Source organism: Lissotriton vulgaris, chromosome 4_1, assembly GCF_964263255.1.
Source record: "Lissotriton vulgaris chromosome 4_1, aLisVul1.2, whole genome shotgun sequence".
In the NCBI taxonomy this organism is placed as follows: domain Eukaryota; kingdom Metazoa; phylum Chordata; class Amphibia; order Caudata; family Salamandridae; genus Lissotriton; species Lissotriton vulgaris.
Window position 1 is genome coordinate 779,073,677 of NC_141691.1, and position 72,089 is coordinate 779,145,765.

Consider the following 72,089-nt stretch of genomic DNA (forward strand, 5'->3'; position numbering starts at 1 on the left):
TTTTATTTAATTGTTTTATAGCATTTCTCATCCCAGTGTAGGGTGTCAGAGTATGTTACATCACACGCAAACGTTAAAAAAAGACAATAAATCATAAGTGGTCAAATCAATCTACAGTATGTTACATAAAACAGTGAGGACTACAAATTGTCAAGAGTGCCTTGTCGGGAGAAACACAAAGTCATGATTTAAAACCCCATTATACTTTCTTACTTATTAAATGACCTCTTTTAGCAATCTTGCTAACAGACAGATTTTGAAAGTAACAATAAGGTTCTAAACCCATGCCTTGACAATTGCATGTAGCTCCTTGACGCCAATCCATAGCTCTCTGTGATATATTAGAATTATTGCAAGTTATGAACATAAAGTAACAAGAGGATGTCAAAAGCAGTAACCCGCTTACCTTGTTACATAAAATAAATTTTTATAATTTGCATGTTAAACTTCATGATTCTTAACTGGGTGTAGACAAAACACAGATCTTTGCATTAACCACCAGAGAAATCTTACTTTATTAAAGAAAGAGATGGCTGTGGCACAACAACCCTATGGTGTATGAGATTATATGCAGCCTGCTTCCTGTCCCCCATGGCCATTCCTGCGCCCCATTTTTTCTTGTGCCCCACCTGGCACACATCATGTCAGAGGACGGTGATGACGTTAACCTTTACCCCCCTGGAAAAATGTCTGCGGACGCCCATGCACCTCACTTGGTTCTGTCCTGGGGTATATGAATTCTGGTGAGCGGTATTCCATGAACTGGAGATCATTACCGATGCTGGGATACAACAGATGTTAAGGGTGAGGCCAATCGATTGGGAGCTATAGGTCTATTGCTGGTGACAAGGCTTGTGGATATGCAATGGGCTTGTGACCCTATTTTGACTTTAAAGAACTGCCATGTAAAATATGACATACTGCAACACACACTCGGACACATATAGTGAACTCCTGCCACCCCAGAGCCACCCTAAAAACTACTGGAGACCATATCAAACTTGTCTGACTGGAGATGTGGCTGGTGAATCCCGAAAAGAGGATCCCACCATTAGGAGTGATGGCTGTATGGGACTTGTCCCTTGCATCACCCTGCCTAGCTGGTGATTGTGGGCTATGGTATGAATGTCAGAAGAGATCCATTAATCTATAGTTGGGGAAAAGTGTTTTATTGTACCCCTGCGACTATGAGGATACCTGAATAGCTTGTCCATTTATGCCACTATTTTTGCAGTTTATCTCTGATAATGACACAATGGTTGTAATGGACCTCACTGATGTGACTACTAATCTTGTGACATATTGCATTTCTTTACTGTCTGTGTGCATGTTCACAGCCATGTATTTGAAGCTATGCAAAATTTGTTTGTATATAATTGAAATACAACATAAAAACTATTTAAAAAAGAGAAGGCATTATAGCTCTTGACCATGAAACAGAGATTGAGGGTAAATGTATCCAATAAAAACATTTGCAGCAAACATATCTGAGGAAAAAAGAGTTTGACATTGATGTAATTATCTATTAGTATGGCAATCCTTCAGGTGTAGGTGTCATATTATTCAAAGTAGCAGTATCACCTTCAAGTATTTGTATTATCAGCTCATGTCTTATTACTTAAGGGAGAGAACATGTTGCTTGGATATGAATTTACCTTAAATAAATGAAAAGACAAGAGGCATTTGCCAAACAAGAACAAGTTGGTTGAAATAAATGCTGCAGCCGGGAGAGCATGGACAGAATACATCCGCTCAAAATCTCTTGATGTACCAAGTTTGGACCGTCCATTTATACAGTTCATGAGGTACAATAAAACACTTTACTACTTTCCCAAAAAAAAACAACAGTTGCAAATTAACACACATGTGCATCTGATAAGGACACAGATTGCTCTAGACCTTGGGGAGAGCGAGTGTGGACTAGTGTGTATGTTTCCTGATGTCCGGCATGGGGTGCACACGATCATTACATGTGGTGTGCCTGTCGTGTAATGATTGGTTGAGTGTGTCTATCTAGATGTGGTATCTAGCTTTGCTGTACTTCTGGGGAACGCATGCCTTTGGCCAAACGGGTTTTATTGAGGCCAATTATCTCTGACTTGTTTGTGGTGAAACTATTTGTCTTTAGAATTGTTCATGGATTTCCCTGGGTGTGTGTTTGTCTTTGGTTTATGGAGGACCCCACCAGTGACCTGTTACTCTATAGGCATGGTCGTTGGTCTCAGTACCTGCCTGACTACGTATCTCTGACTTGAGGTTGATGCAGAGGTCACCTTAGGTGAATTTGCCTGCAATGAGGTTCGTTCATTGTAACTCCTAAAAATAATTTGGCAACCAATGGTATTGTTTATATCAACATTATCATCATCACACATACAGTTTAATTTTGTACATCTATATCGTAGGTAGTAGTATTAATGAAACAGTTGTAATTTTATACAATTACATTGTTTGTACTGGTATTAGCAAGATTACATTTGCTCTGGTCTGAACACACGTTGACATTGTTCTTATTCGCTACAATAAAATTATCATACGTGCATTGGATTACTGAATACATTGGTATTGTTATCGCTGTTGTCGGCACTGCTGTGCAGGCAGAATATAGGGTATACATTGACTTTGCATTGATGTGCATTGCGCGGTCACAAGCTGTGGCATACGTTCACATTGCATTTACTGACATTGGCGTTGTTTGGCCTGTTCATATCATGAAATTCATTGATATTGTAGTCATCCATTCCAACATAAATTCATTTGGTATCTGACTCCAACATAACTTACAGCCTGACCCAGAGTACATCCCAGAGTTATTTACCTTGGTGTAGCTTCCATCTGAACCAGAGATGGATTTCATTGAATCACTTTGCACTTTACCATATATCAAGTGGGAGCAGACTTTGCATAAGGTGGACTTTAATCACAATTATAATGCACTATTCATTTAAAGGAATAGGTAGACATCACCAGCCTTTAACCTCATCCAGCATATGACATACAATAAAATGATCCTTCCCAGCTTGATTTCCATATTTGGAGTGTAGGTAATTTTCTGACTAGATTTCCGCATGCTGTACAGTACCTGCTGCATTAATAAAACTAAATTAAAATGACCCCCCTTCGCTAAGGTACAAGTGCCAATAGCACCTGTGTGAGGTAAGGTGAGCAGTACAGTTAATACCATTAGACACGATTTCTCACATCTGCAAGCTAAGTATATCAGAGCTTTAGAGAACAATGTACTTATGTGTTTACAATTCATTTGCCTGCTCTACTCACGGGAATGAATGCCTAAACAAATAAATAGTCAGTTGATGCCTATGGTCATTTTCACTCAATAGAGACCTCAAACCACATCTTTAGTTTCTTGGTGCTTGTTCCAACCTTGCTGCTTTTGGGCCTGCTTTTGAAATGGACCCCAAAGAAGTCACTGCCTGCTTTGGGACTCAGGAAGGCCCTCTCTTGGCTTAATCATAAAGAACATGTTGTACAGAAGTCTTGCAGGGATTTATTATTTACAGGATGGAAAGGGCACCTAAACTTCAGCACCACTATTATAAAGTCAGGGAACAGCAAGATTAGTGCTTCTTTATATTCAGAAATTTCCTTTTTTATTAAATTCAAACGCACACCTACCTCTCAAAAATGGAAGAGTGGGCCGATGATGTGTTATGACCAGTCAGCCACTTGGTCATTGCTGATCTGTTCCATTGTCAACTGATGAAAATGCCTCCGATGTAAGAAGGGCAGCAACATCTCGTCAGTAAATAGCTCCATATTACTTAGGTTTGCAGTCTCTGACATTCCAATTCACAGTATCAATATTCCAGTGCAAGCCACCTTTGAGAACTTTCATCTTGGCCTGGATGAAGATAAGAAGTTTCAACAGCTTATTTTGTTGACATCATCTTGTGTGCCTCACTTTCCTCTCTCTACCTGCTTGTCGAGCTTTTCTACCAGGTGGTCTAGTCTTATTAGTAGAGTAGAGATCTTGACATGTATTGTATTCAAACTAACCCTCATATCTTGCTGCAAGCTAATAATTTCAATTTTATTCAAACAGTAACTAATTTTCATGTACTTGATATCCCATATCTAGACCATGAATATTAGTTGGCCCGTATTGGCTTATTTTACTGAAGGAGTGCTTACTTTCCTTCTGTTGGCCCTGCTCATTTTATGTCAAAGTAGTGTATTTACAAGAGAGAGTGAATGAGTTGCAAGACAGTACCAATGACTTGTAAACATCTCATGGGGCCAGGGTCTAAGTGTCAACTATGTGTATGACATATGTGTATTTACTTGAATGCAAAATTGTTTTTCCATTCCCACTGGAAAATGTAGATCTGCATATTAGGACAACAGGACGTCAGACTGCAGGGACTGAGTCCATCAACACCATCAGAAACTGTTGGCCCAATTCCAATTAGCTCACAGTGCCTCACCCGAATCCCTAAAGCAACCAGGTAGCAAATTATTTTGGCAACCTCGAACATGACACTATGATCCCCAAGGGAATTGTGGAAACAGATCTTACCCCTTTCGTTGTTTACACATGCATGCCCTTAGTAAAACACAGGAAATATACAAATAGAGTTTTCAATATATTTATTGAAACAATTGTAATCTTGCATAGAATCCATGAGCTACGATTATCAGGCAGATAAAACAAAGCAAAGTAACCATCATTGTGAACATGGTGAAAAGAATGAACATTCCAACCATAGTAGTTTGATTTCTAAATATCCATATAGCCCTACCTCGCACTACCCCTACTCTGAGAGCAAACTGGGTGTACCCTGTGCCCGATCTCTGAGGATAGCCTGAGACTCCATACCTGGATGAGTTGGTCTGAAGTAGATTGGCTATCCCTCTCAGGATCAGCTTTGAAGATCAACATTAGCAGAGCTACATGTTTAACAAGACAGTCACACCAGGACCGTTGTGTCTGGAGTGCTCCCTCTACCCAACTAAGGGACAGTAGACTGTTTATATGAGAAAAACACCAGGTTAGAGTTACAGCTCTGATGAATGATGCGTCTAGATGTTAGAAGCTGCTTCCAAGCAGACAGCACATGTACCAGGCTATCTTGTTCCATATTCCTAGCCTTGAACGAAGAGCACAGATTTTGTATCAGAAGAGGATTTCTAAAACAAACAGCATGTAAAGCGTTACTAGAATCATCTCATGAAAATAAAATATGTAAATGGTAATAGGGCTAATATGAAGTCTGCTAAAATGAGGGAAATTTAAAACAAAATAGATATCCAAAGTGGGCTCAAGAGGGCTTTTCACAAAATATGTAGCAGATGTTGCATCTATTACACTTGAAGGTTCATAAATATTGCTTTTTAGTTGAAAAAGTTGAAGCTAAACCGTTTGCAAATATAAGAGGGCCTCATGGCTACAATTTTACAACTGTCTGTGACCTTTCTAGAGCTCCTCCCAGTAGGAATGTCCCACGCCCAGCCAAAACAAACAGCTGCCTGGACAGATCATGACCTACTTGTTCCCCATCTTCTAACACAAGTTTCTTCCTGCCAGTCACAGCTGCTATAAGACAACGCTTGAGTCTACACAGCAGACACAACATAACAGCAATACAGCCAATCTCTGGAGCATCCAGGTATGTTGTCACATTACACAATGTAGCAGGTCTCGGATACAGGAATCCTCCAGTGCTCAGGCGATACCCTCCAGTCCAGAGTCTGCAGGCACTCCTCTGTGGCCCCAGGCATTAAAGTCAATGTCCACTGTCTGCACTGCTGTCTGAGCCCTCTTAGTGTTCATATACCAGGAATCAAAAGTAGGGTCACCACCTGCCGTGTTTGCTCAGTGTGCCTCTGCAAGCACAGCTACCATGCTGTATGCCCAGGGTGCAGGTCAATAATCAGCTTCTGAAATCAGATGTACATGGTGCTCATCAGGATCTACCACCTAAAGGCAAAGCCTCACTACCATTGGTATGTCAGGGAGAGTGAACATAGACAACAGATGCCAGTATTATCAAAATTATGTCCCAGGCTACACTGCTTAGCTGGCCTCTTGTACTAAAAGTCTCTGATGATGCCCACGTGTAAGGCATCAAAAGCAGTCAGCACCTACATCTATGATGCATTGATTTTTCCAACAATTTAGGAGCAGCAGAATGTCCCATGTCAGCTAGGGTAATGTAGGGAGCCTGTAATATTCTTTCAACCAAAGTAGAGCAGACTGGAGAGACTGTTGCTAGGACTGTTCAGACCTCAAAGTTGGATGGCCATCTAATTTTAGGGGAGAAATGGTGATAAGGGCATCAGAAGTCAACAAAGTTCAATTACGTATTTCTTGTTTTAACCCTGCAACTTTGTGACTTAGCAACACTGAAACATATGTAGGCAGCTTTATCTGAAAAGTTTGTAAGACTGTATAATTTGCACTGGACCTATTGGACTTAGTCTGCTTGCACTCTGCTCCCAACTTTTGTTCTATGTGTTTTGGAGAACCCTTTTTATGATAGCTCCAACACATTTTTCACAGGCTTGCTAACTAGAGCCTCAATGTTTACTTGTTCGAAGAATGGTGAACCCATGGCTGTTTTAAGTTGCAGGAACAATAAAGAGAATAATTATCGATCAGATCGTGTACAATATGTACCAATGGGGAGCTCTCCTATAGACAATAGGATGCCTTGCTTTTCAATTTTAGGTCCTCCAATTTTTAACACTGACACTATTGACCCTATTGATACTAGTATTGACACCATCGCTCATTTTCTATCCACCTCAACAAATGCAAGGATAACTCCAGAGGTAAGTTTTTCTTGGGTGCTAATTCTAAAGGCTCAAGGAAAAGCTGTTGCTCTAGGTCCCAATAATAGAGGGAATACTGGGAAATGCTCACACCTAAGACAGGAATCCTTCTTCAAATTAGATAATGAGTCAGTTTCTGATACCTCCGATTTGGGTGGCAGGGACATAAGAACCATGGGTGGCCACCTATGTTCTAGGGCATATAAGGCCCTGTTGGTGAGCGTTTAATGCCCTTGGTGTTCACCAATAGTTCAAACTATATATATGGTCACAGCAGTAGCGCTGGCATCATAATCTCTAGTATGCTCCGGTACTCAACCAACGGGGCATTTACTGACAGGACCTTAGAAACCCTACAAGATCTTGAAGGAGTGACTCAAGACGAACCAAAGCCTGGAGATCATTAAACTTCTGTGGCTTCTCAGGTTAGTGAGCCCCTGTAGGAAGGGGATCACCACCTAGAACAAAAATGTGTTAATGATCATAGCACATGAAAGTCCACCAGTGTTCCCAGTCCCTGCAGCCATGAATGCAATAACAAAAACCATTGACTACGTTATTTGTTCATATAGGCTTCAATACATAAAATTGATCAACAACTGAAAGGAGCTAAGAAGAATCACTGATTGCCTCTACAAGCATTAGTCATGGAATCTGACCTAAATTCCCTGCCCACTTTGGTTGAAAACCTCCCTGAGCACTTAAAGCCCAATGATAATATCAAACAGGTCGGACTCCTGTTGTTGAAGCTGGAAAATTGGTATTCTACATCATGCCAAGCAATCAAGAGGCTTTGATAGTGCAAGTTCATCTCTTGAATGCTTTGGATACATGCTTGTGAACTAAGACTGACCATATGCTGGGAGACACTAGATTTGATCACGGAGGGAAAACAGCCCACAATGTTGTTCAATTAGAGCCGGAATTCCTGACCCTGAATGCCTATGAAAGCAGACAGTTAAGCCACAGGGAATCTAGTGAGTATCTGCCAACGATTTACATGTGATAGATGTATTTATTTATTTTATTTTATTTTTTAAGTTTTCTATAGCGCGAACAAGACCCTTGCGGGTGTCAGAGCGCTTCACAGGCAGGAGGATTGTCATATATTTAAGAAGTACAATCAGCTAGTACAAATATGGTACAATATCACGGTTAACACATATACAAGAGTGTATGACAAGATTTAAGTAAATTTGGCTGATAGAATCGCTTTCACTTCTTTTTTGAAAAAGGCTACGGATGGGTTGAGTCTTGTGTCTGGGGGTAGGACCTTCCAAATCCTGGGTGCCATTCCTGAGGAGGTACGGATGTATGTCTTCTTCTTGGAGAACCGTTGTGGCTTGAGAAGTAAATTGTTAGAGCTCCTGGTAGTTCTGTTACCACCAGATAGTAATAGTTTCTCTGCTAGGTATCTCTGGGTTTTTTGATGCAACGCTTTATGTGTCATCACAGCGATTATCAAGTGGGTTCTGGCCTCAAAAGGGAGCCATTTGAGGGCACGGAGGTTAGGGGAAATGTGGCAGTTTCTTTTGGTGCCGGTGATGAGTCTGGCGGCTGAGTTGATTGATGCTCTAAGGGGAGCGGTAGTAGATCTGGGCAGTCCGCAGAGGGCAACGCTTCCATAGTCAACTCTCGGGATAACTAGAGTTTGAACTGCTTGTTTGAGGTGATTAGGCGGGATGAAGTGTTTCAGTTTTCTAAGAGTATTCATTTGGAAGTTGGCTCCTTTAGTTGCCGCACTGATGTGCTTCTGCATATTTAGCTTATTGTCAAGTGTTATTCCCAGGGATCTAGCGGATTCTATGATGAGCGGTTGGCCTTCGAGTGCTGTTAGGTGCTTCATCCACTCGCCGATGCTAGCTGTTTGTTTGGGGGGGGCGATTAGTAGAAATTCTGTTTTTACGGTGTTTAGTTTCAAATGGTTCCTCGCCAGCCATGTCTGTGTATTTTGAAGTGTTAAGTTCAAGGCCATGATGTCTTCAGGTGATTGGACCTTAATGTAAAGTTGTGTATCGTCGGCGTACATGTGGTATTGGATATTTGAAGAATTGAGTAGCTCCGTGAGAGGTTCCATAAACAGATTAAAGAGTGTCGGGGAGAGGCAGGATCCCTGTGGGGCTCCTAGGGTGACTGGAGCGGGTTTAGATAGCGATTGGTTGATCTTGAATCTTTAGGTTCTGTTTTGGAGGAATGAAGAGAACCAGTTTAACACCGTTTCTGATAGGCCCATTCTGTGTTCGAGGAGGTCGAGTAGGTTCTCATGCTTGACCGTGTCGAAGGCTGATGATAAATCAAGCAGGATTAACAAACAGGCCTTGTTTCGGTCCAGTAGTTGAAGTGTGTCGTCGATTATGTGCGTCATGGCTGATTCAGTGCTATGCCCTGATCTGAAGCCTGACTGGAACTGATCGAGCAGGTTGAAGTGATCGATGTGATTACTGAGTTGCATGTTATCAGATTTTTCTAGTAGTTTAGCCAAGGTCGAGATGTTGGAGATTGGGCGATAATTGTTCAGGTCTGACGGGTCCGCCATGGGTTTCTTTAGGATGGGGAAAACCTGGCCCTCTTTGAGGATGTCTGGAATAGTTCCGAGCAGAAGGGAGCTATTTATGATCCTAGTCCAGAGGGGCACCAGCAATGGAGTGAAGGCTTTTAAGTGGAAAGCTGGTAGAGGGTCCGTGAAGTGGTTGGAGGGATTGAGAGAGACAAGCGTTTTCAAGATATCTTCTCTATTGTAGAAGTTGAAGGCGGTCCAAGCGGCGTTGTTCTTGGGGTCCGGTTTAGCTAAGCAGGTCATGTAGGTGGTCAGTGGGGAATTCATGGGTGAGATGTTAAGAGATGCTATATCCTTGAGCAGGTCTGTCTTTAGTCTTTCTGTCTTTGTTATGAAGAAGGAAGCGAGTTCCTCGCAGTTGGGTAATGCTTCCAGATTCGTTTTGGGGGAAGGTGAGACGCCCGTAGATTGAGCTTTAATTATTTCAAACAATCTTTTCGGTCGTTTTTTGGCCTGATCTAGTTGATTGCGTATGAAATCAGCTTTTGATCGTCTGATCTTCCTGAAGTAGGCGTTTCTCGTGCTTCTTAACAGTCTGAGGCGGCTAGCAGATGGAGCGGCTCTCCATTGTCTTTTATTTGCTCTCAGTGCTCTCCTATCTTCATTTAATCTCCCATCATACCAGGGGTTCGTAACTTTTGTGGAGACTCTTTTTAATTCAAGGGGAGCTAAGGTGTCTAGTGCACTCTGCATAGAGTGGAAGTTCTGATTAGTCAGATCATGAACATCATTTAATGCCTCGGTTGGGGGTTTGAAGAGATGACTGATGGTGGCGAGAGAATCCTGGTTAATGTTATCTAGGTTCCTCTTCCAAATTTTTGTTCTCCTGGATTGGACAGAGAGTGGTTTGGATTCTACCTGGATATTGAATGTGATTATGTGATGGTCGGACCAGTCGCAGGGGAGGATGGACTCTAGCTGGGTAGTGTCAGCTTTGGAGAATTCAAGGTCGAGGATTGCACCCTTTTCATGGGTGGCGCTTTGCAGATTTGCAATAGGTTGAGGTCGGACAGAAAGGTTTTGAGACTGTTAACCTCTGGATCGTCACAATTATTCCAGTGTAGATTGAAGTCCCCCAGGAAGATCTGGGTATTCTGTTGTTCGACATTCATGTTTAGTATATCCATGATCTGTTCGATGAAGATATGGTTGTTTCCCGGAGGGTGGTAGAAAGTGTGTAGAGAGCATACTGGTTTGTTATTGTTAGTAATGTCTAGGCTCAGGTATTCACAGGAGAAGAGCACTGGTGAATTGGAGCGGGACACAGTGAGGTAGCTCCTATGAATGCATGCAATGCCCCCTCCCGTCTTCTCGCATCTATCTAATCGTGTGATGTGATAGTGTGGAGGCACTAGTATGTCTAGGATGGGTCCGGATTATGTAGTTAGCCATGTTTCCGTTAAGATTGTGAGGTCTGGTTCGTTGGTTATTATGAGGTCAGCTATGTCGGCCGCGTGGCGTGCTGCTGATCTACAGTTTAATAGTATACATTTAAGCTGAGTCTTGATGGGAATAGCTTTGTGGGTCTGAGTGTTGGGTATTCTCTTGACGTTGTTTTCTGGGAGGGTGTCTTTCAGTTCTAGAGATATTGGCCTGTATAGGTTGGATTGAGGATTGCTTCAGCGTGCTGTCCATGTAAGCTGCTTCATGTGGTGTAGAAGGGGGCTTGTAGGACTGAAGAATGAAAGAAAGGTTACTAGGTGGTAGGGGTAATGAGGTCCTGAACGGACGGGAAGGCGCGTTTGGGTAGGGCACTGTGATCTAGCTGGTGGTCAGCTGTGGTGGGGAGCTCTTGTGGATTAGGGCCTGAACGGATTTGATATCTTCTTTGATTCGATATTGGGAGAGTAGAATCTCATCGAGTTTGTGGATGGATGAGGGAACTGTCATATTGAAGTTGTGTGCTGTTAGGTGGGGAGGGGCTATTGCTCTTATGATGTTCAGGGGAGTGTCATGGGCTGGTTCATCATGTGGCTAAGAAACCCTGAGGTGGTCTGAGGATAGGGGAGGGATGGAGAGGGAGGGTAGTCTAGATGAGGGAAAATGAAGGAATGGGTGTGTGATGAGAACCTCGAGGGTGGTCTGCGATAGGTGAGCGGGAAAGACCTAGGAGTAAGGTCTGTCATGAGGACCTTGGGGGTGGGAGTGTCGTTCGAAATGGGTAGGATGAAACAAGGGTGGGTAGGGGTGTGCCTGTGAGTAAGGAGAATAGTGGTGAGGGAGGTTGGGGCGTCTGGTGACAAGTTGAAAGGTGCGTAGGGCGAGAGAGTAGTCGTTGCAGTGGTGGTGCTACTGGGGGAGTAGTCTGGATTGCGGGAATGAGAGTTATTACCTGGGGTGCCAGTTACGCCTGGGGTGGGTGAATTTTCATTATGGTGTAAAGCTAGATGGGGACCCGCAGGGGAGTTCGGTGGGGGGACAGTCAGCACACTAGGTGGGTGGTGTGTTGGTGCAGTGAGTCGGGCGCTAGCGTTAGTGACTTTTGATTTGATGAGTGGGTAGATGTCATCAATTAGGCTAAGGTTATGGTCTGATGCCTGTATGAGAACAACCCCGTTATGGTAGATGGTTACTGTGGCAGTTGCTTTGAAGAACGGTGAAGGAATGATGGGTAGAATAAGACCATGTGCGGTTTTCTTATTGGGAACCGTTGTGAATAGGGCGAGAAAGGCTTTACGCCATTGGGCTCTTTTTTTGGTGAAGAAAATGATGTATTGGTAAAATGACCATTATTGTTTGAGAAGTAGGGGTCGGAGAATGGAGTTTCCGGGTGGGATTTTATAAAATTGTGTTTGAAGCCCATGGCTGCCTTTTTTGTGAGATCGGTGGGGTATCTGATAGAGTAAGTATGGGCCCCGGTCAGCTCCACAATGAAGGTGGAGCTTATAGGGAGGAGGGAGGAAGGTGTTAGGGGGAGGTAGGAAGGTGGTAGGGGGTGGGAGAGGTGAGGCCCCTCTCAGTCGGTGCCCTTGTAGGGTTCCGGCCAACTGGGGCGGGAGGTAGTGTGACACTAGCCTGCGGTGTGAGGGCTGTGTACTCAGGTTGTGGTCTAAGATGTATGTGCCATAATGTTTAATGCTATGTGGGAATGAGCGCCATTTTGAAGTTAGACGTCCCAATGACTTTATACTGGTTTGTAATTAAAAGAAGCTGGGCAAGCTCTGAAAATTGTAGAGACTTGGCTAGATACATCAGACCTCTAAAGAACCTTATCCATCCCATTTGTAAATGCAACACAGTTACCAGTTTTCCAATTTTTCAACATAGCGTCAGAAAAGCCAAAAAAACATTTTGCATCATAGTAATTTTCACCTCACATTCCCTACTCATTTATCATCAGATATTGTACTGGCTCTCTACATATAATCCAAGGCCACACCAACAGACAATGCAAAGATGGCATTCCAGGGAAGTATCCAACTGAAATAGTCACATTTAACTCTTTCTGTTGAGCCCATTAATAAGAATGCAGAACTTAATTCTGAGAATATTGTCCACAGCTCTCAACATATGGACCATCTGGCAAATCCAATCAATGTGGAATCTCTGAAAGTAGCTACATGGTTAAATGCTAATGCATAAGTGTTTTCCTCTGCCTAGGTGGACAAAAGTGGAGCTCTATTATATGGTGATACAAACGAACCCAGGGTTGCCTTTGACCAATTCAAACTAGATCTGGCACAAAATGATATCTAACAAGGGTCACAGATGACTTATTGAACATCGATAATTTCTGTAGCAGCTCACACAGGTAAGAGCGGTGTGGGCGGGGTGGGAGGTGGTGAAAGACAACAGACAACGGGATAAGTAATATTAAATAAAGAACTGAAACCTTACACCCACCGCATAAGTAATATTACATAAATACCCATGATGTGGCAAGAATACGGTAAGTGGTTTTATTTTTTTATTTATCTTATATTATTTATCCTGTCATCTGCCGACTTCCACCAACCCCCATACCAACCTCACCCCACTCCCAGCCCACCCCACCACTTTTACCTGTGCGAGCCGATATTGGGTAATTTACTTTGTCTAAGTCTTCAAAAGGATTACAGAATGCAATCTAGATAGTTATATCCTTCATCTATTTGCACATGTGCCAAATGAGCCAACAGTGAAACAACCTAAGGTGTGCTGAGTATCTAGGGAACACTGCAAAATATTGTTCGCCTACAGTTCGAGGTTTTCCACTTTTGGAATTTAGGTTCACAAGATGCCCCTTGGAAAGTATGCTTTTTTCCGTTTGAGGATCTCACAAAAATGTCCAGCCTTCTGCACTGATTCCAACTCCAATAACAGAAGTGAAAGACTAGTAAGCAGCAGATTAATCAATTCCATGGACTCAGAGTGCAGTGTTACGGCCATAAATCTCCGGCTGCCAATAAGTTGTGACTTTTATGAGAACACTAGAAGGACAATAGAACATGATGCTCATAGAGATGTTGACTGGTACGTCATTATTTGCTCTGAGGTTCTTTGTGCCTACCAGAATGAGTGCAGGAGAAAATCAGTATATTTTTCCTGAAAAGGCTCTGCAGTTTGTGGCCCTGCAAAGAGTAGTAAAGATATGCAAAAATAACTTTACATAGCTGTCTCTGAGTCAATTACATCTGCCACAGACTAGACTCGGTTCAATGAGTATCTGACTTTGATCGAAGTTCTATAAAGATTTTAAGCCCCAATATTGCGTGTCTCAAGCAGAAATCTGTTTTTCCTGACTGGTGTAATTTGTTTCAAAGTTCTCAAACTGCTTTTTTCAAAGTAATGTGGGATATTAGCCCAATACAATGCTGTATACTGCATTGAGCAGATCCTCCAGAGAGCCGACACCAAACCCCAGCAATAGCTATTCACTTTTAGATTGTTTTTAATATCTATAGAAGGGGGGAAGGGGGAAACCCCATGGTAGAATCGGTAATATTGTGATGTGATATATTGTTTATTCATGTCTTAGTTAATAAAAACCACATATCCAGGAAGACATTCATGTAAAAATTGCTAGCAACAGCTAGCATTAAAAAGATCTAAAATCTACATACATTCATAGTTGTACAGATATTTACACAGATCATGATTTGATTAAAAAAAATCCAGTCTGTTCAAAATGTCATCAAGGACTATTTCTAAAAGTACATCTTATCATTTATGTGATGCGGGATACCAAGATGGCAAATTATCGATCAATCTGGCCAACAAGTTTCTGAGTGATCAGCTCTGAGTTTCATCTAAAAACTTGGACATAATATCAAGGCAAGAGTCCTCAGAACTTGTGATTTTGGAAGGACCTAAAGTCCATAGCGCTGGTTTGCCAGTTCAGGGAATAATACAGCCACCCTATTGTAGAAAGAGATAAGAAGAAGCTAAGAGCAACAAGCATTTGCAATGCAATAGGTCTCACATTTACACGTGTTTAAAATATTGGCATTGTAAATGACTGCCTTTTATTTGAGTTTTAAAAACAAAGAAAAGGCAGTCATTTACAATGTCAATAGCTCAAACTCGGTTAAATGCAAGACCTATTGCATTGCAAACACTTGTTCTTTTATGAGGAGGCAGGCATATTTAGCATCTTATTACTTAGCAGTCACTCAGATGAGTCCCTTTTCTGGGTTCACACAAGTGCCTGGCTGCCTAGGAGAGAGAGAGAAACAGGCTGTTATATAAACTGTAGCTGTGCAGAGCACACTGAGGCCTCCCTCACCTCTGGGCCTCGGTGACACTGGACTGGCTGCACCACTGATAGCTAATCTCCTCTGTGTGACCCTCCTTCTGTCTACCTGCACCCATACCTGTGTTTCTTCCAGCACGCTTCCCACCAGTTTCCTGTCTCAGTGCCCCCCTCTTCTCTTTTCCCTTTCTAGAACCGCTTGATTAGTGAAGCATCCAAAAAAATGCGCACATCACTAGTCCTATCTGTGTCTCTCCTCACCCTGTAATAAAAATGGGGGCTTCAAAAAACCTTATGCCTTAAATGCCACATGATATGCTAGACTTTACTAGTGGCTGAGTCACAAACTGTATTATTTTTATGAAAAGAGAAAAGTTGAAAGAAACATTTGTGGTTAATGGTTGATGGATTTGTGCCCTCGCATTGGCCTTAGCAAAGCATTGCAGAAATATATTTTTGTCATTACAAAGCTTGTTTCCAATTCATGTAGACATAGTTTCTCCTTCTTGGCATCGCGCTGTGTTGTTTACCGGGGTACACGTGCAGCTTTGGACAGCTCTAGACATGTCTTGCCCACACAAAGTGGGGCTAGACCCATCCGGGAACCGGAGTACTTGGGATAATATTCCCCTCTAAGAAGTTTAAAACAACCCCTACTTCTTCAGCTTTTGAGCCGGGAGGCACTGCAAAAGACAGTAACAAACACATTCCAATCTGCATCTGGCATTAGCTTGCCTTACGAACCTGGTACATAATATCCTGGTAAACAGTCCTCGCCCTGGGCATTTGGTAAGAAGCACCATGTATTTAAAAGCAATTACTGCTGCCCATTTTGATGTACTGCAAATCTTAATTCATATTTACTGAGGTAATATTTCATAATGTGGTGCTTAATCATAGATGCTCCTTTCCCTGTCTTACATTAATGACCACATTTAAAAAAAGCGAGCAGGACATGTGATCACGCCGTGCGCCAGATGCGTGCATGTCTTTTAAACAAGCGCGCGGTGGGAGGGTGGGAGTGTGTGAGCGCACAGTGGCAGCATATGAGCCAGAAGAGACGCCATGCGCGTGCACATGGTTTGTCCGTGCGCGCACATGGTTTGTCTCCCTTCGCTAGTAAAACCCACAACAATAGAGGCTTGCCAAGGCGAAGCAGCGCATGCGCTGCATTCGCTAGGCGAGACCTAAAAAGGATTAAGGATATTCATAGATACCAAAAAGCAGTAAATTGCAGGATGCTGCAGTGCTCAATAGTGTCTCAGCTGCCACCATAAATTCTACAAATTTTCCTGACAGTCTTGTATACTCTGCTTTAAGGCAGGGCCATTACAGCGGGTCTGCAGGAACGTATGCCCAGAAGCTGGTATCGCGATTTTAGTACTGCATACAGTTTCGGGCAACATGGCCCGTTAGATGCAGACAATATGCACAATCGATTCACTGTAAGATTGACAGAGCCTGCGGAGAAGGCTAAGACTTTTCCTTATCCCTGCAAGAATACAATCTGGTGGTTGGCAGACCACCCGACCTATATTGAATGAGCTTTAGTTTAACATATTTTGACATGCAAACACTTAAAATAGCAAGGAAATAGAGATGGATGTTGCCAGATGCATATGTTCTTCCTGTGGGTACTATGGCACATGGTCCAGCTCATATTAGTGCCAAGGGCATTTGTAAGATGCTAGCCCCTGTATGGCAGAATGACAATATCTCTAAGACAGCAATGCATTATTGCATGGTCTGCATGATTCATAATCCTGGGAAGGGTACCCTGACACCACCTGGTAATTTTGCACCACCACTTTTTCTTTTGAGGTGCTTCAGATGTATTATATTGAATTAGAAAGATGCAACAAACTTAAATATGTTTTGGTGGTTGTATGTGCATTCAGTAAATGGGTTGAGGCTCACCCTACTAAAGATATGACAGCCATTACGACTGCAAAGGTACTCCTGAAGGAGTTCTTTCTTCCTTTTGGCTTGCCCTGAGTTTTCTGGAGTGAAAACGGAAGTCATTTTAATGTGAATGTAATTCAACTGATGTGTGAGGGTCTTCACATAAAGCAGAAATCCCATGCTGCTAACCATCCACTGTCAGCGGGTTTGGTTGAGAAGTACAATGGCACTAACAAATTAAAGTTGACAAAGACACAGGAAACCACAGGGTTACAATGGCCAGATGCTTTATCATTAGCTCTTTAATCAAAAAGAACAACAGCACATTCTAGGACAGGATTGTCTCCCTATGAGGTCGAGTTTTGGCACCCAGCAAACGTCTGGGGCATTCCCGTAGATTCTCGGATATTGAGTACCCTATATTGCTTGATTACCATGGCCTGTTAACCGAATGTTTACGTTCTATTCTCCAATAGATGCCTGAGTCCCCATGTTCCATACCAGAGGGACCTGGCCATGATATCCAGCCCAGAGATTACGTTCTGGTGCGCCACTTCCAGAGGAAGAAAGTTTGGAGGCGTGCTGGAAGGGCCCAAAATAGGTCCTATTGTGACGCAAACTGCTGTGAGGGTTGCTGCCGGTAAGAATTGGCTCTACATGGCCCGCTGTCGGAGGGTGCCTTGGTTTGTCCCATTCAGTGATGCCCAGCTAACGTGGACGCAAATGAATAAAGAGAATGAGGAGGTGTTGAACAAGGCTGTTCCCCCAGGAAATACGTGCTATCCAGGAGCCTCTGTTCACTGACCACATGGTGCCTGGGGTTACCAGGTATAATTTTCACCCTCAGCTGAGGGAAATTGCGACTAAAGAGAAAAGAGATTAGGGATGCACTGAGCAAAGACAGGTTGTACAGAGTCATAGTACCAACGTAATTAGTTAAGATTAGTGAAGGATTTCTGCTTGTTTTATTTCAGTAGTTTTAACATTAGATAGGGAAGACTGAAGTATACCCTGAAGGTATACCATTGTGATCAATGTGGGATACGAACTTAGGACAGAGCAAGCTCCACCGTCAGTGCTCAAGTGAGGCTCTGACAGACACAGGGAACTTGTATATTTCCTATGCATTTTGCCCCCCCTTTTCATCATTCATTATGCATCCCATTGGTAGACCGGTTGCTGAGGAAGAGCAGCCGATGATTTTTGTTGCTCAGCATAATATGGTGTCAACCCTCAAACAGGAAGTAATATGTTTCATTCTTGTGGTTTTGTTGTTAATGATATTATGTGGGGTGTCATGGGTTTTGAAGAATGATCAGGATGTGCCTTTTGATACCAAGGTTGAGGTTATATTCCCAACAAGAAAGAAAAGGACAGCCTCGGGCAATATATTTTTAGATATACACAAGAGATTTTTTGGGGAAGGGACAGCTTGTTACCCCACTGAATCTGGCACTAGTTTATGAAGTGCATATCTATTGTCACTTGTCAATTATACATATACCCATCTATGGCAATTCACAGAAGTAAAGGGAGTCTTTGGTTTTGGCCATCCAGGACTTTGTGTTTATTATAGAAAGTCACTGGGAATGGGTTATCCAGGTTGTGATAATACCACATACTGCAACAACTTTTATATGGAAGAACAGAATGTCACACTGGTGGGTTGGCATTACAAGGACTTGATAATCACCCAGGAAGTTGGTTATTATCCCGCTTGTTGTCCTATTGTTAATAGCACAGATACTTCTTTATATAAAAATTGTTCTAGAATAGGGTTGTACAAAAATATGATCCCTTGAGTGAATGACAAAGACCCAAGTACTTTCGGAATGAACACTAGATATGCAGCACTAGATTATAAAGCGCCAATTTATGCACCTGGGGACCTATTCTAATGTCCATAATGTCCATCCTCCTCTTGGGAGGGTATTGTCTTTGGGTGGGCCGTGTAAATATGTTAAGCCTAATGTTCGCTGGGTGGTACTTCTATGGCCAGGGGCGAAAAAGCAAGAGAATAGTTTGGGTGCGGATTACACATTGTATCCAATACTACTTTGGCAGCCTTGCGTGCCATCACCACTCAGTTAGAAAGTATGCAAATATATTCCGAGCAAACCAGATATGCAGTAGATTTAATCTTAGCTAAGAGTGGTGGTGTATACGCGGAAGTGGGAGACCAGTGTTTGGTTGGGATCAAGAATATGGAAAAGAATATTACCAAACCTATTCTGGACATCCTCGAGAATGTCAAGGGAATGGAAAGTGCAAATAGGAGTTGGTCTTTCTTTGGTGGCTGGGGGTGGATTCTCGAAAAGGTAATCTACTTGATCATGATATTGGTGCTTTGCAGGGCTCCTATTCAGTGCCTCCCCTTCTGTTGCTCCTATTGTACCGCTGTTCTCACCTCCAAACAGAAAATATTGATTCATGATCCTAATGCTGCAATTATGGTGCAGAAAGAAATAGGCGACATTATGAACATTGATGAGGGTATTTTCAAGACTTTTTCCCCTCCTCATAATTTCTTTCCCCGATGCTGAAAACAGGGAATGCTCATAAGTGTTGGCTGTTATTATTGTTTGTGGTTTCCTGCTTTATTGGTTTTCTGTTTTCCTTGTTGCTGTTAGAAAATGTTTTAACTCATGCTAAAACGAGGGTTTGTTAAACAAAAAATATTAACGTTTGTATATTGGCTTGTGTAAGTTAGCATTCACTGCGCCATTTTTTATGCAGGCGCCATTTTAGCCTGTTCCAAACCTATCTAGTTTAATTCTGAGAAATGCTCCAGTCTGAGTTTCGTTTTTGCAATTTAGATCTGTTACTGTAATGAGTGCACTGTTACTATAAGCACATACCTTTCTCACTAGATAGAGGCCTCTCCCACTTGTCTGGTGATGGGCCCAACTGGAACAACCCAGGACTTTGCAACTGTGTATAAGATATGAGCTCTGAGGTTGTTTTTTCTTTGTATTCCATTACTTAGCTGCACCTGCCTGGAAAATTCCACTATGGGCGTGGTTTAGCTCAGTTACGAAACGTACATCATGTATCTTTATGCTTGTCGATTTCAGTCCCACTGCAGCACTCTTAGAGATTGGGCAGACTGGGCTCTGCTCTGAGTGTATAGGAATAAACAGATATTGGTTTATATTTTCTACCATCTGACCGACTCTTCATTTAGTATCAAAGGCGGAGTTGTGGTCATTAGTGACCCGGTTGACCCTAATCCGGCCACTTCCTTCAGAGCGGACATTGAGCCAAGAGTAGGTTCCACTGCCTACACAAAAGTGTAGGTGCACTGCAGTGTAGGCCGCGGATACGTTGCAAAATTGTGGTCACTTGTGCCATGGTGCCCAACCTTGCGACAACCGGCATACCACTGTTTGACGAAGAGGATGAACCACAAGCAACTCGTGGAGAAGCAGACGGTGCAAGGGCAGCAGATGGCAGACACAGACGTGACAAAATAACACAGAACTTTTTTTAAGTGAGTAATGATGGGACAATGCACCTCATGGCTTATTTTCTACTGTGTTTTAGTCACCTTAATCTCAGGTAAACTGCATGCACACAGTCATCATCATCTTACATGTGGGTAAATTTGTAGGACAACATAGGATTTAAAATAACCATGCACAACATTCTCCACTGAGTATACTGGCCTCCCTTGATGTGGCCTCGGTGTCTTACCTTGATTCTCTGTCTTGTCTCAGTCCCCGGGGAAGTGATGCTGCTGAGGCTGGAGGTCTCTGCCCTGTCCCCTGCACCCAGTATACTTGTCCCAGTTATAGTAGCTGTCTGTAACTGTTCTACAGCAGGCAGTGGTGACCTGCACCAATCCCCTGGCTAAATCAGAAGAGCAGTGGACAATTTCCACTTCAATGGCCACAGTGTGCCTGGACAGGACAGCTGTGGATTTGCTCAATTGTTTATTGCTTTGGTGTAACCATCCAAATGATCTAATAGGTGGCGACTTTGTCTGCATTTTGAGGTATGCTCCTTCTGCACAGTTTTACAGAGGTCTCTATTGGCTTCTGCCTTATCCCTAAAGGCTTTTAGTATTTGCCCGATGGCCCTCCACTACTGTGTTAGTCAACTTCCTGATGCTGTCATTAATGTCCACTATATTGTCCAGACACACCAGCTGAGTATGCATTGGCCATTTTTTGTTTTTCAATTGTAGGCGCTGTACCTTCATCATGGTGCTTTCCAGTCCAGAAAACGTATTTGATCTGCCCAAATGTACTGTTTTTATTGGTCACTTGCATGTGATTCTCAACTGCGCCTATGCTGCTACAAATTTATTTGTGCAAATCATGTGTGCCTGACTACACCTCCCATGATGCATTGATGGGTGGTAGCCAAAAAGTAGACTGGAGTGGGATTTTACAAAAATGTTTCTCAAGTTTCTCTAATTACAAAGAGTGCTTTTGTGCACTATGGGGCAAGTATATTTTAACATGCATCCTTCCTTCGCTGGTGGTGGGGGTGGCTGAGCTGTTGATGTCTGTAACACCACTGATAGACTCAGTCTGTTAGGTTAACTCCGCCCAGTCTACAGAGGGTGAAGACACAGGCTGGTTAGAAAGTCTTCTTGGTGTCTGCAAGCCTTTATCCCACCTTTTCTTTTACCCTTGACTGCAAGTCATACCAGCGCTTGCATAAATCTTCAATGGAGCACTGTATAACCTCTCCAGTATTGTTTTTTGCTTGCATGTCCAGACAAATTTTTTTCTCTGGGACCTTGAGGAATTTTTTGGGGGTCTTGACCATTACCTCAATTAGGACCTCCAATTCTTTTTTACTGAATTGTATATTTGTCTTGCATCCTACAGCCTCCATTGCTTTCTCCTGTGATGCCATGCTAGGTATTTGTTTCTGCCTCTGCACTCTGGATGTTCTTCTGAGTGGTGTGCTTCTGCTCTCAGCCTCCTTCACAGCCTCAGGCACTCAGGAACAGCAGGGGAAACCTCACTTCCTGGTTGTGATATCATCATGCTGCATCAGATTAGTAGATTTGCAATTCTGCAATTCGTTAATCTGCAAAGTTACTAATTGAGAATTGCAAATTGGGAATCTGTATTTGCGAATGTGAATCTTACTTAATGTTCTAACAAGTATTTTTAGCTTATTTTTTGATACATTGCATTTTGCGATTACCAAATAGCGATTCGGTAAAAATCGTTATTTGAGAATAGCAAAAATGTTTTTTTGATACATCTGGCCCTACAAGTTTGTTCATTGGAACCTTGTCCAAACATGGCATCTGAAAGCTTTAGAAATGTGTCAGGTAAATAAGCTGATTTGAATTGTATGGACTCCTTGTGGGCTTGTGGGGAAGATAGGTTCTGCAGTTGTCTATGATCAATCCCAGATATGTGTATTCCGCTGTCGTTTTAATTTGAAGACCGTTCAAGTGCTACAGCCATGGCTTCTTTTTCTTTCTGTCCATCAACATTATTCTTATTTTCCTGAGATTGATAGAGAACCTGTTGTGTTTAGTCATGTAGTTGTGTAATTTATCCAGGAGCCGTTGTAGCTCCACTCTAGTATTGGATATTGGGCATTGTCTGAGTAGAGGAGGTAGCTAATCAATGTGCAATGAGCTTAGGGCTGTGTGGATTTACTTCTTCTACATCTACCAGAAGATTGGCCAAAAAGATGTTTAAGAGCTGAAAGGCCTAGGTTCAGCCTTGTTTAAACCTATCCAGGTCTGTATTTTAGGTGATAAGTTGTTTCTGTCCCCAAGTTTAGCTTGGAGCCAGGTTTTTGAGTACAGAGTGAAAACACTTTCCAGTAAAAGGGTTGGGATGCTTCTTCCTGCTAATTTCTGCTGTAGAATGAGGCATGTGACTGAATGGAAGGCAGCTTTGAAATCCGCCAAACATAAGTACACCATAGATTGCATTTTGATTGCTTTGTCAGTCACCAAAACAGATGTCAGGAGGTTTGCAATAGTGCCCACCCCTTCTCTGAACTGTTTCTTAAGGAAGGAAAATATGGTGACCATTTGCCCAGGATTTGAGCTCTCCAAGCAGGAGGCTTGCGTAATATTTGGCCTCATTATCTAGTAGGGAGATTTATTGATAAATTCCTGGGTCTGTGACTTTTCTCATTTATACATCAGGCAAATTATTGCCGCTCTCCAGGAGTACAGAATAAGGTCAGTAAAGATGCAGTGATTGTATAAAAGGGGTTAAAAGAGTAACCCAGCTCTGTTGCTGGTTTCAAAACGTTGTTGCGGTAGGCCATTTGGGTCTGGAGCCCTTCTCATCTTCCTCTGTTGATTACAACATCACCTGTTAGCAACTGAAACCTGAAGTTCCATACTTGGAGAACCCTGCAATACTGAAGTTGGTGAGTTCAATTGTTCTGTAACAGGAGGGATTTCTGGCACCATAGATCATACTTCCCCTTTATTCTCAACATTGGAAGTTGGTTGTGCAGTAGCATAGGAACGTTGAGCCGCAATTACATGGTTTATCTATTGTTACGGGGATACATTTGTGTATATTTGCCAGAAGGCATCCCAGGTCACTTTAGTTTACAATCTTCCAGAATTTTATTGCGCTTCTTGATTTGCTGGTATGCAAGAGGATCTCCCCAAAATTATTGTGGTAATTGCGTCTGACAGCCCTGAATTCCTTTTGATAGGCCTTCCGTAGGGTCACCATTTTGTGTCTTAAAGCTGCATTGGTTGAGTTAATTCTGAATATTCTCTTTTGTGAGTAGGTAACCTGCGATTCGGCTTTCTTTTTTGAGTTATGGCACGAGGCTCTCCTAGTGTTTGGAGGAAACTCCTCAATCAGATTCTTGGTTCCCAGTTTCCTTGTCTAGACTGGGCTTAGTTCATTATTGGCCAGATTTTCCATTAACAATCGACAACGTTCTTGTAAGTCCTTTACTGTGACAACTTTCCAATTTAATCTTTTTAGGCTGGTTGTAGGAGATACTGAGCCGGTGTCTATGTTTTTTTCAAATAATGGGCTTTTGTTGCTTACCTGCAGGGACTGCGGGTTGCGATCACTTTCTGTGTGGGCCTCTATCTTAAATGACTCCAAGTATCCAAATAAGGGCTGCCTCTTGAAGGTGTTATTTAAAATAGAGTACACATTTGGGGAGGTATATGTGGGCGCTGGCGGTTGATCCTCTCACGCCCTTCCATGCACTAGACTGAAACTGGCATGTGTACATACATCCCAGGCCTGCTTGCAGATGGGATCACTTATTTTAATCAAGAGAAACATTTCCAGAGGTCATCAAGAAGCAGCACCAGTTCATCTTCGGGATTATTGGAGAAAAGATTTCAGTTAAAATTGCCTGTTAAGATTTTAAAGGCCCATCACACTTTTGCCTTAAACCTAATAATATTTCCAGTTTTGGTATGATCTCATGTTTTACATGATGAAGAGAGTGGATCTAAAATATTCATTACTATGAGCAGAGTCTTGAGGTCGTATGCCCAATTCGCAATCAAAGCATCCATGATACAAGCTTCTTGAAGTGCTATTTCCTCTGTTTCACATCCATGTCTTACGCAATGTAGATTGGTACACCGCCTTTAGGTCTACCCGTTAGCGTCACTTTTACTGCTGTGGTTTGGTACCGATCAATGGAATTGATGCCATACACCATGGTTCCTGCATCCTTATCATGTTGAATTATTGCAAGTACACCACAACTTCCACATGGTCAACCATGTTGGACAGGCCTCTTACATCCCACAAGCAGATCTTTAGTCAGTTACTTGTTCAGTTAATTAAATTGGTTGGCAAACATAGCCAATATGTCTCCTTGTTGCTATTCTGGATAGTCCAATTTTGGCTTCCAGATGGACCGTTCTACCTTAATGCTGGAATTTGTGGATGTTTTTTGCTACCGTTTGCATATCTTATGACTGAAAATGTGACGTTCAAACTGCCGTGATTTCCTGTAATGTGTTCTTCACAGAGCTGAATCTTGTAAGTTCATGCCCCAATTCCCGAAGCATTCTTTTTCCTGCCACATTCGGTAGGACTGTTCAACCACGGACCAAGTTATTAAGGTTGGTACCCTTAATTGTGTGCCTCAGGGGGGAGAAACCAAAGGTTTGTATAACTATGCTGGGTAAATGTGCCAATGGAACGTCACTTTTTAAGAGTTTTACTGTATTTCGCCTCTTTTAAAAAAATATATATATATATTTATATATTACAAAGTTTTATATTGCGGGAACTTGTCCCGAATCGGGTATCAGAGCGCTTTACACAGCACCAGTTGCATTACATCAGGATACATTCATTTTTAGTTAGGCACGGGGAGATCAAGTGATTTGCCCAGAATCACAGGATGTTACATCGTGCGGGTCTCTTGATACATATTCTGGGTAAAGTAGAAAGTTGTTTCCTTGTAATATACCCGTACATGGGCTCTGAATTGGAGCAGCGTTCTGAAGTGGGTTGAGATTTACTTTTGATGTTAAAGTTCATGTGATTGCACTTAGGTCACTCTGAGAGGACTGCATGTAATCCGTAGGGCTTGTGAGAAAGGTCACCTAGATGTGGGAGGCTATTTGATGGTGAGGATTGTGCAGGAGGAGATTTCTTCCAAGGGTGTGGTGTGCTGGTTTTTCACTGTGACCCTCATAGTCCCATTTCCATGGGGTTGTTTTCCCCACATCCTTGGCTATTTTACAAGAACACGTTTTCAGTACTAGCAGGAAGTTGATCGATTGCTCCTGACAACTTCAGGCCTCCTAACGGGTTATGATTGCCTTTGTCAACTGATGCTGTGCCATTTCCCCCTTCTGACCACTATACTAATAGTTTCAAGTCTTAATTTTTTCCACTGTGTCTTGTCACTCGTTTGGTTTGGAGGCATCATGAAGCTTGCTTGTCCCGGCTGGAGTGCTGTGTTTGAAGAAACATTAGTTGACTGGATTTTTGCTTTCTCATGAATTTGAGCCTCTTGTGTTGGTCAAGTCCCAGTAGCTGAAAAATCACTATCCCCCAGATGCATCAAGCAGCCATTTTGCGATTCCTTAATAGCGAAAAATACTGATTTGCTATTAAGGAATTGCAAAATGGAATGCATCAAGAAATCCCTTAATAGCGATTTCTTAGAATTCCTTAATTGCGACTCGCAAATTGCGAGTCGCAATTAAGGAATACCGCCCCATTCATTCCTATGGGCCTAGAGCCCCATAGGAATGAATGGGAAGACAATCTCAATTTGCGAATCGCAATTAGCAATTCGCAAAATGAGATTGCGATTTCAAGGGTGCAGGGGTGTCCAAAGGAAACCCTGTTGCACCCCTCAAATTGATATGTGCACATATGCTGCGCACACACATGCCCTTAGGGCATGTGTGTGCGTAACCTGAATGTTTGAAAAATGAACTTTAGTACATTTTTCAAAGTTTTTGCAAATTTCCATGAAGATGTACTTCATGGTAATTTGCGTGCCCTATTAGCGATTTCGCTATTTTAAAAACTTTCTTGCAATGCATTTAAGGAATCTCAATTTGAGACTCCTTAAATGCAATTAATTGCAATTTAGTGATTTCTAAAATTGCGATTTTTGCATTTGGGATGATGCCTCCCAAATGCAAAAATACCACTCGCAAAGGGGCAAATTCTGAGAATCTGCCCCTTTGCGAGCGGATTTTTGTGTGATGAATCTGGGCCTATGTAACTGCAGGATAGGGACATCTACATTTCCTGGATGTGGAGCTGCATCCGTGACTCCCACATTCTTTTTTTCCAAATATTGGATACATTTTATGTGAGCTAGCGCGCCCAGCAGTAGGTTCCCTGACAAGCTGTTTTTTCGGGCTATCCACAGGCTTTTACGTTCATGTTAGGAAGGAGGCTTCATTAAGGCAACAAGTGCTATTTCCTGGGTTGAGTGCTCATCGCCTGATAAATTACATTGTGCATCAACCTGTGTGATCACCACGTCACGTGATGTTTATAATGTTCCTTTTGGAGTACAAGCAAAATGTAGATTTATTTTTTACCAGCTGTATGTCCATGGTGTGGGTGTACATGAATTCCAGCTGTACACATCATCACATCATGTGAGGAGCTGGGAATAAATGTGAGTACTTTATGGGGTTCCTTCCTTTGTGACTCCTTCTGAGTGGTTAGGTTGCTAGGGACCCTTACTCTGTCCTACAACCCAGTTTACTTGTGATATTGCTGAGCAGTTTCAGTAGCAACTGACACAATGGAGGAGTCAAATGTTCTATTTTTTATTAAACCCCCGAACTCAGTGATACAGTGTTTTGAAAGGGTAGTAAGCAAATATCCATTTCTATTGCCACTCTGTGTTGCTATCATGGTTCGCTTTTTTAAATGTATGATAAAACTTTCTGTAGAGTTGAAAGTGTGTTAAGAATCGGTAAACAGGTCCGCTTGCTGGTGTTTGGATGCTCTGAGTTACCATTCATGGTAGGCGTCTCCTGGACCCGCATGATAAGAAAATTGAGTGCATCAAGCCTCTTGTCAATTCCTGACACAAATCCCGCTAACGTATATAATAGGTATACTTGGACCTTTCGTTTGCAAGAGTAAAATGTTTATGATTGGACAATAGAGGGGAGTTTTTGTGAGTAGCAACGGCCAACAATCATCAGTGGTACGATTATTTCATTTGGATGAATAGTTGGTAGCACTGACTGCGCCCAAAGGGAAAAACCTTTCCACAGGCTTCCTCGCAATCAGACAATGGCAAGATTTGGAACTGTTGGCATCGTGTTGTCCACCTGCTGGGCCGCTTCACTCAGCTTGTGAGTTTTGCTTGGTTTCCAATTTCGATTTTGTGCTGGGCGCAAATTGAGCCTTTAAAATATTAGGACCCCTGCTTATACCATTTTCTGTTCTCTGGTATGGCTATAAGTTTTTGTACACCTTTCCTGATGCATTTTCACAGTGGTTGGCTACTATTGGGCTGCAACAGCTAAGAATTGATGGAGCCTGATTGTCTTCCATGGCTTTCAACTTTAAATGGTGTTATTTCACCCGCATGGACAGAGCAGACTGGTTTAGGGGACTGTTTACGGGCTGGTTTCACCCCCTAACAGTTTTTGACCTCTTGTGGTGTGGCCCATGGTGGATTTAATCACCTTTACACCTTTTACTTCTTCTACTGTGTTCCAACGTGGCATAATCCTAGCTCTTTGTCCCATTCTATGTCTCTAATGGGAGAAGAAGGTAAGAAGGCTAGGAAATGTGGGTTTGCGGACATTCTCCCTAAGGAACTTCCCTACAAGGAGCAAGCTACACTACAATGTTCTCTGTTGCTCGTGGGGGAGGTCAAGCGAGTCTTAAGGTTGCAAAGGGGTGGTAGGCATGGTTCTGAGAGTCCAGTGATGGGGGGTTTGAAGAGGGCAAATAGTGAGAGGTCCTGGGGGCCTAAGAAGAGTTAGAGGTGAGCCCAGAGCACCTAGGGGTGCAGGACACGAGCCACACTAGCTGCACCGGCGACCCTGAGTGGTGCTGTCTTGACTCACCGGACACCCTCTTCCCCCAAACAGACTTCCTATTTGGGGAACACCCAGGTGCCGCACTTCTGTGTCATCTGTGGATCGCTGTCCTGATGGGGCCACCCAGGCCTTTTTACCCGGGCAAGTTGACTTAGTAATAAGGTAAGGTGAATGGTAGACAGTGACCAGAGGAGAATGACAATGCAGGCCGGGGGGAAGGTAGATTGACAAACCAGGCAAGCCAGAAAACCCTGCCACCCACCGCATTAAGAAGCAGAAATATGGACCGGTGTGAGTAGTTGAGGGGAAGGTGGTGGGTCAGTAGGATCCTCAAGCAAGCACAAGCAGCATCAGCCTAAGGCCAGCTTCCTCCATACAGCACGAGGAGCCTACAGCATATTACACTTACCGCCACACCTCTAACGTAACCGGAATGTACCTCCTGTTCCTACTGAACTTCACGTCCTGTTCCTGCATGACTGCTCAATGGCTGTAGGATGTCCTTGGAGCCCAAGATCCACCCTTCGGCATCTGCTGCTACAGTATCAAGCTCGCACACCCCTCAATAGTACCTGATTGGTAAAAGACTGCTAAATCAACAGACTCTATAGCTGCCTCGTCAAGGGGCTCCCCTACACTGGTAGTGCCACTCATGCCCATGACTGACCCTCAGCTTCACTTGGAGATTCACTCACTGGGATTCCTGCTTCGAATAGGGAAGGAGCATGGGGTAAGGATATTGCAGCAAACTATAGCATTGTCTTGATGCTTGTTCTAATTCACAAACATACGTTCCTGCTAACAATAGAAAGCCGGCGATGGCTATAGTATGTGATTTAAATACACCCTTTGAACCAAAGAGTGATTATAGATTGACCATGGAAGAAACAAAAACAGGTTTGAGATGTTTCTGAATACAGGAAGCCTATATCGAATGCTGTACATGGATATTGCCATATTCAGCTCACTTACTTCTAGCACATGGTCTGCAGGCATGTAACCTCCACCAATAGATCAACAACTGCGCCAACACACTCATCCAACAACCAGAAGACTACAAAATGACACAACAAGAAAGCAAGCTGGTTTCCCTTGGCAATCCAAGAATCCTGGCACTCTTGCTCATGCAGCTACACCCCAGAAACACACACCGCCTACAAAACAGCCCCCACAACACACTACGTACTCATCAAATACACAAAGAACTTCCTCCAAGACAGAATTCTCTCCAATGCCCACAACTCCAAGGAACACCCAGGAATGCCATCCAACAGAAGCCTACTTATTTGGACCGCACTCATGACAGAAGACACACTAAAGACCATGAAGAGCATCTACTCTGGAGCACTTTCAGACCCCTACCCGACACACATCTTCCAAAAAACCGTCACAGACATCGACACCCGAGCTTTGCTGAACCATCAACTGACAACTGGAAGCGTTCCAAAATCAACCCCCTCCTAAAGAAACCCTGCACAGACTCAACGGACCTCAAGAACTTCAGGCCCATCTTGCTGCATCCTTTCACAACCAAGGTCATCTAAAAGGTCATCAATATACAGCTAGCCTACTTCATCAAAGCTAACAACATCCTGGACACCTCCCAATCCAGATTTCGTAGCAACCATAGCACTGAGAGGCCCTCCTTGCCGCTACAGACAAAATCTGTGCCCTCCTCCACCAAGGTCAAATGGCAGCCCTCGTCCTCCTAGACCAGAGGTCTTCAAACTGTTTTGCTCTGAGCCCCCCTAAGAAAAATGTTTTAATGTCAGGCCCCCCCTCCAAAACTTTACGGCAAGGATTGGTTGAGCGGAAGGGAAAGGGCTGCACGCAGGAGGCATGGCTCATGAGATAATTTCAGGTGTACTTTGTCTATTGCTCATAAACCACACTAAATATGAGACTTATGAAACAGCAAATGAATCAAACAAAAACAGCTATTGACCCAAAAATACTGCCCCCTATAATTGAGGTGTTGTGAGCCCCTTACACTACTGACCCTCAACTCAACTACACTTGCTGCACAAATGATAACTTCAGTCCTGAGTAGCAGGCTATCTCCTCTGCCTCTTATACCCCTTCGCCACCATGCCTGACCATCGTACTAATCTTGAAACAGACCCTTTCAGAAAAAAGAGCTCCCAGATGTTGTCTTCCTTTACCTGTAATGGTGTGCCCTTTGTCCTAATGTCAGAAAATAAGCTCCCATGCACCTTTTGTTTAAAGTGAGACATTCTTAATTGTGATGCAGTGGGCAGCTCTGACCCGAGCCCCTGTACTGCTGAACCTGCTTCACTAATGTTAGCTACTGGCTTGCAAAGAGGGCAGTCTCCTGCCCTTTATTAAAAACATGACTCCCATCTAGGCACGCACCCTCTCTGCTGTCTCTCAGGCCAAACAAAGGTGTCTCCACTGCATTACATTTTCCCCTCCTGTGGGCCATTGCTCTGAGGCCCAAATCAACACTAGCAAGTGTACAGTGGGCCCTAATGCTAAGAAGGAAGGATAGTAAACAGCCATGATTAAGGTTTAGCTGGCTTCTCATACCTCTGGTTCCTGGGGCCGCTGTACCTGCATTACCAATGATTCTTTCTGCCCCTTTATGTCAAAAAGTAGCATGGGTAACCTGGGCTCTAATGCTGGCAAGGAAAATGGGCAACCACGCCACTTTATGGAAAGACAGCCATAATTGAGCAGCAGTGGCCACTTACACACCTGACAGCGTTACCTGCGGCCCTAATGGAAGCCTTTATTTATCTATGTAAAAAAGGCTCCTTTATAGCTTCCTCTTCCTTGGGGTATTCCTCTGAGGAAGCGGTCTCTGGCTATTTGTAGCCATAAAAATGAAGCCCCCACACAGTGCTTTCTCTTCTGGGCCATCTTGCTGGCTATATTTATGAATCTCACTCTTTTCCTCTTTCTCCTGGACCATTACTCTGAGGCCCTAGGGGTCAAGAGGACCAGAGCTCTGCATCTGAATGGAACCCTGCTGATGTCCTCCCTGCTACCCTCTGGGCTCACCTTTTACAAAAACATTTTACAAAAACAACTGCCCCTGAATGGTCAGTGCTGACTTTGAGGTGCCTTTGCTTGAAAGCAAGGGTGGGGTGGAAGTTGCAGTTGCTTATTGATGTATTTGGGTGTTACATTGGTACTGATGAGGTATAATATTTCACCTGACAGTGTTACCGGGACTAAAAATGAGAAAAAAATGAAATAAAGCTAACCACAAAATGTGTCGGATTATGCTGCATAATTTACCTTTTCTTATTGCATAATTTAATCAACCTGTTGCATAATTTGGTCTTCTCTTGCCACATAATTCCAGTGGCCCTGCTTAATGCGTCAAAGTGACAAAGATTTTTCTTTTTTAGAGGTAATGTAGGGGTGTGATCTTATACTAATAAAAATGCTTACATTTGGAACAGTCTGATCACTAAAAGCTATATTTTGTAGGAACATGTTTTTATTTCAAACACTGCATCATTTTGCAGCAGCCTATGTTAGTCAGTGTGTAATTCAGGGTTAAAATAATAATTTACATATTCACAGTGCTTTCAGTCATACTCTGGGACCTCGCATCACTATTAGTACGAAGGTCCCCATTTGGTAAACTAGGGTTCATTGAATCTGTTTGCTCATTAGTTTATATGCTAGACAACGAAAAAACAAAATGCTCAGACTATTTAGTTCTTTTATTTTAGCCAACTTCTTGACACTCCGGGACCTCCCTTCACAGCACTCCGAGCTGCATGTAAATGAAGACAGTCAGGAAATGCAAATGAATAATGCAGCAGTTCCAGGTCATCTTCAATTACATGTAATTGAAGAGGCATTGGCGCCCCCCTTGGAAACCATCCACGGACCCCCAGGGGGGCGCGCCCCACAGTTTGAAGACCTCTGTCCTAGACCTATCAGCAGCCTTAGACCCCGTTTCCCAATGCACACTAGCCACCAGGCTCCACAGTGCCGGCACCACGGAGAGGCCCTTGACTGGAAATGCTCATTTCTCATGGGCAGAACACAGAGAATAAGACTCCCACCCTTCCTCTCTGAACCAACAGAGAACAGATGTGGAGTACCCCAAGGATCCTCCCTTAGCCTCAACCTCTTCAATGTCTACATGGCATCCCGCACAACCATTGTCAGAAACCATGGACTCAACATTGTCTCCTGTGCAGATGACACCCAACTCATCCTATCTCTCACCAAAGAACCCGACATCACCTGGCACAAGTTTCAAAAGGGGATGGAAGCCATTGCAATCTGGATGAAAAACAGCTGCCTGAAACTCTACTCATGGGACGATACCTTGTCCTCGGAAACCCACCTATCAGGACAGAAAATGCACATAAACTTGGGATCATACTGTACTCATCGCACACTATGAATCGCCAGATCAACGCAGTTTTCTGCATGCTTCACCACCCTCTGCATACTACTTAACACATTAAAATGGATACCCTCTCACTCCAGGAAAATGGTCACTCACACCCTCATCACCAGCAGACTGACTATGGCAAGACTCTTTTCGCTCGAATCAACAAAAAACTCTTCTGCAAAGTCTAGACTGTCCAGATTGCTGCAGCCAGACTAATCCTTGATATCACATGGCACAACCACATCACCCAACACCACCACAACTTCTACTGGTTCTCCATCAAAAGAAGAATAACGTTCAAGCTGCTCACGCACACCTACAAGGCCCACCACAACATCGGACCACAATACCTCAACAACTGCCTCTCCTTCAATACCCACAAGAGAAACCTCAACTCAGCCAACCTCTCCCTAGCCACCGTCTAACGGTTCTACAGGAGCAAGCAGAGCGGCTGGAATGACCTTCTCCTACCTCACAGCCAAGACCTGGAACAATCTCCCCCTTCACCTCCAGCGAAGCCTAATACGGAATCAATTCAGAATAGAACTCAAGACCTGGCTCTTCAAATTACACAATCTGAGCCCCGGATCACCCCAGCGTTGTGAGACCCCAAATGGGTGAATAGTGCGTGCTATAAACCCTTGATTGATTGATTGATTGACACACTTTTGATCATGGTGTGCATAACAGTATAATAGATTAGATAATATTCGATTGCCCCGCTGTAACCTTGTCCGTTATATGTCTGTTGAGGATTGCTCAGAAAACAACAAAACCTTTAGTTCTCCAATTATTGCGTCATCCATTCGTACCACTGTCTAGGAATACTGAAGGTCCCAGCTCCAACATTCATATATATGTGTCCAGTAATACAAATAGTTCAAAATGGGATTAGGTGAAATTTAAGTCTACTGTCAACAAATAAATTATATGACAGCTAAAGTTCTGGATTACAAATACTTGTTATTACTTGCACATGTTTTGCTTCAATTATATAGCTCAACAACTCTTTAAACTTAGACATAAGTGGCAGAGCTTTTCTGATAATCTGTGCATGTTACATACAGATGAGGGATACTTGTATGTTAAACATGACCACTTTAATCCTTTAAGGTGTGTATGTGGAAGGGCCTGTGAAATTAATGTGTAGTAATACATAATATTAGTAACTTAAAGAGTGTGCATGATCACCATATTAGTTCATTAACAGGCTGGTGTGGGCACTAAAAAAATTACAAAAATGCAAGAGAGAAAATCTTCAGCTCTGCTGTTTAGGAAGCTATGTACGCTAGGCAACAATTTTGGACCGATCGCAGAGCTAAATTTGTAAGGAGGAGTGTTTTGATACAGTTGCCTGGCTTTTGAATATACGTGTATTTGAGGTATTGCTCATGCAACAATATAGATGTAAGAAGCTGTGTACACAAATTCCCACTCCTCCCTCCATAGAGAATCATTGAGAAAGAATGACTAAAGCCTCCTAAGAGTTAGGGAGGGGAAAACACTTAGGAAGAATGCCAGTGAGCTGATATCCAACTGCAAAGCTTCTCAGAATTAAACAGAGATAATACATGGCTTGGCATAACATAGAACCAGATGGTGTTAACAATTCAGCCCAAAGAATAATAGTGAGGCTGCCAATAATATAGACATACAGATAGATGTGCTTTAGATCAATTATTATAGACAAAAGAAATATGTGATACAAGATGCTTTGAGTGCTTCTAATATTTATTTTGTTTAAAATTGTGACTGTTGAAATGCTAATAACTAAAATACACAATGTTTGTGTGCTGATTGGATAAAATAAATAGCTAATCATTATAAACAGTAGTTGCTATCTGTGTCTGGTACTTTCAGGGATCAAGGTATAGGTCTGCACAGCTATAAATAACCCCTGCTGATAAGAGTATCTCTGACAAAATTGTCTGACTCAAAACACTGAAAATCGAGATGACGGTAACTTTTAATAGATAAGAGTGGAGGACAACTTCCTGTTTTCCTTTTCTCCAAAGGTAGGGTAATATGCATATACCCCATGGGGCTAAGGAAATCTATCTGCATGAGCCTCACATTCATGGGGGTCCCAAAATCTTTGTTCACGATTCAATTGTTGGACCCGACTGTCACCCCTTGTTTGACATTAACTACACATGGAACGGGTACAAACCTTGTCGATGTTGTGGGTGCAATTAAAATCTTCACCCCAGTAAACAGGGACCATTGTGTCCTGCAATAATATGGGAGATAGAGAGTGGAATAAGGAAGCCTGATTAGTGTTGGGAGCGTAAAGCGACACCAGTGATATCGGGAGACCATCTAAACGCCCCCCTAATACCACTTATCGACCCTCTGTGTCAATGGGAATACACTGAATCTCCAATGGGGTACCAGAGGCAACCCAAATCAACACCTCTCTGGCATAGCTAGAGTACGTGGTCCCTATAAGGGTACCCCTCCAGGCCTGTGCAAAGCCCCCAGCATGTGTGTGGTGAGATGGGACTCGCCTTGCTACTGCCTCGCCTGCTGGGATTTGGACCTTTGCTGCTGGCGTAGCGCACTTGTGCTGTGAAACCCTGTGTGCTTCCAAAAACGCTGCTCCTCGCCGGACCCGCTCCGCGGGTCCCGCTTCGTGTGCTCTGACTCTTGGGTGCAGGTGACTGAAAGGATTGCTGTGGGCGTAAGTGCTGCAGGGCTGTGAGCGTGTTTGGCAACTGGACTCCAGTTCCCAGGAGTCCCTGCTGTTGCTGACCTGCCCGAGTCACCTGGGCAGCTCTCCCTGTTTGGACACGCCCCCATCAGCCTGCTCAAATTCACCGGACCTGCTAACCTCGTGGGACTCGCCTTGCTACTGCCTCGCCTGCTGGGATTTGGACCTTTGCTGCTGGCGTAGCGCACTTGTGCTGTGAAACCAAGTGTGCTTCCAAAAACGCTGCTCCTCGCCGGACCCGCTCCGCGGGTCCCGCTTCGTGTGCTCTGACTCTTGGGTGCAGGTGACTGAAAGGATTGCTGTGGGCGTAAGTGCTGCAGGGCTGCGAGCATGTTTTGCAACTGGACTCCAGTTCCCAGGAGTCCCTGCTGTTGCTGACCTGCCCGAGTCACCTGGGCAGCTCTCCCTGTTTGGACACGCCCCCATCAGCCTGCTCAAATTCACCGGACCTGCTAACCTCGTGGGACTCGCCTTGCTACTGCCTCGCCTGCTGGGATTTGGACCTTTGCTGCTGGCGTAGCACACTTGTGCTGTGAAACCCTGTGTGCTTCCAAAAACGCTGCTCCTCGCCGGACCCACTCCGCGGGTCCCGCTTCGTGTGCTCTGACTCTTGGGTGCAGGTGACTGAAAGAATTGCTGTGGGCGTAAGTGCTGCAGGGCTGCGAGCGTGTTTGGCAACTGGACTCCAGTTCCCAGGAGTCCCTGCTGTTGCTGACCTGCCCGAGTCACCTGGGCAGCTCTCCCTGTTTGGACACGCCCCCTTTCACTCCTCCTCCTATAAATAGTGTTAGTCATCCCTGCTGCGCGGGAGCGCGCGGGAGCGTCCTGGGAGAAGCCCGGGACAAGGGCGGGACCGTCTAAGGCCGTCATAGGCCGGAGTAGGCTGGGCTGGGCCTACCCTCTTGCTTTAGATATCTGAGTCCTGGTCCTATTATCCGATATAGCTCCCATTTAATACCATCAAACCCCCGTTGAAATGCCGTCCCCAGTAAGGGAGGGCACCCCCATGAAGCAGGGAGGGGTTAAAAACAGGACCTTAGATAATTACTTTCCTCGGGCTGTGGGTGATGGGGATAAGGAGAGCACCTTAATCCGACTCAGGGCAGAGCGGAGACGTTCTATAGATAACTTGAAACATAGGCCCCTTGGTGAATATTCTACTTCGCTCAGTGAAGAGTCAACCTCTATAGACGATGTCCCCCTCCTGCTGAGGGACTGTACGAACACCCCACTTGTCCCACTCACGAGTCTAACCCCAGCCACCAGCCCAACCCCAAGCAGGGTGACCATCGACTTAATTTCTCAACCCCCCCCCCAGCCCCGAAAGCTAGGAAAGCCAAATCCAAGCCAGCCGCTGTACAAGGAGTATATGGGCCCCCCCCAAACAAACGTAGGAGGAAGTCGAGGGGTGCCCAGGGCAAAAACAAATCTAAAATCCCCCACTCTGAGTTTGGGAGGTCATCAAAACTCCTCACACCGACTGAGAGATTAGCGGATGAATTACAACCCAATACCACTGTACAGGCTGCTATGGCCCCCACCCTGACAAAAGACACAGGTAATAACACTGCTAATGTCCCCCTCTCTGTTGCCCCGCTAGGTAACCTGGAATTCCTTCTCAGGTCGCTACTACTACCAATCAGCGAAAGCATTAAAAAGGTTGAGATCAGACTCACCATCCTGGAGGCCACATTAAGTAGCATGAAAACCCCGGCTGGCCCCCAGGGAAGATCTCAGGAGCTCACTTCCACTCTTACGGCTCCCCAGCAGCCCCCAAATAGCGCAATGAGCTCAGTTCCCCCACAGGCTGTGAATGCTGTGGCTCCTCCACAGCCCCTGAGGACTAATCCTGTACCAACCAAGTCATTTAACTCTAATAGGCCCTCCCCTCCTTTAGACCCTGTTCCTCTGGCACAGCCTGCAGACAGTGCTGCACCGACACTTCTAATTAAGCCTCCCCCCAGGCCACGTAGGCCTAATCTGCCCCCAGAGGCAAACGATTATACGGTAGTCATGGGTGGGTGTCCCCCCACTTGAAGCGGGTGATGCTGAGGATTTTTGCTCCTTAAAAAGCAGGGTAATCAAGTGGCTAAACATGAACAGACCGCTCCCGGTACATCTAAATAATGAAATAATAATGGTTAGAAGGGTGCCATGGGTGGGGAGAACACACAAATCCATAATAGGGGACTGCATATTGGTGAGCTTCAGGGATGCTGGAACTGTCTCTCACATATGCCAAGGAAAGAATAGATCTCGGGTATCAACTACTCAAACCCTCCAGGTTTCTTTCTTCTTTCCACCTATCCCTGCCCCTGCACACCCGTTTCAAACCTTTGATAACTGGGAGAGGGTTGGTCGGAGGGGAAGACACCATGAATTTAACCCCAGGCCACTATTTAGCCGCCCTGAGCCACCCTTTCAACCGGTTCAATTGTTTGAGTGGCCTTGAGGGGTCGATTGACAAGCAGATACTGCCCCCCCAGGAGATGGGGAAAAAGGGGCCTTGGTGGAGGAGCCGGAGCAGCAAAGCCTCCTGGCACAGCAAACTCCATCTAGCAGGGTTGGGAAGTCTGGGGTAGATGGGCCCAGGGTTTCAAATATTGACTGTACAGGAGGGGGACATGGGCTGGATATACAAGGGTCTGAGCGGGAGACACAATTGGGGCCCCAAGGGGGAACAGAGCAGAGTGGCGAGGTACTGAGAATGATTTCTTGGAACATTGCAGGTTTGGCAGGCAAATTTAACAACAAAGAGTGGCTTGATTACATTAGAAAATTCCACGTAATCAGCTTGCAGGAGACATGGGCCCTGGAGAACAACTTTCATTTGCAGGGGTATAAGTGTTTCTTTGTACCCGCGCAGAAATCAAGATCAGGGAGAGCCATGGGAGGAATATCCATTTACATAGATTTAGACCTCCCGGGCAGCTGGTCTTCCCCAGGTTGGAACTCCCATGGGATTCAGGCAGTTCGGTTCTCCGGGAAGGGGCTAAGATTCATTATCTTTAATATCTATAACAATGAGATAGCGGGAGATCATACCTCACTTGTAGCTGAATTGGATCATAGGCTGGGTCAGGAAACAACAGTCCAGAAAAAGGGGCAGTCATATGCGCTCCTGGTCATGGGAGACTTTAATTGCCACCTTTGTCCGGCATTGGTCCCAACAAACACAGACTGGTCCCAATGCCCCAGGGAGAAGGGACCGCATTTCTCCCATACCCCGACAGGGTTAGCTTTCAGTATGCTCCGGCTTAAGTATGATCTTGAACATACTATTAACATGATAGGCACACAGAAGGATGGTACGTTCCCACCCACATTCAAGGGTAGAGGATGCTCATCCGTCATCGATTACATCCTGGTCTCAAGATCCCTGCTTAATAAGACAATTAGTGTAGGGATTGAATGGAGCAGTTTTAGCGACCACAACCCACTTGTTTTGGAGCTGTTGTATAGGGTGGGTTAAAAAAGGAGAGACCATCGCACAATCACGGAGAGGGTAACAGATCAAGGCAGGAGATTAAAGTGGTCCAAAATAGATGGGGAAAAGTTTTACAAGGCCCTGGTGGACGCTGGCAAAACTGCCATTAATGACTGTTTAGACATAGAAGTCCACGGATCAAGGCTATTGGAAGCATTCGATCAGATTGCAAATCTGATTGATGGCCTACTTAAAACTAGTGCGCCCACAAGGAACCACGGTAACCCTCGATGGTTCGATAAAGATTGCTCCAAAGCACTGAGGGAGCTTAAAAGCTGCCTTAAAGTTAAACTAAGGGACCCCCAAAAAATCAAAGCGTGCAGGGAGAAATATAAGAAAGAGACCAAGAGGAGGAAACTCGCTCTACAGGCAGAAGCGTGGGCAGACCTAAGAGAAGCAGGGGAAAGAAAGGATTTAGCGGGTTTCTGGTGAATTATCAACAAAACTACTTTCCAGGAAAACGATACCCCGGAGATAGGGTTTAACATTCTTCCAGAACAGTGGGTCACTCACTATAGGGGCCTGTATAATCATGAGCCCGGTACTCCCGTAGTGCCACCCGAACTTGCAACCCAGGTTTCAACGGTTGTATTTACTCTCAAGGAGATCACTGCCGGGATAGAGGGTCTGACCAAAATCAAAGCCCCGGGCCCCGACGGAATCCCCCCGACCTGTTTCTGAGCAGCATAGAACTCTGGGCCCCTTTAATGACCAGGGTCATAAACACTGCCATTACCTGTGGTCTGCCGCCGTCCTGGTCCAAAGCTATAATTGTGCCGATTTTCAAGAAGGGCAATAGGGACGATCCCAAGTGCTATCGCCCTATCTCCCTGATTGACGTATCGGCTAAACTCCTGGGCAGGGCGATCCTCAATAGATTGTCCGAGTGGACCGAAGAAAACAATATCTTCTCGGACACCCAATATGGATTTAGGACAGGGAGGTCCACTAGTGATCAATGCCTGAACCTTTATATGCTGACTGCCAAATATACCATGGCCAGTGATGAATCGATCTATATGGGATTCATGGATTTGGCAGCGGCATTTGATCACGTCAACAGGGAGAAACTATGGAACATGATGTCCAGTATGGGGATAGAGAGTGGCCTAATTAACATTCTTAGGGAACTGCATAGTGACACCACGGCTAGGGTTCGATTTAACAGGGAGGGGGGTCTGACCGACTCTTTTCCCTGCATGAGTGGAGTCCGGCAAGGCTGCATTCTTGCCCCTTTTTTGTTCTCCCTTTACATTAACAATTTGGAACAGCATCTGTTAGGTTTAAAGGCAGACTGCCCAAGGGTGGGGTCGCGTCATATTCCTGTTCTGCTTTACGCAGATGACGCGGTCCTGATTGCACGCACACCCAGGAGCTTACAAATCTTGATTGACGGATTTGTAAAGTTTATGGGGGCCCTAGATCTTTCTGTCAACCTGGGCAAATCTTATGTGCTCCTGGCTGGCAAAAAAACCTCCTCTAAATTCACTTACACCATAGGAAGCCACATAGTAGAAGAGGTCAAAACATTCCCTTATCTAGGTGTAACTTTCGATGGGGCCTTACAGTTTAACTCCCTGGTGGAGGAGCGTTGTAGTAAAATGATCGCTTCTAACGGGGCAATAGCAAGCTACGGCAGGAGGCTAGGTAGATGGAGCCCGGAACAGGTGATGAACCTGTACAGCTCCGTATCTTGCTCTAAAGTAATCTATGGGGCAGAAGTATGGGGCTTTGTTAACATCACAAGAATCCAACGGGAAGAAAACAAATATCTAAAATCCATCCTGAGGGTTCCCCCAAGTACTGCTGGCTCTATAGCACACAGGGAATTAGGGAGGCCACACCTAGATGATTTGGTAAAACTCAGGCCAATTGTGGCCTGGTTAAAAATCTGGGTTAACCCTGATGCGTCTCTAAGCAGAGAAATGTTATCGGATTGTTTAGAGAGGGACAAATGTATGCGTATTCCCTGGCTTAAGTATGTAAAGAATGCCCTAGAGGAAATAGGCTTTGGGAATCTCTTCACTAACCCTGCAACAATTGCAGCCCAGCACAAGATGCAAGTAAGGAAAACTTTCCTAGAGTTGAAAAGTCAACGCAGAGCTGAGGCTGAAGGGCTTAAAAAGACAGTGAGGGCCCACAACCTGGTGAAGAGCGTTGAGGGAATGGAGCCATATTTGTACCTTATGCATAACGCCCAGGACAGATTCTTGATGTGTCGTTTTAGACTGAACCTACTCCCTTTTATGTTGGCATCACCAGAAGGATTTGCAACATCAATTGAACAGAAGGGATCCTGCGGCTGCGACAATAGGTCTCCGCAGGATTCCCTTCACTTTGTTTTACTCTGTCCTTTTTTTACAATGCCCAGGCGCAGATTTCTTGTAAATGTTTTAAAAAAAGCTAAACTGGAGCATGCAAGGGAGGCACTAGTCTTTTTACAAAAAGCATCGGACCCCTTAACACTGTGTTGTATAATGAATTTTATTAAGGTAGCGGTTCGTCTAAGGCTAACTAGGGGAGATGAATGAATTGTATCTGATTTTACCTTTTTAAAATGATATAGTCTTCTGTCTGTGTTCCATGTTAACACTAATACTTTTGTATAAGGATCTTGAAAATGTTTAATGACTTTTTATTTGTGTAAATACGTGTATGCTTTTATGGTGATTTTTAACCACTGAATAAAGATTCCTTGAATTGAATTGAATTGAGTCTCCTGTGGGAGTACTATGTGAATTTTACACCTCCGAAGGTACTGGTATACTCGGCAGTGCTTACTATATCCCACCAGGCCACAGACATTCCAGGTTAACAACAATATCGTAGGGCTCAGGTTACATATCTGTGTGTGCATATCGGTATAGTCAGTTGCATACCCATCAGAAAAGACCTCCCACCACTGTTACAATGGACAGATCCTCCCAAGCACATAGTACATTCAGTCTCCCTCCCTCACAATATAGAAAGACACCCCCTGCCCCCAAGCCAGAACGCCAACAGGGGACCCGCCATTAGCACTGAAATGCAAGATTAACAACACAGTTAATCTTTCAATTACAAAGAGAGAGTCTGCATAGGGGAGAGGAGAGCTTATCAAGTGGCTGCCTTTGGCATGTATAGTGGACTGTGCTTCTCAAAGCTCAATAAATGAAAACATTTTTGAGACAGTGTATTGCATTGGGCAAAGCAATCCCACCCGGTCACCCATGCCAGCTCCAAACCAATTTATAGACTATTGACATCAAGTCTTCAGACATTTAAAGTGTGACCACAGAAACATCGCCCAGCACTGCAGCAACTTGAGTGTTGGACAGCACCAATGCGTCATCATGATGATTCTCGGACTCGAAGCAGAGGGGGAAGAAGTCAATATATGTTTTCTTCATCCTTCACCACTTTGGCCCTTTCCTTTGCTGCCTGCTCTTTGATTGGACCTTTTAGCCAATATCTGGAGCGTGCTCTGCATTTTTGTTGTGTCTGCCATGGAAGAGTGGAACTGGATTCGCCCCCTCGCTCGGGTGCTATTCCAATATGCTCGAGCCAGGCCCATGCAGATTCCGGATACTTCCAGAATTGCGTGGAACTGTCATGTTGGGCCGAAGGGTGGATGGATATTGCAATGTGTATTTTATGCCATGTCCTTGTAGGGATTACTTTACCTCAAGGAAGGAGGACCTGTACTTCTGGTCCTCAAGGGTGTAATCAGGAAAGATACGCACCAGTGTATTTTTGATTTTCCACAGTCCCTTTGCACTCATCACCCGTAGGATATGGTCTCTGTCTCTATAATTGAACAGGTGTGCCTCCACCGTACGCGGTGCGGCGCCTGGGTGAGGTTGTCCCCCAGGGACTGTATGCACTCTCTCTACCGATAAAAAAAGTGGATTGTTTGCCCAGCAGTTTTGTTCCAACAAACCAGTCCTCTAAAAAGAGCTCCATTTTAGAGTCTTCCACCCACTCTGGAAGGCCAACTATGTGCAAATGTTTTCACTGAGACCGCCCTATCTGGTCCTTGAACTGATCCCATAACTGCTTCTCGTTCATCTGCAAAGCAAGAAGACATTAGTCAGATTCCTTTACCATGGGTCGCAGAGCTGTTTGGGTTGATTCTGATACTGCAACTCGTTGTTTCAATTTCTTGTGCTCTTCCCAGAGAATGCTCATGTGAACATAAATTGAGTCAAGTTTGTGCTCCATGGTGGACTTGATATCCATGACTGTGGCGGGTAGTTCATCAAATTTGCGAGAATGATCCATAAGTGTAGCAGCCAGAGTTTTGTCCTTATTCTCGCTCTCCCTGGTTTATGTGTCCGACCTCTGCATACTTTCTTGCTAGCGCAGTGGCCTAATCCAATTTAAGTTTCACCTTGATGACTAGAATATATTTTCCAGGGTCTGTATGTACACTCTGGTAATTGTCTGAAGTGGGAGAAGTGGGGGCAGAGGAGGTAGTAATGAAGCAGCAGCAAGCTTCTTTCACCCTGCTTAGCTTTGAGGCCTGAAATTATGGCCTAGGTCCATTTAGTATCAGGCCGCAGCAGATATACCACTTCACTTAGCTTTATCTGGCCGTAACTTGATTATAGACAGGCGGCCAGCAGAAATTATACACTTTATATCGCAGCAACAATCCCATAGATAACAGAGGAGACAAACTTCAAATGTGTGATCCGGTGTGGGGGAGGAATAGCGGTCAACAATTTCAAGGCCATGCCAGGCCCTATTTAGCATGGTGTGAACACAGTGCCCAGTCTGGGAGACACTGACATTAATAAATTGTGCACTCACCATATCCGCCAGGTTCGCGGCACCCATCTTGAACATTGGGAGCGAGTAATATTGAGTAGTATCTGACCACGCCCTGCACAAATCACTGTTAAGGCGGTAGGACGACATTTAGGGCAGGCCTTGTGAAGGGCTCCTGTAGATGCCACATGGCATCCCTGCCTGTCTCGCTACAGGGGAGGGGGGCACCAGGTGCCTCGAGAGAGAGAGAGGCCAGGTCAGTGCACATGAAATCCCAACATCTGCAGGGCCCAAACTAGGAGCACCGCTACTCCTCAGCACTGCACGTCTGATCCTCACCCATCACATTGTTCACGGGACACTAAGGAGGAAGGGAAGAGAAAGAGGGTGCCCACCTCACATTGTAGGTACCTAACAATGCACCCACCCCTGCAGATAAAGTTCACAAAAGCCTCCTGAGCTGCGTCTTCTTGTCTCAGCTCCAAAAGCACACCATGGTGCGGCGTGGCCAGGATGCAAGATGGGGGTGCCAGATGCCCTGTGGAATGTCGGACCAGGCCTGAAAACCTGACTTCTAACACCTTCCCACCTCCATCGTCACCACACCAGTATGTTCTGTCTGTACCTTGATTGCCAGACTTGTTCAAATCATACAAGGAGGTTGGGAGGGGAGTTCTCTTTCTTGCACTGCCTGTATTTCACAGGGGTATCCGCTCCAGTCGTTGTGTGTTGACCCATGTCAGCAGTCACATCCCCCTTCCTCATCCAGGTGCCGCCCCTCTGTGCAGCATGATCCACCGTCAGGCCCACAGCAGCAACAGTAGTGGCGTTGCAGCCTTTGCGGCCTCTCAATCTGACATTGGGTGCTAATAAGTCTTCACCACTCTAGGATGGCGCTAACAACAGAAACCACGCCCGTACAGGGCAAGGAGGACTCATGGGGATTTAGAGCTCACTGGAAGCAGAGTAAATACAGAATTTTTGAGGGCCTTGCATGGAGCTCGCTAAGACGCGTCTGTCCTGGCTGCCATCTTGGCCACTCCCCTCCCATCCCCCACTTTCACAGCTTTGCAAAAAGGTTTAATGATTCTGTGAGGCCCTCTAAACTTATAGCTAATCTTGGACATCACTGGTTTCTTAATCATCACCATGTTCCCTACTAAAGATCAAATGTTCCTACTCCCTTTCTGATGTCATAGCTCTGCTTCTGTTTCTCAATACATCTCAATTCTCTTTCACCACCACACCCGACTAACACCCCTGACACATTTGCATACTTTCCCCAATGCAGCCATCTTGGGGATATCTCTGTGTTCTCTTTCCTCCCACATAACAGTTCAAAAGGAACACCACCTGTAGTTGAATGTAAAAAAAAAATGTGCACATAAAAGTCTTTTGAGTCCCTCTTTCCAATGTCTTCCCGCATTCTCCTCCTACTGCACACAGATTTTTATTGCCCTATTGAATTTTTTCCACAGGGCCTTTTCCCTCAGGATAATACAAAGCACACTTATGATGTGTGATACCTCTTCTTTTAAAAAAAATTCTTCCATTTCAGCTGACAGAAACTGGGGACCATTGTCAGTCAAAATGGCACTAGGCTAACTCTCATGATTAAAGATCTCTGTCAAAAAATCTGTGACTCTTTTGGTTTCAATACCTTTGGCAATGCTAATTTCTGCCCAATGTGAGAACTGATCAATTAAAACCAACAAATAATTCAAACCTCTCCTCAAATGTAGAGGCTCAATAATATCCATTATGACCACTTTCCACAGTTTAGATGGCAAATCCCTAACTTTGTACAGCTTGTCACTCCGCATACAATCACAATACTCTCTGATTTTCCTCTCTATCATCAAATTCATCTCCGGTCACCAGCAACTCAACCATATTCTTGCTTTGGTTTTTCTCATTCCATGTTGTCCTTCATGTCCCAAAGACATAGCCCTATTTCTCAACAAAGTAGGAACAAAAGTCTCATTCCACACAGAATAACATCTGCTTCCACAGACAATTCATCTCTTATTTTCCAGTAACTTCCTAGCTCTGCACTTCTTCTCAATTCAGAGCTTCAACCATTACACATGGCACTGCACACCTGCTGCAAAACTGACTCAACTGCAAGAGCACTGACCCACTCTTCCTGATATATGTTCCTGTTCATGACCTTACTAACCTTCATTTCTTCCTCATCTACTTGGCAGCTCTCTTCAACCTCTGAACTCAAATGGGATAGACAATCTGTGAGCCTAAACATAACACACTTCAAAACTGAAATCCTGCAACCCCAGAATCCACTTACAAATCCTCATAGAGATCATTCCAGTCCTTTCCTGGTTAACACTTCGACCAAAGGCTTATGATAGATCAAAACAGTAAACTGCTTGCCCCACACAAAATTCCTCAACTTCTTGATTGACCAAAACAGACTAAAATCCTCCTTTTGATGGTGAAATACTTCATTCCCACTTCACGCAAAGACCTAAAAACATACACAATTGGCCTCAAACTATCCCCTTTTGAATCCTCCTGCATGAGAACCACTCCAAGTCATTTACTTGCATCCGTCATGAGGCACTCCTCTTTGGAAGGATCAAAATAACTAAGATTGTCAGCATTCCCTAGTTTCTTCTTGTTATCCTGAAATTCCCTTTCACGATCCTCATTCCAAATAAATTCTGTCCTTTATTAAACAGTAGCCTCATGTTTAGAGTTCATGAAGCTAACCTGGGAATAAATTTAGCATGACACTCTACCATGCACAAAAAAGAAAACCTATCTTTTTTTTCAGGACTTTTGAGTTTCAATACATTTGTGACCAACTCAGCCTTAGGTTACACTTAATCTGCTCTGACTTCATATCCCAAATACTCTATTTCAATATTCCCAAAAGCATATTTACTCTATTTAAGAGTACACCTATTTTCTCCCAGTATCCATAAAACTTGTCTCACTCTCTCGTCACAAACTTCCAAAGTTTCACCTTAGAACAAAATGTCATCTTGGAAACACTTGACTTCCTGAATGGTTCCAAACAAATGATACATCACACGCTGAAAGACAGCAGCTGCGGACACTAACCCAAAATGCATGCACACATACCAGTACTTCCCAAATGGTACGATAAGGGATCTTTGGAACCTGGTTGTAATCTTATCTGATGATACGCTACTGTCAGATCCAGAGTAGTGACCTTGTTGGTACCATGGAACAGAGAAACCGTTTCCCTGATATTGGGAAATGGAAAATGACTTACTAGAGATGAGTGTGAGCCACGGCCCAGAGTCATATAAAGTTGACAAAATGCAATCCTCAATCTGTTTAACAGGATCGATGACTTGGATGAACGACAGCATTTTAACTAAATGCCCCTTCTTATTGCAAGCTTTACACACCATATTCCATGCAGGGCATTTCTTTAACCCTTTCGATGCTGATGACGAGCTCAGCTCGTCATCACCCACGGGTGTCGTGTGCTGATGACGAGCTGAGCTCGTCATGGTGCCACTAAAAGGGCATTTTCCAGCACAGGGGGGGAAAACGCCCAGCAGCCATGTGGTTAAAGAAGCAACACCCTCCGGATTTCCACAATGATAACAAACAGCTTTACATTTTGGCATTTGAAATTGTTGGGATTATGAAGCTTTGATCTTACTTTCCTCTTTAGCCTTCAGTTCATCCTCTTACACTTCAACCTCACTCACAGCATTCCTTTTTCCTTTATCTCCATACAATCAAATGTGTGTTCAATATGCTTAATAGGACCTCATGCAAGGATGGGCCATCCTTTACACACAATTATTTTCTAATCTTGTACTACAGCTTCTCAGCATCAGTTGGTCCCTATTTTGTTGTGAGTGCTAACTTTCTTAAGCACATAATATGCTCTTCTACACTTTCACCTGTCTTTTGCACCCTGATGCCAAAGTGATAGTGTTCCATTATGATGCAGATCTTAGGTAAATAGTGCAAGTCTACTTTTTTCATGCATCCTTTAAATTCATTTAGTTCATCATCATCTGTACCTAAATGTGGTAGGTTTTCAAACATCTTTTGTCCCTCGCAGTCTAAACAATGCAAAAGTAGAAATGCTTTTCTCTTAATCCTTAGATTTGATCCAGACACTGTAGCGTAATGTATCAATTTTTTTTCCATTCCTCTCAAGGAGTTGGGGGATCTCCAGGTGTAGTGAGGATAAAAGTGGGTGGTGCCACATTGTGCATGGTCAATTGGCATTGTACAACAGCAGTAGCACACACAACAATAATAAAACAAATGGTTTCCAATATAGAATACAATAGGATTAATCACCAAAGTACTGCGGAGAAATGAATAAAAAAACGGAATAAATAATATTATTACTCACTTATACATGATTAGTATGTTCAGTTAAGGAACACAGATCATTCACCATGTATGTGACAAATTACACAAATAATACCAATGCGTAGGTACAAAAGAAATTATCTCAAAGAGGCTTGTCAATCACCGTGAATGTGAAGCATAAAATGCACAGGTACAGTAACAATGACCTAAAGAGGCATGTTAATCGCCATTAACATGAACCAATAAAATGCCCAGGCACCTGAGAAATAACCCAAATGAGACTCGCCACTGGCTGTGATGGTAGGTATAGAAAATGCATACGCACATGAAAAATATGTTATATACCTGCCATGAAAATATATTGAAATGTTCCTGGGAGATAGACTTCAGGCATGCCTACCGCTATAATTAGAATTCAACAATACAAACAAAAGAAAAAACCTTCTGCTTGGGGCTTGCCTATCGTTGCAGTGACATACAAATAATAGCAACTGCAAAGCCATAGTGCCAATATTGGCACACTCTCCATCCCTCCCATAGCAATAACTTAGAAAAATAAACAAACAAGACACATTCTTAGTGGAGAACATTAATGCAGGTTTATTTGCATAACAAATATGCCAACATGGTGGGTTATCTTACGGGCGATTAACTCCCGGTTGCTCAGGTCCATAACCGCCCGAAGGACTAACCGGTCTCCGTCGCTCCTCCAGGGTCCAAGGTGAGGACCTCCCTGGGGATATTTGGTTTTAGCACCCTTACTGTGCTCCTGCAGAGGGTACCCTTCTGTACCTTTCAGCCTATGGATCGCCCTGTAACTCCGCCACAGCACTGGGTGTGGCCCCTGTCATCCCAGGGTCCCCACTGAGGTAGGCATCTTTATCTATATCCTTCTGATTCCCAGGCCTCTTCCCGGTACAAGGTCTCAGTTCATTCTGGACAGGTGAACTCCTCATAATCAAAACGCCCTGAGTACTTGGCCTGCTAACCCATGCCTGATAACGCTACATGACCTACGTTTAGTGAATTTTACGCACGGCGTGTCAACTTTCCTGCGCAAGGATTCCTGGCCTCCCCTGGCCGGGCTCCTCGCCATACTGGACGTGGGGTTATCCCTGACCCCTATAACTCTTACGCTCCCCAATTAGCTGCTCATCTTACGCATGGAGGACTTCAAGTCTTACAGCACTGCCTTCCTACCAAGGAACATTAAACAAGGGGGGTTTACCCAATAAAGTCACTAGGGACCTGGGTGCTATACGATACAAAATGAGGGGTCCCAGTGAAAAAGTATCAAAACTACATGAGCGAACACTTTCAAAAGTATTTTTAAAAAGAGCAAATCACTGACAAATCCTTCAACACACTGTTATTTAATCACAATGTGCTTATTCAAATTACATGTACCAAATTGATAACACAGTTGTCATAGTGCCCCAGGGGAAGGGAGGGTAAAGATCTGTGATTGTGTAAGGAGAGAGGGATGTGCAAGGTAGGTCAAAGTGCAAACAATAGTATCAATACATAATTCATAAACAGATGATACAGCTGGCTTCAGAGCACTGAGCCAGTAACATGGGGCAGCAACTAATGCTCTATAGTTATAGGAAAACCATTCTGGCAACGCTGATATTTAATATTTAAAATGAAGGTTGCGCCAACTGGTGTATAACAGTAGCCGTCAACGTTTCGACCCCAAGACTACAGTGGTAGGTGTACGTCGCACCTTAAAGGGGGGTCTTCATCAGGACAGAAAGAAGAAGCCCAGGGGAACTGGTTTCCCTGTGAAAGTTTAAGATAAAACGTGTGTTACTATATACAGTGTTAGATTCGTTAAAAAACACCCTAGAACAGTGCCACAACACAATCAAAATCAAAGACAGAGAATTGAATCACCATGGAAAGTTGTGCTGTTAAGCTCGCCACACGTACAGGAGAACGCAGAAGGGGTACATCAAAGTATCCGAAAGGAATTCCAGGGGTCAATATTTACTGGAACCATTAATTCATTTGGAAATTCAGTATGTTGCCAAACTGTTCATCAAAGTTCTAAAGGAGAAGACAGAGGCTAAGAGGGACATATAAATTGTACCCTGTAAAACACAAGCTACGCAGACATTATCAACATTTAGCTGCAACGGACTGCAACTTACAAATTTGTGATGGGGAATAGGACCATAACACCAAGGAGGCAGTTATTCCATCCTAGGTATTCAGTTAATATAAAAACAAATGAGGCAGAGGGGAACCACCTGTAATCTCATTGTCTAAAATGTCATCAATTCAAGACTTAAATGCAAGGGCACTACCAGCCTAGGGGACACGATTTACACAATGGAATAATTTGTAAACTATGCGTGTCAGGGCTCTCGTCGAGGGGACAAGCGTGCATGCTTCCTTACCCCCTGCGAGTGCTGCCAATGATACTGACCCCTAGTAACAACATAACTACTAACTGTCACACTCCTAACAGTGTGACAATTCATACTATTCCAGATACCATTGCACCAAATTAGCTTAGGTGGCATGTATGAGTGGTTGTAATGAATTAACTTAATACAGCTGTTGTTGTGCTCATTTCCAAAATTTGCAGGCAGGGCCACAGAGTGGCAGGCCGTCAGAGGCACCGGGGCTACGGATAAGTACTGGTGCCGAGCACCAGAAATCACCGGCCCAAACTGCTCCCGTCACTATGCGCTTAGGATTGCTGCGCCTAGTACATGCTTATGAATATTTGTAAAGAGCTTTGAGCCCCTGGGGGGCAGGCTTCCAAATGTAAAACCTCATGAATCAATGAACAGTTTGAAAGGATGTAAAGGCTGCAGCACAGCCCCTTCCTGCTTGCCTAGTGCTGCACCTCCTGTGAAGGCGCTAGAAAACTCAAACAATCTAAGGCACCTTGCGAGGAAATTAGTTTTGCCTTCATCTTTATTCGAGGAAACAGATACCTTGAAACACCAGGAATAGAACACTTAACCGTGAGAGTAAGAGTCTAAGACCTAAACCATTAGGCCACAGGGACTCAAAAGGTTGTGACCTGGCACACACACGCAGCAATGGCATATAAAACACATCTGTGGCACCAGTTGATGCCAGCCGGCAGCCACACACATGACGCACCTTGAGTTTCTGCCACAGTGCACACAGACACAAAATGATAACCTACACAAACCAGTAATAATATTTACTCAGCTACATGAGAAGGTGAATCACACCGCAGTCGTCAGCGGCACACAAAGCCACACCGTAGTCGCACACCCACCTCACACTTTAACAATGCTGTGTGTACACAGTCACTCACAAATGCTGCAAATTCGTGCCCAGTCGTGACACGTTCAAGAGACACCACTCGCTACCCATGGCACACTGCTGTCACACAAACACACACACAGACAGTTCGCAAACTGCAGTGGCGCACTCAACCAACAGAAGAGGCTGCCACTGGCACACCTTGCTGTCATACACACACCTCACATTGACACTTTAACAGTGCTGTACACAGTCACACACAAAAGCTGCGCTGGAACAGCACCGCATTGGATGGACACTCATAGCATCCAGCAGCCTAGCCCAATCACAACCCGACTGCAGGTCCTAGACCCATATCACCCTAGCCCCAAGAAACTAAGACTCAGTCTAGATGCAAAATACATGTAGGCTGCTGACAAGTACGCAAGCGCTAACTCGGTCGTCAGTATCCAAGCACCAGTTGCTTTAGAAGGGGGCACATCATTTATATCACAGGAAGAACAAGATTAGCCCCAAATCACAGGATGTATGCGTGTCGGTGCTGGGACTCGAACCTGGTGCTTCCAATGTTATGTTATGTTATCTCGGGGTTTTATATAGCGTACGGCTACTCAGAAGAGTGTCCCGACGCTTTGAATTGCACACAGTCTCATAACACAACAAGGAGAAAAAATAGAAACAGAGCAAGAGAAAACCTAATAGGGCCAGGAACTAAGAAGTAAAAAGCCAAGTTTTGAGCCCCTTCCTAAAAGTTAACAGGTTAGGGGAGCTGCGCAGGGACACAGGCAGTTTATTCCACAACTGGGGCGCTAGTAGTTTAAAAGAACGGCCTCCGATGCGGGCTCTCTTGACACGGGGAACCGTAGCAAGAAACAAGGCAAGAAACAATGCAGGTACCCCCCGGGCCCAAGAGCGTTCCCCAGAGCGGGGAGCTTGTAGAGTGGCATGTGCCTTGCCCTAAAACAATCCCTCACCCGGCACCTATATTACTCCGGTAGACGAGTGAAGCCAGTTGCGGGCTTCTCCCAGGCGCATGCACAGCTAAAACCGTACTGTGCTTCTCCCTGGCTCCCGGATGTCAGAACATACTAGAAGCACCCTCTCTGGCATAAAACTGGGGAGGTTTCACTTTCACTGTAAACCATCAGCAGGGGCGGTCCGGCTGCCAGACCCTTAACTTTGCAATGCGATATGCAGCTTATCCCTGAAGTTCCTAAACTGCCTCCAATGCGCTCAGGAGAGCTGCACAGATCCTCTCATCCACCCCGTCGAAGAATCGCCTTTTAAGTTGTTCGTTATGTGACTGGATCGGTCCGAAAATAAAGGGCCGCTAAAAGATATCCGAGGTGACAACATAAACTGTAAGCGACAGTTCCTACTCTGGCACACTCTATCCACTTTCAAGGGCAAAGGCGGGACTGTTAGGTCCCTCTACGTCGCACTTGTGCTCAGTTGGCTGCCGTATCGTCAGACGGATAGAGTCAGCTTCGAGCTGTGGTAGCCCCCGAAACGGTGTGCCAAGTTGCCACGAGACCCAGGGAGTCTAGAGGGTACTCCTAGGGTGTCACCCATGCTGGGTAGCAGGCCTCCTTACCCTTAGAAGGTGGAGCCTGTCCTTGTCTCGGGTGCCCCAGGAGGGACGCACTCAGGAGTGGACATTGACTCCTGCCCGGCTAATCGTGCCTCGATGGGTTGTCCTGATCGGACCCTATGTTTCCCATTTGGCGCTCATAGAAAATGTTCCACCAGCTGTAGTGTCACCGCTAAAGACTCACGCTGGCTCTATTGTCACCAATGATCCCTATCCCTTAAGGTTACACAGCACGTGTCTCTTTGGAGTCAGCCAAGCTTGGCTGCCTCTGCAGGTCAGTCCAAGTGTGTCCTTTGGACTGATGCACTCCGAAATCAATCAAAAGCCGACTGATTCTCCAGCCTTGATTAAAAAAAACAACCAAAAAAAACAGCTTGGACAGAGAAAGGCACATATTTGACATTTTCAGGATGGTTTTGTTGCACATTCGCAAAACACTTTCCAAAGGCACCAAAGATGAGGGCAGATGCTTGAATCGGCCTCTTGTTATCACGGAAGCTGTTCCGGAGCTGGCAATGGGCCGTGCTGGAACTGATGTTGCAAATTAATGCACAGGATCGGGGGGCAAAAGCCAACATGTCTCTGGGCGCAGAGTTGTAGTTTGGAATCGGACATCTCTCCGCGGAAACACAATATCTCTTGTCCGAAGGACGAGGGTTGAATCGTGGCACCTCCAGGCAGGTGAGGAGAGAGGGACCTGACCCGCCTCACTAGCTCCAGCAGCCCCACCACTTGCCCACCCACCAGCGGCCGCAACCTAACAGGGAAAGTGCCACTGCAGCAACCTCGAAGCTGGGGCGAGGAGGCCCTTCTTCGCGTGGGCTTAACTCTGCCTGCACCGCCGCTGCCCTCCACAACCCAAAGTGCCACCAGGGCAGCTGGCGGGAAGGGTGAGCAGCTGCTTGACATAATGTTCCAGGCCCGCATGTAACACCAAAACCTGCTCCGCGTGCTGTTCCCCAACCCCTCCTGTAGCAGACCAAGCATGGGCAATGGCCGATACCAGCCGCCTAAACTAGTAAGGTGGGGGAATGGTTATGTGTTCAAAGGAGAGATGGATTGTGCGGAACTCGTAACAGCTAGACAGGCAGCGGTAGAAATGGCATCCAGGCAGAATAGAAAACAAAGAGGGCGACCCGTGTCCGGGAGAGGTATAAGTACCTATTGCCAGGGGCGCAACTAGGTCTTAATTTCGGGGGGGGCTAACATGGCAGATGAAGGGGCGTGGCTAATGTAAATCAATGGGGCAGAGCTAAAATGGCAGATAATCAGGATCGGTTAATGCTCAGGTCAAGCTGAGAAAAAAATGTGGTGAATTCTGCATTTGAAACTGGACAACAATTAAAGCACACATTTTTGTTAGCTTGATGCATTGCCCCCCAAAACCCATACTCACCCTGAATCTTAAAATTACCCCTGGCACACCAAAACACATACCCACGCTGAACCCTAAAATTAACCCCCTCACACCCTAAAACCCATACCCGCCCTGAAATCTATAATTACCCCTGGCACCCCAAAACCCATACCCATCCTATCCCTAAAATTATCCCTCCCCGGCACCCCAAAACCCATACCCACCCCACACCCTAAAATTACCCCCTGGCACCCCAAAACCCAATACCACCCTGAACCCTAAAATAACCCCCCTGGAGCCCCAAAACCCATACCCGCCCAGAACCTTAAATTACCCCTGGCACCCCAGAAACCATACCCATGCTGAACCATAAATTCCCCCTTGCCCCCCAAAACCCAAACCCACCCTGAACCTTAAAATTACCCCAGGCACCCCAAAACCCATAGCCATACCCATGCTGAACCATAAATTCCCATCTGGCACCCCATAACCCATACCCACCATGAACCCTAAAATAGCCCCCTGACATCCCAAACCCACACCTGCCCTAAACCCTAAAATTACCCCTGGCACTATAAAACACATACCCACGCTGAACCCTAAAATTAATCCCATGGCACCCCAAAACCCACACCTACCCTGTACCTTAAAATTACCCCTGGCACCCCAAACCCCATACCCATGCAGAACCATAAATTCCCCCCCCAGCACCCCATAACCCATACCCACCCTGAACCATGAATTCCCCACTGGCACCCCATAACCCATGCTCACCCTGAACCCTAAAATTGCCCCCTGACACCCCAAAACCCACACCTGCCCTGAAACCTAAAATTACCCCTGCCACACCAAAACACATACCCATGCTGAACCCTAAAATGTCCCCTGGCACCCCATACCCACCCTGAACCCTAAAATAGCCCCCTGACATCCGAAAACCCACACCTGCCCTAAACCCTAAAATTACCCCTGGCACCCCAAAACCCATACCCATGATGAACCATAAATTCCCCCGGCACCATATAACCCATACCCACCCTGAACCATAAATTCCCCCCATGCACCCCATAACCCATACCCACCCTGAACCCTAAAATTGCCCCCTGACACCCCAAAACCCACACCTGTCTTGAACCCTAAAATTACCCCTGGCACACCAAAACACATACCCACGCTGAACCCTAAAATGTCCCCTGGCACCCCAAAACCCATACCTACCCTGAACCCTAAAATTGCCCCCTGGAATCCCAAAACCCATACCCGCTCAGAACCCTAAAATTACCCCCTGGCACCCCAATCCGTAACCCACCCTGAACCATAAAATTACTCACTGGCACCCTAAAACCCACACCCACCCTCAACTCTAAAATTACCCACTAGCACCCTAAAAAAAAATAAACACTACAAACTTACACTACATTTGCATATTTGGAGGGGACTGTCCTCTTTGACGTTTCTATGTATGTAAGTCAAGAACAACATTCACAGTAACCTAGATATGCAGGCAGTAGGTAATGCTGTGCTGAAAAATGCATTAAAGTTACTGGAACTTACACACAAAACTGCTGCCTGCTCTTCTGATACTATACTGTGGAGTCTGGCTGATCAGCAGCACTGTGTCCTGGCATCCAGCCCCTCCCGAAGGTCTCACTGTGTAGATCAATGTGGGTCAAATGCACAGACAGCAGGGGGAAAGGGATGGCCAGTGCAGGTGAAGCTTTTCCTTTGTAAATTAATTCCTGCTGGCGCCATTGCCCAGGGTTTGCTGTCTGTGCACTTGTATGGAATACACATCTATACAAGTGCACAGACAGCACACCCTGTGCTAAGATGCCAGCAGAAATTCCTTTACAAAGGAAAAGCATCACCTTAACTGGCCATGCCTTCCACCTGCTGTGCACATCTTCACACCCCATGCTCACAACCCATCAAGTGCTTAGGTGAAATCCCTGCCTTCAGGCAAGGATTTCACCTCTGCGGAACTCTAAAGGAAACACAAGAGGTCAGGGCAGGGGGGTTGGTTCACTCGCTGAAACTTTTCAGAGGCTCGCTGTCTGGCTCGGGCTGCTGGGCCTCTCAGATATCATTAAAACAATCACATTCTCGGATCGGATGCGCAGCCTTCCTGCATCATTTCAGTGCGTGTCATCTTAGCCCGGGCAGAGGAGGCGACGGGGGGGGCTGAAGCCCGGTGAGCCCAATGGGTGTTGCGCGCCTGCCTATTGCCGTATTAGCTGAGCAGGCGCAAACTTCAGGGCATACAAAGATGGCTGCCATACGTGGTTGCTGCGTCAATATTAACAGGCTGTTGGTTGGCCTTGAAATCAACGTAAAGCTGCATTGCAGTGACTTGAAGAATGCACATGAGAATGCTGTAGTGGAGTGTTAACAGCACAGAATTCGAGTAGACGCTCAAGCATAAATGCTGTGTGGCAGTTCTGAAAGAGCTTGAGAGTGCAACGTGCTGGGGAGAGACAAACGCTAGTTTTTGCTTATCGCCAGCTAAACAAATCTCTAAATTTCCCAAATGAAGTTAAAAGTGGGAAAAAACATCTGAAATCACGGCACTCACATGCTCAATAGGAGCCAAGGCTTCTTTGTGAGGCAGCAAATGTAGATATAAACGCAATTCTTCCAAGGTTAGCTGAGTAAAGTCCTCATTGAAATATGTTTGAAATGGCTGGAAATGATGAATAACATGCACGGCCTGGTCCTGAAAAAGCCAGTGCTTATCAGACTCCCATCTACTCCATTCTACCTGGTATCTGAGCTGAGGCGCCTGGAAATAAGATAAAAAATCTGGAAGGCCAATCCCACCTTGTTCGGGTTGGCGCATTGCTAATCTGAGTTTGAGGCACGGTTTCCTCCCATTACAAACAAATTGGGCCAATTCAGATTGTGTCTGTTTCATCCACCCTTTGGGGGGTCGTAAGGGAATCGTGCGGAACAAATATAAGATTTTCGGAAGAACCGTCATTTTTATGGCCGCGACCCTGCCCAACCAGGATAAGAGGTAGTGCCTCCACTGCCCCAACTCCCTCCTAATCTTGTTCCATAACTGTGCATAATTAATATCCACCGTATCCCTCAGGGACGGTGCTGATCTGTATTTTAAATGTAATTATTTTTCATGATATCTATACTTATTTAAATACTGTACTGCTTTGGATATTATTTTGCATAAAACTTTGCTTGATTTGATTTGATTTGATTTTGGGTTGTATTGGCATATGACCTGCAATGTACAGTCTAACGCTCTTTAACTAAACTTCCTGAAATTTCTGCTTGAGAGATGTGTATATTGAAGAACAAATATTATTTATGACTGTGTTTTGCAATTGTTTGCACACAACATATTTCACGTCCAGTCAGATGTGTAGTTACATGCTTTCTTCATTATGTCTCATGGTTCATTTTATGAACATACACTTTATACAGGTGAAGTATTGCACTGGCCTTAGGGAGAAAAAAAACTATGCAGCTGGAGAGTGAGTATCCTTCTGCAACCCTGTCTTTAATTTGACCTTTGGATGACCTACTGAGAAATATCAAGCAATCAATAAAAAATTGGGGGCAGATCTACAAGAAACTAACACAGCTCGGTGCAGCAAGTCATTTTGCTGCACCGCGCTATGTTAGTTTCGAAGCACAGGGATGCAACATATTTACAACAATATGTTGCATCTCTGTGCTTCCCCCTGCGTGAGCGAACAAACTGCTGCCATGCGCAGGCACAGGCACCCTTGCACCAAGGATGCCTGCTTTGTGGAAAACAATCAATTGAGGTGATGTCTTATTCCAATGTAGAATGCAGCACGCATTGAAAGAGGTAAAAAACGAGAAGAAATGAAATAATTTGTCCACGTTGCACCTCGCTAGGGGGGGCATAGCATTCTGACGCATTTCCAGATTGACGATTTCTCATAAATCTGGAAATGCATCAGTGGACATGGGTGATGTGTGGGAACACTGACAGCAACACACTTGTCAGCCCCCTAACACGCAAAGTGTTTCATGACCAGCAGAGATATTTACAAGCACAGGGTAAGTCACGCAGGGTGACTTTACCTGTTCTTGTAAATATCACTTAGCAGGCTGCGCCACCGGTGCGTCACGCAACGTGATGCATCATCGTTGCAAGGGACTTGTAAATCTGCCCTGTCGTTCCCTCTTCAAGCATACATCATCAGTATAAAACATTTCAAAAACATTTCATGATTACGTCACCTAAAATCAATCCATGAGCTAAAAAACATTTGAGGAGCAAATAAAACTTACATCATATCAAATAGTGCATGCATCAACCCAAAACTGCATCTCAGCTGCTATATATTTCCTATTTTTTATTGTATGCTGAATAAAACGTACTACTGCCAGGCATGTTGCCTCGGAGCTAAGCTGTTGTACTACGTTTATAGCCAATCTAAACCGATTCATATTAGACTGCGCAGAACTGGTATTAGATAATGTTTCCTGTCGGCTGAGTAAAAAGTACGAGAAAGCATAAAGTGTATTGTGCTCTGTGCGGATGACTGTCTGATGGACTGCAAGGGAGGCTCTTGTGCCAAATACCATGCAAGGGGAATGAAACAAAAAATTGCACCATGCAAGGGGAATGAAACAAAAAATTGCACAGTGTAAAAACTTGATTGTTTTAAGTAAAACCTATGTTGCAGATTCGTTACAAAAGATAAGTAGTGCTCTAATGTCATGGAAGTGACTATGACGTACTATGGTGTTTATTTAAAAACCCATTGTGCCATCAGTGTGCCTGCCCATATTTACAAGGCCACATAAAGCCACCCTGCATGGCTTTTCGTGGCCTTGTATATATGGCCACCGTTCACACATTACTCTGTATGAAAGGGGCATTCCATAGGTCTTGCTGTGGGTGATCCCACCCAACATCCATGAAACCTGACGCATTCCCAGATTTGTGTCAGATTCCTATACCTCCCCAGGGGAGCCGAAGGGGAGGTGCAATGTAGTGAACTATCTTTATTTCTCCTTGTTTTTCCTTTTTCTATGTGAAATGCATTCTGCAGCACATATGAAAGTAGGAAAACACCTCTTGTGATTGTTTTTGTGCAGGAATGTGTTCCTTCTCCCACAAAAACAATCACCCCAACAACGCAGACACCCTTGCACCATGGCATAAGGGTGCCTGCTTTCGCGAATAGCAGCCCATTGTGCTCAAACGTAGGGGAAAAGGACAGGAATGTACCATATCTTGTAGATGTGGCGTACTCCTGCCCTTTTCTTTCGACGCACAGCAGCGCATCAGGAAGGCTTGCTGCGCTGCCATGCGCCAAAACATTGTAAATGAGGCCCTGAGTTCTTACTGTGGGTTTACATAATTCCCACAATGATCTCACATTCTCCTGATAGCTGAAGAACCCTGTTTGATATCTTCTTCTTTAGTTTAGGGGTTAATTAGATCAGGGTTAAGAAATAACTCCAGCTTGTGTAGGTTTTTGTGTTAATGTAAGAGAGCTGTGGGAAAGAAAACACTCTCTCTAAGGCTAGACACTTAGGCTAGCCTCTGAATTCACTCATACTGAGGCCCAGAGAAATAGTGGGATTATATAGTGAGTCCACAAAATTTGGGAATCAAAATTGATTGTGACATACATGGGTAAAGCAGTTCTGTGGTACTACTAAGAGTATCAGCAGGAAGCAGTATTCCACTTTCTATAGCCCTTTTATATCTGTATATCCCCAGACAGTAGGCATAAAAGAGGCAGGGCAGCAATCCAGTGTGGACCTGGCTTGGCATTTCCGGCTGGACTGTTCCCATGAGGCACAGGGTCAAGTCTGATTTGCATATGGCCAGGTCTAAACTGGGGTGGCATGGTGAGCAAAAGAATGATGGATTGAACCCAGATCTCTTGACTGGGGGTGAATGTTTTGATGTGTTCTGCATTCCGTCCATCAATTGTGTCTTTAGCAATCCAGCAGGGCAGCAGTTCTTTAGAGCTATACGATACAAAATGAGGGGTCCCAGTGAAAAAGTATCAAAACTACATGAGCGAACACTTTCAAAAGTATTTTAAAAAAGAGCAAATCACTGACAAATCCTTCAACACACTGTTATTTAATCACAATGTGCTTATTCAAATTACATGTACCAAATTGATAACACAGTTGTGATAGTGCCCCAGGGGAAGGGAGGGTGAAGAACTGTGATTGTGTAAGGAGAGAGGGATGTGCAAGGTAGGTCAAAGTGCAAACAATGGTATCAATACATAATTCATAAACAGATGATACAGCTGGCTTCAGAGCACTGAGCCAGTAACATGGGGCAGCAACTAATGCTCTATAGTTATAGGAAAACCATTCTGGCAACGCTGATATATTTAAAATGAAGGTTGCGCCAACTGGTGTATAATAGTAGTATTCGACCTTTCGACCCCAAGACTACAGTGGTAGGTGTACGTCGCACCTTAAAGGGGGGTCTTCATCAGGACAGAAAGAAGAAGCCCAGGGAAACTGGTTTCTCTGTGAAAGTTTAAGATAAAACGTGTGTTACTATATACAGTGTTAGATTCATTAAAAAACGCGCTAGAACAGCACCACAACACAATCAAAATCAAAGAAAGAGAATTGAATCACCATGGAAAGTTGGGCTGTTAAGCTCGCCACACGTACAGGAGAACGCAGAAGGGGTACATCAAAGTATCCGAAAGGAGTTCCAGGGGTCAATATTTACTGGAACCATTAATTCATTTGGAAATTCGGTATGTTGCCGAACTGGTCATCAAAGTTCTAAAGGGGAAGACAGAGGCTAAGAGGGACATATAAATTGTACCCTGTAAAACACAAGCTACGCAGACATTATCAACATTTAGCTGCAACGGACTGCAACTTACAAATTTGTGATGGGGAATAGGACCATAACACCAAGGAGTCAGTTACTCCATCCTAGGTATTCAGTTAATATAAAAACAAATGAGGCAGAGGGGAACCACCTCGTAATCTCATTGTCTAAAATGTCATCAATTCAAGACTTAAATGCAAGGGTTAGGTTGGAATGTAACCGTGATTTATGACCCTGACGCTCCCACAATAGTTGTACTGCAGAATATGAATATCATGGCTGCAGTTAATCCAATTTGATAAGGCACGGTTACATTCCAACCTGACCCTTGCATTTAAGTCTTGAATTGATGACATTTTAGACAATAAGATTACGAGGTGGTTCCCCTCTGCCTCATTTGTTTTTATATTAACTGAATACCTAGGATGGAATAACTACCTCCTTGGTGTTATGGTCCTATTCCCCATCACAAATTTGTAAGTTGCAGTCCATTGCAGCTAAATGTTGATAATGTCTGCGTAGCTTGTGTTTTACAGGGTACAATTTATATGTCCCTCTTGGCCTCTGTCTTCTCCTTTAGAACTTTGATGACCAGTTTGGCAACATACCCAATTTCCAAATGAATTAATGGTTCCAGTAAATATTGACCCCCGGAATTCCTTTCGGAAACTTTGATGTGCCCCTTCTGCGTTCTCCTGTCTGTGTTGCAAGCTTAACAACCCAATTTTCCATGGTGATTCAATTCTCTTTCTATGATTTTGATAGTGTTGTGGCGCTCTTCTAGCACGTTTTTTAACTAATTTTACACTGTATATAGTAACACACGTTTTAGCTTAAACTTTCACAGTGCAACCAGTTCCCCTGGGCTTCTTCTTTCTGTCCTGTTGAAGACCCCCCTTTAAGGTGCGACGTTACCTATCACTGTAGTCTTGGGGTCGAAACGTCGACAGCTACTATTATACACCAACCTTCATTTTAAATATTAAATATCAGCGTTGCCAGCATGGTTTTCCTATAACTATAGAGCATTAGTTGCTCCCCCATGTTACTGGCTCAGTGCTCTGAAGCCAGCTGTATCATCTGTTTATAAATTATGTATTGATACCATTGTTTGCACTTTGACCTACCTTGCACATCCCTCTCTCCTTAACCAATCACAGTTCTTTACCCTCCCTTCCCCTGGGGCACTATGACAACTGTGTTTTCAATTTGGTACATGTAATTTGAATAAGCACATTGTGATTAAATAACAGTGTGTTGAAGGATTTGTCTGTGATTTGCTCTTTTTAAAAATACTTTTGAAAGTGTTCGCTCATGTAGTTTTTCACTGGGACCCCTCATTTCGTTTCATACCAGGAAAGTCGCTCATGCCTCCCCTAGAGTATGACCAAAGTGCTGGGTGGGGAGAACATGCCCCCCCAGGAATTCGGAGGTGGAGAACCCATGCCTCCATTTATTGGATTCCGCCCATCGCGCCACACTCAGGACTCTCGGATGGCCCTAGCCCTGACCTAGAGCCTGGCAAAATAGAGATATGCTCCTTTGCTAGCATCCTAATAGAGCGCTGCACACCACATATACACACTGCTCGTGTTTGCACCTAGTTGCACAATAACACTGCACCCTGTCACGCAGGTGCCAACCGGGTGCCTTCAGACAATTTATAGTTCGCCTGTACATGATGCACTTAACATCTCAATCCGGCCACTCCCCTGGGTGGCCACTGACAGCTGTACCTATAAAACCATGGGATACCCAACCTGGATGGGGCACTCTGTTACCCAGACCACACAGAACGCTGTGTATGCTGCTAAAGGAATGAGTGCAAAAGCACCTGTCAGGACCCCCCTTGCCTGCCATAATAATCATGCCCTCGTCTACCGCCAGCAGGACTATTGACTCCAGGAGACAACATCAGGAGGCAAAGACACTACGCCGGGAACGGACGCGCTCCCCCAACCTCCTGATGCCCAAACTGTTTGCTTAATGCTCCCATTGATATAATAAGTGCAAAGTGCTATTGGAGTCCCCTCCTTGTTCTATCTAACACATACCTAAGCTGAAGGTATTGTGGTGCCTTACCTGAGCACTTGTCACGTTAACCCAATCCTACGCCTGGCTCTGAGCAACTGCCTCCGAACTGAAATGACATATGCAGTGCCAGATATGACCGCCTCTCTATTAAAATTGACTGACACACCACAACAGGCCTGCCTGTGAACCATTGCAATGCTGGGTTGCTGAATTAATGCATGGTGTTACCCAAGCTTGTTCCTAAATGTTATTTCCTCCTGATCAGAAGATGTATACATTTTTAACAAACAGCACTGAATGAATAGCTCCTCAAATTTAGAGGACCTATCAAACCGCTTAGGTCACCTCACTAAGAAGGATGGAGCCATGACCCTCTCAGTATTAGTAAATGAAGACAGTATTCATTCATGCTCTCAAAGACAGAACACTGCCCCCAAGTGGTCTCCCCACTTTATGGCCCCCTGGCAGTACCAATAGTTTGAACGCCCAGAAATCAACCCCAACTTGATATACTGCTTAGCCCAACCCAGGGCACCCTGTCTGGTTACCGCCCAGGCAGACGCCCCGCAAGGCACACTGAAGGAAGAGTGAAACACAAGCTCTGACCTGACACTGTACAGTGCGACACCTGCATAGAGACAGACCATGTTGCGCAAAACTGTGTTCAGCCTACGTCCATGATAAAGACAGCAAGGGTAGGATCACCCTAGCCTTCTTGCCAGCATGCCCATCCGCCCTCACTATTGCCTCAGATAAGTAAGGGCATGCTACTCGCCCCCCAACATTTGCAAAGTTCCTACAACTTTCCATTTCGGACTGATTATAGCTATGTTCACCCCGTGGCAACTTGGCACAGAGTAACGTTGCCACCCAACTGAACGGCACTAGATTTGGCGACTTATGGAGGATGAAATGCTGCGTGGACCTACCAGGTTCTGAACCTGCTACCAGGATCCCCCCACAGGATCAGATATGCTTGACTTAATTGTGCCTATACCCCTCGTTCGCAGACCAGCAGGTCCCTTGCAATCAAGATGGCACTGCTGTCCCACCGTGCTGAATGCCACGTGCACATACTGACTGTAGGGTTAGGCCCCAAGTAATAAGCTTACATTGAATTGACTATGCATACCACCGCTTCAGTCACAAATGCCTCGTCGCACCGCAAAGTAGGGGGTCTGAGAAACCATTCCCGATGTGATTCTGTGGTTATGTAGTGCAATACCCCTGATCGTTCATGGTGAATGAAAACAGTATTCCAACATGTTCAACCAAAGTCAGAAACACTACCCCCGGGTAGCCTACACACTTTATGGCACCCTGGCTGTAACATTAGTTTTGCACCCTTATTACCACAACTGATGGGCACCCAGTCCGGTTCCAGCCAAGGCGGACGCTACCGCCACGCAAACTGAAGGGAGTGTAAAACACAAGTTAATTGCAACCTCACTCTCAAAACGTCAAATTTTTCACAAAATTCGAATCCGCATTCGCCAGCGCTGCATTACACATGAGACACGCGATACCCGGATCGGCAATCCTACACACGCACCTCTCACATGTCACTGTTCGTTCTCCTCCCTAGAATGGGAAACACAACCAAGGCGAAGTAAACCTGGAGCCCGCGCCATAAAAAGCGATCAAAGAAAACACCTGTGCCTGCCAAAGCCAACAGGTGGCACGGATTCATTCCGTTCGCAAACCTGAGGGCACTACAAGCCGAGGGGATGCGATGTACATAATGGAATAATTTGTAAACTATGCGTGTCAGGGCTCTTGTCAAGCGGACAAGGCAGCATGCACGCTTCCTTACCCCCTGCGAGTGCTGCCAATGATACTGACCCCTAGTAACAACATAACTACTAACTGTCACACTTCTAACAGTGTGACAATTCATACTATTCCAGATACCATTGCACCAAATTAGCTTGGGTAGCATGTATGAGTGTTTGTAATGAATTAACTTAATACAGATGTTGTTGTGCTCATTTCCAAAATTTGCAGACAGGGCCACTGAGTGGCAGGCAGTCAGAGGCACCGGGGCTACGGATAAGTACTGGTGCCGAGCACCGGAAATCACCAGCCCAAACTGAGCCTGGATGTTCACCCCCTCTGCTCCCATCACTATGCGCTTAGGCATGCTGCGCCTAGTACATGCTTATGAATATTTGTAAAGTGCTTTGAGCTCCTGTGGGGGCAGGCTTCCCTTTGTAAAACCTCATGAATCAATGAACAGTTTCAAAGGACGTAAAGGCTGCAGCACAGCCCCTTCCTGCTTGCCTAGTGCTGCACCTCCTGTGAAGGCGATAGAAAACTCAAACATTCTAAGGCACCTTGCGAGGAAAATAGTTTTGCCTTCATCTTTATTCGAGGAAAAAGATACCTTGAAACACCAGGAATAGAACACTTAACCTTGAGAGTAAGAGTCTAAGACCTAAATCATTAGGCCACAGGGACTCAAAAGGTTGTGACCCGACATACACACGCAGCAATCCATAATAATATAATAAAGAGAGAGCCCAAACCTTTGAGGCGGGTAATGTCAGGAACCACAGCACCAATCACAACACCCAATACAGCGTTGGAAAGGGCAGTTGCAGCAGAAGGACATAGGCTAAACAGACGCCCACCATATACATTTAAAAAATACAAGAACCGTGCCAGCAAAGTAGTCCCTTGTGGGCGTGTCTGCGTTGTGCTGTGGGCGTGTACTGGGAGGCGTGACAAACGCTGGGGGCATGTTGTACGTTCCTCCCTTCATGCCATGTCTCATATAGTGCAGTGGACATGTGCTGGGGGAGTGGGCGTGTGCAGGGCGCGGGATTACGGGAAAAGAAAACGAGCGCTGTGCCCAATATTTCATTGTTTTTTCTTCCCATTTCTGTACATTCCAGCTCCGGGTGACCACCTTGCTCCCTTTAAAAACCCCTGCACCTCATAATCATAACCAACACTTACTCCTTAAAATACCCCAACACCCTTAAACACTAACCCATCTTAACCGTATAAATATACCCTGTACCCCAAAACCCAAACCTATCCCTAAACCCTAAAAATACCCCTGTACCCCAAAACCCAAACCTAGCCCTGAACCCCATAAATACCCCTGTACCTCAAAACCCAAACCTACCCCTGAACCCTAAAAATACCCCTGTACCCCAAAACCCAAACCTAGCCCTGAACCCTGAAAATACCCCTGTACCCCAAAATCCAAACCTATCCCTGAACCCTAAAATACCGCTGTACCCCAAAACCCAAACCTAGCCCTGAACCCTAAAAATACCCCTGTACCCCAAAACCCAAACCTAGCCCTGAACCCTAAAAATACCCCTGTACCCCAAAAACCAAACCTAGCCCTAAACCCTAAAACTACCCCTGTACCCCATAACCCAAAACTATATCTGAACCCTTAAAATACCCAAACACCCTAAAACATACCTCAGTACCCCAAAACATATACCCCTATACCCATACTTACCTTATCCAAACATTAAAATAAAAACATGCTTTTACCATTCATGCATTTACAATGAATTTCGTTGTAAATGTATGAGTGGTAAAAGCATATAAAATGTAATGCCATGCGTTATAATGGTATTGCGGAGTCATGGTACTTTCGTAATGAAAGCATGCGGAGTGATGGTTTGCGGAAAGAAAGTTGCGGAAAAATGGGTGTTTACCAGGTGACTCTCCTGACTAGCTCAGAAGAGGTCGCTCCCCCACGCTCCCAAGGCTTGGTGACTCCGTGACCTAAGAGCGCTTGAAAGCTGTCCCGCGGTATCGTAGCGCCTTCCAGCTGAGTCATCAGCGCGATCTTTCCCCCGCATTACTGCCGCTGCCTGCATTGCGCGTTTTCCATCTTGTTGTGAATTGTGCATTGTGCGTTTTACCATCTTTGTGCTGAATCGTTAAGTCTGCGCATTGTTGTCAGCAAAGTACTTTATGCCCGATTGTGCCTGTTTATCCCCCAGGCTCGCCCAGTTTCGATTTCTCCCACTTGCAGCCATTTTGTTGTTTGTTGTGCTTTCTAGCCCGTAGCTCCACTCCGCGCCTGCCTCCCAGCTGACCCTGCCTCGCCCCTCCCCCCTCCAATACCTACATATGACAGATGTCTTTCCGCACAGCGTTCACGCGCAGCGGTTGCGCCCCATGCGCGCCGAAGGTGCGCCAAAGGTAAGCCTGTCCGCGCCTGGACCGCGCCCAGCGCTAGACCCCCTGGCCCCTGCAACCCGCACTCCTCCCGCTTAACGTATGACGCCTCGACCCTCCTAGCCCTTAACCCCGGACGCACACAACAATGCTACGAAGCTGCCCCAGGACGTACCCACGGTCCCTTCGGCTGCCACTCCTGCAAGTTCACCAGCATCAAGACCCACACCAAATCCACTAACCCCAAACACAGCTCCAACTCTAACCACCTGAAGTGCATCCTGCTGAGCACCCGCTCGGTCCACAGACACGCCACTGAACTCTGGGACCTACTCGACACTGCTTCACCGGACGTCGCCTTCCTTACAGAAACCTGGATGAACGCATCATCAACACCCGACATCACCATAGCCATCCCGGACGCTTACAAGATCATCTGAAAAGACCGCACCAACCAAACAGGAGGAGGCATCGCCATCGTCCATAAGAACACCATCAGAATCACGACCAGCTTCGACGATAACCTTGCAACCGCCGAACACCTCCACTTCCAGATCCACACGACCACAGGACCACACTTAGAGGCACCCTCATCTACAGGCCACCAGGAACCCGTAAACAATTCAGAGAAGACATCACTGACTTCATCAGCCCACACGCCCTCGCCTCCGAGAACTACATTCTACTGGGAGACCTCAACTTCCACCTGGAAAAGAAAAACAACAGCAACACCACCACCCTTCTGGACAACCTGGCCAATCTCGGACTCAAACAACTTGTTGACACCCCCACCCATGTAGCCGGACATACGCTCGACCCAATCTTCACCTCCAGCAAACACATCTCCTTCGATCGCACCACAGCTCTCCATTGGCCGGACCATAGTCGTGTTCACTTCGGCTACAAAACTACCTCGACCAACAACCCCCCACAACCTATTCCTCGAAGAAACTGGAACAAAATCACCACCGACCAACTCCTCACATCGCTCAACCAAAACCCTCCCGCCCTCTCATCGGACCCAAATCAAGCTGCCACCATACTCAAACAATGGATCACTCACAGCGTTGAAGAATTAGCACCCTTGAAAAACCACCAAACCAAACAGGGTAGCAAAAAGGCCCCCTTGTTCAACGACGACCTTAAGAAATCCAAAAAACTATGCCGTACTCTCGAGAAAACATGGAGAAAAAACCCAACCACTGACAACCTGACCACCTTCAAGACAGCCACCCGTAAACACCACTAATTGATCCGATCCACCAAGAAATCAACATTCAAGGATCGACTCGACAACAACGCCCATAACAGCAAGGAATTATTCAACAACGTCAAAGAATTCACCAACCCCACCGCAGCCTCAAACGACATTACTCCCTCCCAAGACCTCTGCGATTCATTATCCTCCTTCTTCTACAACAAAATTGCAGACATACATAACAGCTTTGAGAACATTTCCAAAGAACAGTCCTCTCCACCCACCTCCGTACCTAAACCGCCCTCTAACAACCTCAGCGCCTGGAACCCAATCACCACTGAATACACCATCCGCCTAATGAACTCCATCCATTCCGGCTCGCCAACCGACCCCTGTCCCCAACACATCTTCAACAAAGCAGACTCCATCATCGCACCCCATCTCCGTGATGTCATCAACTGCTCCTTCAACTCCGCTACCTTCCCAGAAAGCTGGGAACACGCCGAACTCAGCGCCATCCTGAAGAAACCCACAGCAGACCCCTCGGAACTTAAGAACTACTGCCCCATATCCCTCCTCCCATTCCCTGCCAAAGTCATTGAGAAAGCCTTCAATAGCCAGCTCGCCGCCTTCCTTGAATCCAACAACTCCCTCGACACCTCACAGTCTGGCTTCCGAGCCAAACACAGCACCGAAACCGCCCTCATTGCAGCGACAGACGACATCCGAACACTACTGGACAACGGAGAAACAGTGGCCCTCATCGTACTCGACCTCTCCGCTGCCTTCGACACAGTCTGTCACAGCACCCTCATACAACGCCTCAGCAACATCGGCATACAAGGAAAAGCCTTGGACTGGATCATCTCATTCCTCGCCGGGAGAACCCGGAGAGTCTGACTTCCCCCATTCAAATCAGAGGCCACCGAAGTCATCTGCGGAGTACCACAAGGATCATCACTCAGTCCCACCCTCTTCAACGTTTACATGAGTCCACTCGCATCCATCGCGCGTCAACACAACCTTAACATCATCTCCTACGCTGACGACACCCTGCTGATCCTTTCCCTCACCAAAGACCCTAACACCGCCAAAACCAATCTTCACGAAGGCATGAAAGAAGTAGCCGAATGGATGAAAAACAGCCGCCTAAAACTTAACTCAGACAAAACGGAGGTCCTCATCCTAGGATCATACCCCTCTGCCTGGGACGACTCATGGTGGCCATCGGCTCTGGGCACAGCACCCATACCCACAGACCACGTACGTAACCTTGGCTTCATCCTAGACTCCTCACTCTTGATGACCAGAAAAGTCAACGCCGTCTCATCCTCCTGCTTCAACGTACTTTGTATGCTCAAAAAAATCTTCCGTTGGATCCCCTCCGAGACAAGAAAGACTGTCACCCACGCACTGGTCACTAGCCAACTGGACTATGGTAACACCCTCTACGCCGGAATCACAGCCAAATTACAGACAAAACGCATCAGGGAGACTCATTTTGGCCATCCCTCGCCAAGATCACATTACCGGTCAACTGAAAGACCTCCACTGGCTTCCCGTCAACAAGAGAATAACGTTCCGTCTCCTCACCCACGCACACAAGGCCCTCTACAAACTAGGACCCGAATGCCTCAACACTCAACTGTCCATCTACACACCCACCTCCAACTAAGATCCTCCCATCAAGCCCTCGCCGCAGTTCCGCGCATCCAAAGATCCACCATGGGAAGAAGATCCTTCTCCTACTTGGCGGCCAAGACCTGGAACTCACTCCCCACTCACCTCTGCCTTACACAGAACCACATCTCCTTCAGAAAGGAACTTAAAACCTGGCTATTCGATAAATAATGAAACCCCTCCCCAAGCACCTTGAGACCCTCTGGGTGAGTAGTGCGCTATATAAATTCCTGAACTTGAACTTGAACTACCTACCCCGGTAAGTACATTGGTGGCACGGCGGCCCACATCTCCAGCAACATACTCATATTTTTTCACCACCGATTTGAAAAATGCACTGGTCTCTCTCATTGATGGCCAGCACCGACATACACTTTTAGACACATCTCCCGACACAAGTTCTAGAATTGCGAACTTTAGAGCTGGGGAGCTATGTTCGAATCTCGGCATCAGCTCAACATCCTGTGATTCCAGGCAAATCGCCTTGTCTCCCCGTGCCTACCACAAATGAATGTGTTCTTCTGTAATGTAAATTGTGCTCATGCCATGTTGTCGAGTTCGCGCTATATAATATTGCAAGGAAAAATAAAGTAGGGAAACTCGAGTTCACACACTACTGAACGCGCACTCTTAAGTGCATCAGCAGTGCACTGTGAATCGGAGCATTTCACAGGCCTGTCACAGATAAGAAATGCTATGAAAACGAAATCCTACAAAACAATATACTACTGGCCGGCAGCAATTCATACCCGGACAACGTCGAGACGAGCTGCTAGTGGCATATAAAACACATCTGTGGCACCAATTGATGCCAGCCGGCAGCCACACACATGACGCACCTTGAGTTTCTGCCGCAGTGCACACAGACAAAAAATGATAACCTACACAAACCAGTAATAATAATTACTCAGCTACATGCGGAGGTGAATCACACCACAGTCGTCAGCGGCACACAAAGCCACACCATAGTCGCACACTCACCTCACACTTTAACAATGCTGTGTTTGCACAGTCACTCACAAATGCTGCGAATTTGCACCCAGTGATGACGCGCTCAAGAGACACCACTCGCTACCCATGGCACACTGCTGTCACACAAACACACACACCACACACACAGACAGTTCTCAAACAGCAGTGGCGCACTCAACCAACAGCAGAAGCTGCCGCTGGCACACCCTGCTGTCATACACACACCTCACATTCACACTTTAACAGTGCTGTACACAGTCACACACAAAAGCTGCGCCGGAACAGCACTGCATTGGATGGACACTCATAGCATCCAGCAGCCTAGCCCAATCACAACCCAGCTGCAGGTCCTAGACCCATGTCACCCTAGCCCCAATAAACTAAGACTCAGTCTAGATGCAAAATACATGTAGGCTGCTGACAGGTACGCAAGCGCTATCTCGGTCGTCAGTATCCGAGCCCATTACGTGAGCACCAGTTGCTTTACAAGGGGGCACATAATTTATAGCACAGGAAGAACAAGATTAGCCCTGAATCACATGATGTATGTGTGTCGGTGCCGGGACTCGAACCTGGTGCTTCCAATGCAGGTACCCCCCCCGGGCCCAAGAGCGTTCCCCAGAGCGGGGAGCTTGTAGAGTGGCATGTGCCTTGCCCTAAAACAATCCCTCACCCGGCACCTATATTACTCCGGTAGACGAGTGAAGCCAGTTGCGGGCTCTTCCCAGGCGCATGCACAGCTAAAACCGTACTGTGCTTCTCCATGGCACCTGGATGTCAGAACATACTAGAAGCACCCTCGCTGGCATAAAACTGGGGAGGTTTCACTTTCACTGTAAAGCATCAGCAGGGGCGGTCCGGCTGCCAGACACTTAACTTTGCAGTGCGATTTGCAGCTTATCCCTGAAGTTCCTAAACTGCCTCCAATGCGCTCAGGAGAGCTGCACAGATCCTCTCGTCCACCCCGTCGAAGACTCGCCTTTTAAGTTGTTCACTA